The following is a 72,089-nucleotide window of genomic DNA, read 5'->3' on the forward strand; positions in this document are numbered from 1 at the left end:
TGTATTAGTAATGGCAACAATAGAGAATTTTAGGAGCGAACGGGAAGGGCATTTCTAAGTGGGAGGGGCTATGATTAGGGGGAGGAGTAATAATTCTTAAACCGCCCCCCTAAAAGTTAAGTCTAGATCCGCCACTGGCCCCGAGTTCCAGAATGTTTATTGGAAGGACGGATTCCAGACTTGACCACTTTTCCTGGAAGCTTTCCCCTTGGGTGTGACTGCTCCCCAACCTCTGAGACTTACATCTGTGGTTAGAAGGATCCAATTCTGAATCCCGAACCTGTGGCCCCTTGAGTAGGTGAGAAGTTTGCAGCCACCAGAGGAGTGAACTTCTGGCTTTTGGCAACAGGCGTATCCGCCGGTCCATGTGAAGATGTGATCCCGACCACTTGTCCAGGAGATCCAGCTGGAAGAACCTTGCATGGAATCTTCCGTACCGCAGAGCCTCGTTGGAGGCTACCATCTTTCCCAGAAGGCAAATGCACTGATGAACAGATACCCGGGCTGGCTTCAGGACATCCCGGACCATTGATTGGATCACCAACGCTTTCTCCACCGGTAGAAACACCCTCTGCACTTCTGTGTTGTGTATCATCCCCAGGAAGGGCAGTCTCCTTGTTGGCTCCAAATGTGACTTTGGAAGGTTCAGGATCCATCCATGAGCTTGGAGTAGTTGAGTGGAGAGAGCAATACTCTGTAACAGCCTCTCCCTGGAAGATGCTTTTATCAGTAGATCGTCCAGATATGGAATTATGTTCACTCCCTGCATGCGGAGGAGGAGCATCATCTCTGCCATGACCTTGGTGAACACCCTCGGTGCCGTGGAGAGGCCAAGTGGCATTGTCTAGAACTGATAGTGACAGTCCTGCAGCGCAAATCTGAGATAAGCCTGGTGAGGCGGCCAGATCGGAATGTGAACGTACGCATCCTTGATATGCAGGGAAACTAGGAATTCCCCCTCCTCCAGACCTGAGATCACCGCTCTCAGAGACTCCATCTTGAATTTGAATACCCTCAAGTAGGGGTTCAATAACTTTAGGTTCAATATTGGCTTTACCGAACCGTCCGGTTTCAGTACCAGAAACATGTTTAAGTAATAACCCTTGTTTTTTAGGTGAGGTGGAACAGGAACAATGACATTTGTTTGCACCAATTTTTGAATGGCTTCCTGCAGGATAGCACTTTCTGTCAGCGAAGCTGGTAAGCCTGATTTGAAGAATCTGTGAGGTGGGAGTTCCTGAAATTCCAGTCTGTACCCCTGGGCAACAATATCTGTTACCCAGGGGTCTAGGCATGATGACACCCAGACGTGACTGAAATTTTTTAGTCTCGCCCCCACCTGCCCGATCTCCAGGCTGGGAGGTCCACGGTCATGCTGAAGTTTTTGAGGAAGCAGAACTTGGTTTCTGTTCCTGGGAACCTGTTGGTGCAGGTTTTCTGGCTCTTCCCCGACCTCCTCTAAAGAAGTTGGGGGGGGCCTTTGGACCTTTTAACTTTTGCGGTCCGAAAGGACTGCAGTGTAGGCGTAGGATAAGATTTCCTAGCTGGTGCAGCTGCGGAGGGAAGAAAGGTCGACTTACCCACAGTTGCCGTGGATATCCACGCATCCAGTGCGTCCCCAAACAGGGCCTGACCTGTGAAGAGCAGGTTCTCCACACTTTTCTTTGATTCTGGATCCGCAGTCCATTGGCGTAGACAGAGTCCTCTGCGTGCCGAGACTGCCATGGATGTAGCCCTTGCATTAAGCAGGCCAATGTCCTTCATGGCCTCCACCATGAAACCTGCAGAATCCTGTATGTGACGTAAAAACAAGTCAATGTCACCCCTATCCACAAGTCCTCCAGTAATGTGCCTGACTACTTTACTATGGCTCTAGAAATCCACACACAAGCAATAGTGTGTCTAAGAGCCATACCTGTAGCAGTGTATAGTGATTTGAGCGTAGTCTCAATCTTGCAGTCAGCCGGCTCTTTTAAGGAGATTGAGCCAGGGACACGTAAAACCACCTTTTTTGACAACCTAGAGACAGAAGCGTCCACTATAGGTGGGTTTTCAATCATTAGATGCACCCCTTTAGCAAGGGATGCAGCCCCACCCCCCCGAATATCCTCATCACCATTCCCTGTATCAGAGTCAGTGTCAGCTTGCATTATCTGGGCAAGTGCACGTTTTTGTGGGTATGTAGGTGGGTTTTTAGACGAAGCAGTGGGAGCTGAATACATCATATCCTCCACAGATTTTTTTCAAAAACTATGTTTCCTTCTCAGTATGTGATATCCTTGTTGAAATTTGGGATATCATTCCCCTTAAAGAATCCACCCATGAGGGTACGGATCCAGAAGGCTGAGAAAGTATATTGCAGTCTTGAGTACATGGAATAGACTCCTCAGGAGAATATAAACACTCTGCAGCACAGGACAGAGTCCTTAGACATGGTAATGTGGGATATGCGCACTCACACACACACACACACACACACACACACACACACACACACACATAAAGGCAGTGTCGGACTGGGGCATGTAGGACCCACCGGGGGAATGCAGTTGTAGGGGCCCATGTTTAGGGGTGTGGCCAGTCCGCAGAGGGGGGGTGGCCTGCCACCTCATTGGTTTGACTAACCATTAGAGAATGCAACGTCTGGGCCCCTTCATAAATATATACAGTAAATTCAGCTGCTGCATGCATGATAATATACCAGATTAATAACAGATTAATAACAGCAATGCACTGTAGAAAATACACCATAGTACAGTATAAGGTAACATATGGTGATGTATAATTCAAGTGCACAGTCTGGAACCTGATCCTTATACCAGGAGGTGGGCCCACAGGCAGTGGGGCCCACCGGTGGTTTCCCCTGTACCCCTGTGGGCCAGTCCAAGCCTGCATAAAGGAAAATGTCAGACACAGTTTCCCCCAGAGTACTTTCAGAGAGTCACAGAGTATGAGGAACCAGCCACACGGCGCCCTATCAGGCTGTTATTACGACAACAGTCCGGCTCTGACTAACTATCCTGAACCGGGTAGTTAGTAATAATATTTCACTACCCCCCCTAATCTATAACCCCCTGGTACCGCAGAGGTGCTGGAGTTATGTGGAGGGACAGCGCTTCCTTGTCAGCGTCTTGTGTGGAGATCTGCAGGGAGAAAATGGCGCTGGTGAGCTGCTGGATCCGCTCTGAGAGGAAGCCCCGCCCCCTGCCATGGCGTGCGGCTTCCCGCACAATGTTATTTATACTGGCCTGAGGTATTAGTGCTAACAGTGGGATTAGCCCCTGTTAGCTGCGTGACCAGTGTAGAGTTTATTCGCGCTGGCTCAGGACGCCACTCAACAGCGCCTACAGTGTATTTTGCTGAGCCTTCCTGGAGTGCAGCCTGTCAGAGCTGCGCTCCCACCCTTGTGCCACCATACCCGCCGGCGACCCGCTAACCGGGATGCCCGCGCTGTACTCTCCAGTCTTCTATCTTCTGGCTCTGTTAGGGTGTGGCGGCCGTGCTGCGGGAGTCAGTGGCAAATGCAGGATTTTTAGAGGGGAGTTTCCAGAAATGTGAGATATATATATATATATGTATATATCTTCACTTCTGAGGACGGGGAGCGTGTAGCCCCGAAACGTCATACAATGAAACAAGCTTCTTTTGAAAACCTGCCGTGCCGTGACTATACACCCGTCACTGGGTGTTTATCACGGACTGTGCATAATTCTGACAAGGGCACGCAGGTAACAGTTACTATATGAACGTGGGATGCCGAACTGAACATCGGATATATATCTGTCACGATCCAGGTAATTCCTTATCAGTATTTACCTTCCAATTGCCTCCTGAGACTGTCCCAGTGTTCCAAGCCTGGATTCCATCTGCACTGTCTGTGTGCAGCACGCTGCATCTCTGTCTCTAATCTCTTTACTGTGATTCTGGCAGCATCAGGGTTAAGTTTCACATGCAAGTTACAAACACTCTTTCCCTCCAAAAGCTAACATGGGCGCAGCCATGTTTTCCTAATCACATGTTAACTTTCAGCCTATCAGCTGCACTCTGCTCTCAGCCTGATTACCCAGCAGCTGCACTCTGGTCTCTGGTTAATCAGCCAGCCAATCCCTGTTTCCCAGCTGGTATAAATATCTTGTTCCTGGGGTGGAAAGAGGTCAGTGCTTCAATTGTCTTCAGTGATCCCAGTGTGCAGTCCTCCCATGGACTTTCTCTGCAGTACAGCCTGACTCTGCAGTGTCTCATCATTGCATCCTGTGACTGGCAGTTACCGACACCAGCTTCCAGCAGTGCTCTGCCCTGCCAGTAACCATCGGTGTTTCGCCATCGATCCCCAGTAACCATCGGTGTTCCACCATCGATCTCAAGTCTCCATCGGTGTTCCGCCATCGACCCCAAGTCTCCATCGGTGTTCCGCCATCGATCCCCAGTAACCATCAGTGTTCCGTCATCGATCCCAAGTCTCCATCGGTGTTCCGCCATCGATCCCAAGTCTCCATCGGTGTTCCGCCATCGATCCCAAGTCACCATCGGTGTTCCGCCATCGATCCCAAGTCACCATCGGTGTTCCGCCATCGATCCCAAGTCACCATCGGTGTTCCGCCATCGATCCCAAGTCTCCATCGGTGTTCCGCCATCGATCTCCAGTAACCATCGGTGTTCCGCCATCGATTCCAAGTCACCATCGGTGTTCCATCATCGATCCCAAGTATTTCTCTGAACTGTGATTCCTGTTACCTGTACCAAGTCATCAGTATTCCTCTGAACTGTGTTTAATAAACCTTTGAACTTTCCTTCGTTGTCTTGGTCACGCCTTCGGGCATTTGTTCTAAAGGTTCCCTGCATGTCTAAGAACCCTGTACTGCCTCCCAGGTACACATATACCTCAGCCCCTACAACTGAGGCTTCCCCCTGGTCAGCACCAGCCCTCAGTTGTGACAGTCCAGCAGTGCTCTGCCCTGCCAGTAACCATCTGTGTTTCGCCATCGATCCCCAGTAACCATCGGTGTTCCACCATCGATCTCAAGTCTCCATCGGTGTTCCGCCATCGACCCCAAGTCTCCATCGGTGTTCCGCCATCGATCCCCAGTAACCATCAGTGTTCCGCCATCGATCCCAAGTCTCCATCGGTGTTCCGCCATCGATCCCAAGTCTCCATCGGTGTTCCGCCATCGATCCCAAGTCACCATCGGTGTTCCGCCATCGATCCCAAGTCACCATCGGTGTTCCGCCATCGATCCCAAGTCTCCATCGGTGTTCCGCCATCGATCTCCAGTAACCATCGGTGTTCCGCCATCGATTCCAAGTCACCATCGGTGTTCCGTCATCGATCCCAAGTATTTCTCTGAACTGTGATTCCTGTTACCTGTACCAAGTCATCAGTATTCCTCTGAACTGTGTTTAATAAACCTTTGAACTTTCCTTCGTTGTCTTGGTCACGCCTTCGGGCATTTGTTCTAAAGGTTCCCTGCATGTCTAAGAACCCTGTACTGCCTCCCAGGTACACATATACCTCAGCCCCTACAACTGAGGCTTCCCCCTGGTCAGCACCAGCCCTCAGTTGTGACAGTAAGCACTGACCTAATGGATCCGGCCGGAGACCAGGTCCAAGCGACCAGGCCGATGCAAGAACTTGCAGCCTGCCTTGAACGTCAGGAGACTGCACAGGGCCATGTGATCCGCTGTCTCCAGGACCTCTCCTCTCGGCTGGATGGAATACAAGTAACCCTCCGTGGTTCAGGGGCGTCCAGTGTGCCGACTGCAGTACCTTTGGTATCCCCACCCACCATTCCTGTTTCTGCTCCTTGTCTCCATTTACCGACACCTGCCAAGTTTGATGGTTCCCCAAAAGCCTGTCGGGGTTTCCTAAAGCAGTGTGAGATATATTTCGAGTTACAACCTGGCAGTTTCCCAACTGACCGCACCAAGGTTGCTTACATCATCTCCCTCCTCAGTGGCTCCGCCCTCGATTGGGTATCACCTCTATGGGAGAAGTCTGATGCCCTGCTCTCTTCATATGCAGACTTCATGGCAACCTTCAGGTGCATCTTTGACGAACCAGGTCATGTGACCTCTGCCTCCTCTGATATCCTCAGGCTACGTCAGGGGACACGAACAGTCGGTAAATATCTGGTACAGTACCAGATCCTAGCGTCCGAACTTTCCTGGAATGATGACGCTCTTTACTCAGCCCAAGATGGGGCGTCTGTGTCTACAGCCCAAGTTGGGGCGTCTGTGTCTACAGCCCAAGAAGGGGCGTCTGTGTCTACAGCCCAAGAAGGGGCGTCTGTGTCTACAGCCCAAGAAGGGGCGTCTGTGTCTACAGCCCAAGAAGAGGCGTCTGTGTCTACAACCCCAGGAGGGGTATCCAATGTTCAAGCTCTAGTAGGGGCATATGAGTCTTCTCAAAAAGGAGTTTCTGATCTGTCAACCCCAGGAGGGGTGCTGGAGAAAACAACCCTGAGAGAGGTGTCTGATTCGTCAACCCCAGGAGGGGTCACCAAAGTTTCAGCCCCAAGGGAAGTATCCAGAGCCAAATTCCCAGATGGAAATTTTTGTGCTACAGATGCAGTTATGAACTCCTGTTTGCCGTCTTCAGAGAGCACCACCCTGTTGGCATCCAGCATGGACCATGTCCAGGATGGTCTAACTGAACACTCAGATACCACTCATTCCGGTTCTAACCGGATTCAGACTCCTTCAGTTCCAGCTGATTCGAATGTCAATCCAAAGACTCCTCCGGCCCCAGCCGGTTCAAGCTTTTCTGGACCCAATCCGGTTCCATCCGTAGGTCCAAGGACTACTTCAGTTCCAGCTGATTCAACGGTCTCCAAACTCAATCCTGTCCTATCCGTCGGCCCAAAGTCTCCGCCGGTCTCAGCCGGTTCAAGTTTGTCTGGACTCAATCTGGTCTCATCCATAAGTGCGTTACAGCCTCCTCTGGTTCCAGCCAGTTCAAGTTCATCAGGATTCAATCTAGATCCTTTCGTTTGTTCAGATAAAGAATTTATAAGAAGTGTCCTGGGGCCACTCCTAAAGGAGGGGGTGCTGTCACGATCCAGGTAATTCCTTATCAGTATTTACCTTCCAATTGCCTCCTGAGACTGTCCCAGTGTTCCAAGCCTGGATTCCATCTGCACTGTCTGTGTGCAGCACGCTGCATCTCTGTCTCTAATCTCTTTACTGTGATTCTGGCAGCATCAGGGTTAAGAAGTTTCACATGCAAGTTACAAACACTCTTTCCCTCCAAAAGCTAACATGGGCGCAGCCATGTTTTCCTAATCACATGTTAACTTTCAGCCTATCAGCTGCACTCTGCTCTCAGCCTGATTACCCAGCAGCTGCACTCTGGTCTCTGGTTAATCAGCCAGCCAATCCCTGTTTCCCAGCTGGTATAAATATCTTGTTCCTGGGGTGGAAAGAGGTCAGTGCTTCAATTGTCTTCAGTGATCCCAGTGTGCAGTCCTCCCATGGACTTTCTCTGCAGTACAGCCTGACTCTGCAGTGTCTCATCATTGCATCCTGTGACTGGCAGTTACCGACACCAGCTTCCAGCAGTGCTCTGCCCTGCCAGTAACCATCGGTGTTTCGACATCGATCCCCAGTAACCATCGGTGTTCCACCATCGATCTCAAGTCTCCATCGGTGTTCCGCCATCGACCCCAAGTCTCCATCGGTGTTCCGCCATCGATCCCCAGTAACCATCAGTGTTCCGTCATCGATCCCAAGTCTCCATCGGTGTTCCGCCATCGATCCCAAGTCTCCATCGGTGTTCCGCCATCGATCCCAAGTCACCATCGGTGTTCCGCCATCGATCCCAAGTCACCATCGGTGTTCCGCCATCGATCCCAAGTCACCATCGGTGTTCCGCCATCGATCCCAAGTCACCATCGGTGTTCCGCCATCGATCCCAAGTCTCCATCGGTGTTCCGCCATCGATCTCCAGTAACCATCGGTGTTCCGCCATCGATTCCAAGTCACCATCGGTGTTCCGTCATCGATCCCAAGTATTTCTCTGAACTGTGATTCCTGTTACCTGTACCAAGTCATCAGTATTCCTCTGAACTGTGTTTAATAAACCTTTGAACTTTCCTTCGTTGTCTTGGTCACGCCTTCGGGCATTTGTTCTAAAGGTTCCCTGCATGTCTAAGAACCCTGTACTGCCTCCCAGGTACACATATACCTCAGCCCCTACAACTGAGGCTTCCCCCTGGTCAGCACCAGCCCTCAGTTGTGACAATATCGATATATGAATACATATATATAAACCCCCATGTGTGTGCAACTGTGCACACATACAGAGCCAGAGAAGACATTCAGAGGGATAGAGAGAGAGAGGAATGGAGAGAAGGGGGCGGGGCATGGGGGAGAGAGAGGGAGAGCATAGGGAGAGAGAGAGGGAGGCGGCTTTGGGAGAAACAGAAGGGGGACATGGGGAGATAAAGAGGGCGGTATAGAGAAGAGGGAGAGAGAGGCACAGGGAGAGAGAGGGCATTGGTAGAGTGAGGGGGGCATGGAGAGAGAGAGAGGCATGGAGAGGGAGAAGCGTAGAGAGAGGGGGCATGGAGAGAGAGGGGGCATTACCAGGCAGATAGAGGGGGGGGGCATGGGGAGAGGAAGGGGGGCATTGGGAAAGAGAGAGGCATAAGGCAGGGAGAGAGAGAGGGGGGAGGAAAAGGCATGGGGGAAGAGAGAGAGAGGCATGATGAGAGTGCCCGGGAGAGCAGTTACAGTACTTGCAGGTCCTGGCGCAGGTCTGGAAGAAGCTCCATGGTCCCACAAGCCGAGCACCCCGGGTGTGCAGTGCTCTGTAGGTCTCCCAGTCCCCACAGGTAGGCAAAACAATAGGCAGCCATAGGGGGATACCAGATACGCGAGAGGAGGAAGACAGGCAGAGACGTGGGAGGAGAGGGTCAGGCTGACACGCGGGAGGAGGGGGATAATAGGCAGAGATGCGACGCGGCTGATACAGCAGCAGCCTGGACAGTGTAAACTAGGAGAGGAGCCCGCTTGTCTCTCTGTACTTTTGTACAGCTGGTAGCCCTGACTCATTTGTTATAATGAGGCTGATGTGCTACAGGCACAGCCTGCCTGAGAGCCTCACTCATCAATCAGCAGCACCGATGGATCGGCAGGCAGGGGGAATTTCCAGGTACTCGGAACCCCCCCCCCCTCCCGCGTGCGCATATGGCTGTAGTGAGCGGTCGCCTCGTGGGCTTGTGACCAGTACCCTCAGGAGCTCAGTGTCCTGTCAGTGGAGTAGAGAACCATTAACTCTCTATTAAGTTGGTTCCTACTCTCCCCCTAAGTCCCACGAAGCAGGGAGACTGTTGCCAGCAGCCTCCCTGTAAACTAACAAACTCTAGAAAACAATAAAACTAAGAAAACTCCTAGGAGCTCCCCTAGCTGTGACCGGCTCCTCCGGGCACATTTTCTAAACTGAGTCTGGTAGGAGGGCCATAGAGTGAGGAGCCAGCCCACACTATTAAACTCTTAAAGTGCCCATGGCTCCTAGTGGACCCGTCTATACTCCATGGTACTAAATGGAACCACAGCATCCTGTAGGACGTAAGAGAAAATTTTTTGGATAATAATATAAGTAATGTATATAACCCTTTTATTTGAAATAAATAATATACAGCACAGGACACCACCACTGGACTTATGGCAGCACAAGATACAACCACTGGACTGATGCAGCACAAGACAGCACCACTGGACTGGACTTATAAGGCAGTACCCCTGGACTTATACGCCAGTACCCCTGGAGTAGTATGGCAGTGTCAGACAGGATGGCACTTTTAAAAACTAGTCCACAAACAGCACATGATGCAAAGAAGAAAAAGAGGTGCAAGATGGAATTGTCCTTGGGCCCTCCCACCCACCCTTATGTTGTATAAAAATGACATGCACACTTTAACAAACCCATCATTTCAGCGACAGGGTCTGCCACACAACTGTGGCTGAAATTAGTGGTTTGTTTGGTCCCCCACCAAAAAAGAAGCAATCAATCTCTCCTTGCACAAACTGTCTCTACAGAGGCAAGATGTCGACTTCATCCTCATCCGCCAATTCCTCACCCCTTTCATGGGTACATCCTCCTCCTCACAGAGTATTAATTCGTTTCGTCCCCACTGAAATCCACTATCACAGGTCCCTGTGTACTCTCTGGAGGCAATTGCTGGTAAAGGTATTCCCGGAGGAATTTATAATTCATTTTGATGAACATCATCTTCTCCACATTTTGTGGAAGTAACCTCCTATGCCGATCGCTAACAAGGTGACCGGCTGCACTAAACACTCTTTCGGAGTACACACTGGAGGGTGGGGCAACTTAGGTAAAATAAAGCCAGTTTGTGCAAGGGCATCCTAATTGCCTTATTTTCTTGCCAGTATACATACGGCTGTCTGACATGCATACTTGGATGCTGTCACTCATATAATCCTCCATCATTTTTTCAATGGTGAGAGAATCATATGCAGTGACAGTAGACATGTCAGTAATCGTTGGCAGGTCCTTCAGTCCAGACCAGATGTCAGCACTCGCTCCTGACTGTCCTGCATCACAGCCAGCGGGTGGGCTAGGAAATCTTACCCTTTTCCTTGCAGCCCCAGTTGTGGGAGAAAATGAAGGAGGAGCTGTTGATGGGTCACGTTTCGCTTGAGTTGACAATTTTCTCACCAGCAGGTCTTTGAACCTCTGCAGACTTGTGTCTGCCGGAAAGAGAGATACAACGTAGGCTTTAAACCTAGGATCGAGCATGGTGGCCAAAATGTAGTGCTCTGATTTCAACAGATTGACCACCCTTCAATTCTGGCAAAGCGAATGAAGGGCTCCATTCACAAGTCCCACATACTTTGCGGAATCGCTCCGTATTAGCTCCTCTTTCAATTTCTCCAGCTGCTTTTGCAAAAGCCTGATGAGGGGAATGACCCGACTCAAGCTGGCAGTGTCTGAACTGACTTCACGTGTGGCAAGTTCGAAGGGTTGTAGAACCTTGCACAAGACGGAAATCATTCTCCACTCTGCTTGAGTCAGGTGCATTACCCCTCCTTTGCCCATATCGTAGGTGAATGTATAGGCTTGAATGGCCTTTTACTGCTCCTCCATCCTCTGAAGCATATAGAGTGTTGAATTCCACCTCATTACCACCTCTTGCTTCAGGTGATGGCGGGGCAGATTCAGGAGTGTTTGCTGGCGCTCCAGTCTTCAGCACGCTGTGGCTGAATGAATAAAAGTGGGCCGAAATTTTTTGGGCCATCGAAAGCATGTCCTGCACGCCCCTGTCATTTTTCAAAAAAATACTGCACCACCCAATTAATTGTATGTGCAAAACTTGGGACATGCTGGAATTTGCCCAGATGTAATGCACGCACAATTTCTCTGACGTCCTAAGTGGATGCTGGGGACTCCGTAAGGACCATGGGGAATAGCGGCTCCGCAGGAGACAGGGCACAAAAGTAAAAGCTTTAGGATCAGGTGGTGTGCACTGGCTCCTCCCCCTATGACCCTCCTCCAAGCCTCAGTTAGGTTTTTGTGCCCGGCCGAGAAGGGTGCAATCTAGGTGGCTCTCCTAAAGAGCTGCTTAGAGTAAAAGTTTTTGTTAGGTTTTTTATTTTCAGTGAGTCCTGCTGGCAACAGGCTCACTGCAACGAGGGACTTAGGGGAGAAGAAGTGAACTCACCTGCGTGCAGGATGGATTGGCTTCTTAGGCTACTGGACACTAGCTCCAGAGGGACGATCACAGGTACAGCCTGGATGGGTCACCGGAGCCGCGCCGCCGACCCCCTTGCAGATGCTGAAGAGAGAAGAGGTCCAGAAATCGGCGGCTGAAGACTTCCCAGTCTTCTTAAGGTAGCGCACAGCACGGCAGCTGTGCGCCATTGCTCTCAGCACACTTCACACCAACGGTCACTGAGGGTGCAGGGCGCTGGGGGGGGCGCCCTGGGCAGCAATGAAAGTACCTATGCTGGCTAAAAATACATCACATATAGCCTCATGGGGCTATATGGATGTATTTAACCCCTGCCAGGTTGTCAGAAAAACGGGAGAAGAAGCCCGCCGAAAAGGGGGCGGGGCCTATTCTCCTCAGCACACAGCGCCATTTTCCTACACAGCTCCGCTGCTAGGAAGGCTCCCAGGCTCTCCCCTGCACTGCACTACAGAAACAGGGTTAAAACAGAGAGGGGGGGCATTTTGTGTGGCGATATTATAATATATTAAGATGCTATAAGGGAAAACACTTATATAAGGTTGTCCCTGTATAATTATAGCGTTTTGGTGTGTGCTGGCAAACTCTCCCTCTGTCTCCCCAAAGGGCTAGTGGGGTCCTGTCCTCTATCATTCCCTGTATGTGTGCTGTGTGTCGGTACGTGTGTGTCGACATGTATGAGGACGATGTTGGTGAGGAGGCGGAGCAATTGCCTGTAATGGTGATGTCACTCTCTAGGGAGTCGACACCGGAATGGATGGCTTATTTAGGGAATTACGTGATAATGTCAACACGCTGCAAGGTCGGTTGACGACATGAGACGGCCGGCAAACCAATTAGTACCTGTTCAGGCGTCTCAAACACCGTCAGGGGCTTTAAAACGCCCATTACCTCAGTCGGTCGACACAGACACGGACACTGACTCCAGTGTCGACGGTGAAGAAACAAACGTATTTTCCATTAGGGCCACACGTTACATGTTAAGGGCAATGAAGGAGGTGTTACATATTTCTGATACTACAAGTACCACAAAAAAGGGTATTATGTGGGGTGTGAAAAAACTACCTGTAGTTTTTCCTGAATCATAAATTAAATGAAGTGTGTGATGATGCGTGGGTTTCCCCCGATAGAAAATTATTGGCGTTATACCCTTTCCCGCCAGAAGTTAGGGCGCGTTGGGAAACACCCCCTAGGGTGGATAAGGCGCTCACACGCTTATCAAAACAAGTGGCGTTACCGTCTCCAGATACGGCCGCCCTCAAGGAGCCAGCTGATAGGAGGCTGGAAAATATCCTAAAAAGTATATACACACATACTGGTGTTATACTGCGACCAGCGATCGCCTCAGCCTGGATGTGCAGCGCTGGGGTGGCTTGGTCGGATTCCCTGACTGAAAATATTGATACCCTTGACAGGGACAGTATTTTATTGACTATAGAGCATTTAAAAGATGCATTTCTATATATGCGAGATGCACAGAGGGATATTTGCACTCTGGCATCAAGAGTAAGTGCGATGTCCATGTCTGCCAGAAGATGTTTATGGACACGACAGTGGTCAGGTGATGCAGATTCCAAACGGCACATGGAAGTATTGCCGTATAAAGGGGAGGAGTTATTTGGGGTCGGTCCATCGGACCTGGTGGCCACGGCAACAGCTGGAAAATCCACCTTTTTTACCCCAAGTTACATCTCAGCAGAAAAAGACACCGTCTTTTCAGCCTCAGTCCTTTCGTCCCCATAAGGGCAAGCGGGCAAAAGGCCAGTCATATCTGCCCAGGGGTAGAGGAAAGGGAAGAAGACTGCAGCAGGCAGCTCCTTCCCAGGAACAGAAGCCCTCCACCGCTTCTGCCAAGTCCTCAGCATGACGCTGGGGCCGTACAAGCGGACTCAGGTGCGGTGGGGGGTCGTCTCAAGAGTTTCAGCGCGCAGTGGGCTCACTCGCAAGTGGACCCCTGGATCCTACAAGTAGTATCCCAGGGGTACAGATTGGAAGTTCGAGACGTCTCCCCCTCGCAGGTTCCTGAAGTCTGCTTTACCAACGTCTCCCTCCGACAGGGAGGCAGTATTGGAAACTATTCACAAGCTGTATTCCCAGCAGGTGATAATCAAAGTACCCCTCCTACAACAAGGAAAGGGGTATTATTCCACACTATTTGTGGTACTGAAGCCAGACGGCTCGGTGAGACCTATTCTAAATCTGAAATCTTTGAACACTTACATACAAAGGTTCAAATCAAGATGGAGTCACTCAGAGCAGTGATAGCGAACCAGAAAGAAGGGGACTATATGGTGTCCCTGGACATCAAGGATGCTTACCTCCATGTCCCAATTTGCCCTTCTCACCAAGGGTACCTCAGGTTCGTGGTACAGAACTGTCACTATCAGTTTCAGACGCTGCCGTTTGGATTGTCCACGGCACCCCGGGTCTTTACCAAGGTAATGGCCGAAATGATGATTCTTCTTCAAAGAAAAGGCGTCTTAATTATCCCTTACTTGGACGATCTCCTGATAAGGGCAAGGTCCAGAGAACAGTTGGAGGTCGGAGTAGCACTATCTCAAGTAGTTCTACGACAGCACGGGTGGATTCTAAATATTCCAAAATCGCAGCTGATTCCGACGACACGTCTGCTGTTCCTAGGGATGATTCTGGACACAGTCCAGAAAAAGGTGTTTCTCCCGGAGGAGAAAGCCAGGGAGTTATCCGAGCTAGTTAGGAACCTCCTAGAACCAGGCCAAGTGTCAGTGCATCAATGCACAAGAGTCCAGGGAAAAATGGTGGCTTCTTACGAAGCGATTCCATTCGGCAGATTTCACGCAAGAATTTTTCAGTGGGATCTGCTGGACAAATGGTTCGGATCGCATCTTCAGATGCATCAGCGGATAATCCTGTCTCCAAGGACAAGGGTGTCTCTTCTGTGGTGGCTGCAGAGTGCTCATCTACTAAAGGGCAGCAGATTCGGCATTCAGGACTGGGTCCTGGTGACCACGGATGCCAGCCTGAGAGGCTGGGGAGCAGTCACACAGGGAAGAAATTTCCAAGGAGTGTGGTCAAGTCTGGAGACTTCTCTCCACATAAATATACTGGAGCTATGGGCAATTTACAATGCTCCGAGCCTAGGAAGACCTCTGCTTCAAAGTCAACCGGTGCTGATCCAGTCGGACAACATCACGGCAGTCGCCCACGTAAACAGACAGGGCGGCACAAGAAGCAGGAGGGCAATGGCAGCAAGGATTCTTCGCTGGGCGAAAAATCATGTGATAACACTGTCAGCGGTGTTCATTCCGGGAGTGGACAACTGGGAAGCAGACTTCCTCAGCAGGCACGACCTCCACCCGGGAGAGTGGGGACTTCATCTGGAAGTCTTCCACATGATTGTGAACCGTTGGGAAAGACCAAAGGTGGACATGATGGCGTCCTGTCTGAACAAAAAACTGGACAGGTATTGCGCCAGGTCAAGAGACCCTCAGGCAATAGCAGGGACGCTCTGGTAACACCGTGGGTGTACCAGTCGGTGTATGTGTTCCCTCCTCTGCCTCTCATACCCAAGGTACTGAGAATTATAAGACGGAGAGGAGTAAGAACTATACTCGTGGCTCCGGATTGGCCAAGAAGGACTTGGTACCCGGAACTTCAAGAGATACTAAGAAGGGACTTGCTTCAGCAAGGATCATGTCTGTTCCAAGTCTTACCGCGGCTGCGTTTGACGGCATGGCGGTTGAACGCCGGATCCTAAGGGAAAAAGGCATTCCGGAAGAGGTCATCCCTACCCTGGTCAGAGCCAGGAAGGAGGTGACCGCACAACATTATCACCACATTTGGCGAAAATATGTTGCATGGTGTGAGGCCAGGAAGGCCCCATGGAGGAATTTCAACTCGGTCGATTCCTGCATTTCCTGCAAACAGGAGTGTCTATGGGCCTCAAATTGGGGTCCATTAAGGTTCAAATTTCGTCCCTGTCGATTTTCTTCCAGAAAGAATTGGCTTCAGTTCCTGAAGTCCAGAAGTTTGTCAAGGGAGTACTGCATATACAACCCCCTTTTGTGCCTCCAGTGGCACTGTGGGATCTCAACGTAGTTCTGGGATTCCTCAAATCACATTGGTTTAAACCGCTCAAATCTGTGGATTTGAAATATCTCACATGGAAAGTGACCATGCTGTTGGCCCTGGCCTCGGCCAGGCGAGTGTCAGAATTGGCGGCTTTGTCTCTCAAAAGCCCATATCTGATTGTCCATTCGGACAGGGCAGAGCTGCGGACTCGTCCCCAGTTTCTCCCTAAGGTGGTGTCAGCGTTTCACCTGAACCAGCTTATTGTGGTACCTGCGGCTACTAGGGACTTGGAGGACTCCAAGTTGCTAGATGTTGTCAGGGCACTGAAAATTTTCCAGGACGGCTGGAGTCAGGAAAACTGACTTGCTGTTATCCTGTATGCACCCAACAAACTGGGTGCTCTTGCTTCTAAGCAGACGATTGCTAGTTGGATGTGTAGTACAATTCAGCTTGCACATTCTGTGGCAGGCCTGCCACAGCCAAAATATGTAAATGCCCATTCCACAAGGAAGGTGGGCTCATCTTGGGCGGCTGCCCGAGGGGTCTCGGCTTTACAACTTTGCCGAGCTGCTACTTGGTCAGGGGCAAACACGTTTGCAAAATTCTACAAATTTGATACCCTGGCTGAGGAGGACCTGGAGTTCTCTCATTCGTTGCTGCAGAGTCATCCGCACTCTCCCGCCCGTTTGGGAGCTTTGGTATAATCCCCATGGTCCTTACGGAGTCCCCAGCATCCACTTAGGACGTCAGAGAAAATAAGAATTTACTTACCGATAATTCTATTTCTCGTAGTCCGTAGTGGATGCTGGGCGCCCATCCCAAGTGCGGATTGTCTGCAATACTTAGAAGAAGCAAGTGTTGGTATTTATCTGTGTCCAGGGCGCGTAAAAAAAGAAAAAGGTAATGAAACTTAACACATCCCTTGTCAAATGGGTATATGATGTCTTCTCCAGATTATGCAGGCCTATGAGTCCTTTCATTCAGGTGAATCTTCTCGTTATAAATGGCTCCCAGTTCATGTCAAAATGGAGAGAAATAAGAGAGAAAAGAAATGTGTAGCACCGTTTACAACAGCTAGAATCGAGAATTCCACACAATAAAAGTTTTTAAGGGCGTACCCCACTCACACAGAAACAAGTAAGTGGGTTCCCGTAAAGGTATCTTTATTGCTAGTTTTTTTCTCCAAACTGAGTTCATGATTAAGGTCCATTCGAGACCGAAACGCGTCGGACGACTGTACTGTGAGTAGTTTTCTGGAAAAAGGGAATAATCACGCCGATTATTATCTCAAATTTTGCCTTTGGAATTTTTATTGTACTTTTAAATTTTTACTTTTTTTTTTTTTTTTTTTTCTGTCACCATGTGTGGTGATTTCTTTGTATGAATTTGGACTATGGCCCTCATTCCGAGTCGTTCGCTCGGTATATTTCATCGCATCGCAGTAAAATTCCGCTTAGTACGCATGCGCAATATTCGCACTGCGACTGCGCCAAGTAATTTAACAATGAAGATAGTATTTTTACTCACGGCTTTTTCTTCGCTCCGGCGATCGTAATGTGATTGACAGGAAATGGGTGTTACTGGGCGGAAACACGGCGTTTCAGGGGCGTGTGGTTAAAAACGCTACCGTTTCCGGAAAAAACGCAGGAGTGGCCGGAGAAACGGAGGAGTGTCTGGGCGAACGCTGGGTGTGTTTGTGACGTCAACCAGGAACGACAAGCACTGAACTGATCGCAGATGCCGAGTAAGTCTGAAGCTACTCTGAAACTGCTAAGTAGTTTGTAATCGCAATATTGCGAATACATCGGTCGCAATTTTAAGAAGCTAAGATTCACTCCCAGTAGGCGGCGGCTTAGCGTGTGTAACTCTGCTAAAATCGCCTTGCGAGCGATCAACTCGGAATGAGGGCCTATGTCTGGAATAAAAAACCTGTTTTAGAAAGAAGGATTTTTTTCATGACTCTGGTCTGGCATTTGGGAGAAAGAGTTCCTTTTCCTCTTGTGGATCCACCAAAGGGATACCAGTGAATCTATTTAAAGAAACCTTTATAGGAGTCATTCATCGTTTACTGAGTGAGTTGGGGTACGCACCTGAGGATTTTTGTTGATATAAAGAAACCGTTATATGAATGTTCTGGCTTTGCTCTGTGTAAGTGAGGGTACGCATTGAAATTGCCTCAGACACTACCCCTACGTGTTTACAGTACCCCATGTGGTGTGAGATTCAGGCACGCTTAATTACGTGAACCTAACCTGAGGGGATTGGAGAAAAAAACTAGCAATAAAGATACCTTTACGGGAACCCACTTACTTGTTTCTGTGTGAGTGGGGTACGCCCTTAAAAACTTTTATTGTGTGGAATTCTCGATTCTAGCTGTTGTAAACGGTGCTACACATTTCTTTTCTCTCTTATTTCTCTCCATTTTGACATGAACTGGGAGCCATTTATAACGAGAAGATTCACCTGAATGAAAGGACTCATAGGCCTGCATAATCTGGAGAAGACATCATATACCCATTTGACAAGGGATGTGTTAAGTTTCATTACCTTTTTCTTTTTTTACGCGCCCTGGACACAGATAAATACCAACACTTGCTTCTTCTATATATTGTTTTGGTAAAATCGGTGATTTTTACATAGGTATTTTGTCAGTGGACGGGCTGCTGTGCGCCAAACTTGTAGACCCTCCCTATTTTCTCTTTTTTTGTCTGCAATACTTGTACATAGTTATTGTTAACTAAAACGGGTTATTATTGTTGTGAGCCATCTTTTCAGAGGCTCCGCTGTTATCATGCTGTTAACTGGGTTCAGATCACAGGTTGTACAGTGTGATTGGTGTGGCTGGTATGAGTCTTACCCGGGATTCAAAATCCTTCCTTATTGTGTACGCTCGTCCGGGCACAGTATCCTAACTGAGGCTTGGAGGAGGGTCATAGGGGGAGGAGCCAGTGCACACCACCTGATCCTAAAGCTTTTACTTTTGTGCCCTGTCTCCTGCGGAGCCGCTATTCCCCATGGTCCTTACGGAGTCCCCAACATCCACTACGGACTACGAGAAATAGAATTATCGGTAAGTAAATTCTTATTATTGGTGGCGTTGTCCGATATCACAAATCCCCAGGAGAGTCTAACTGGGGTAAGCCATTGTGCGATGATGTCCCTCAGTTTCCATAAGAGGTTGTCAGCTGTGTGCCTCTTACGGAAAGCGGTGATACATAGCGTAGCCTGCCTAGGAACGAGTTGGCGTTTGCGAGATGCTGCTACTGGTGCCGCTGCTATTGTTGTTGCTGCGGGAGGCAATACATCTACCCAGTGGGCTGTCACAGTCATATAGGGGGTCATTCCGAGTTGATCGCTTGCTAGCAGTTTTTAGCAGCCGTGCAAACGCTATGCCGCCGCCCACTGGGAGTGTATTTTAGCTTAGCAGAAGTGCGAACAAAAGGATCGCAGATTGGCTACAAAGTTTTTTTTGTGCATTTTCTGAGTAGCTCTAAACCTACTCAGCACTTGCGATCACTTCAAACTGTTTAGTTCCTTAGTTCCTGTTTTAACGTCACAAACACGCCCTGCATTCGCCCAGCCACGCCTGCATTTTTACTGGCACGCCTGCGTTTTTCCGAACACTCCCTGAAAACGGTCAGTTGACACTCAGAAACACCCACTTCATGTCAATCACTCTGCGGCCAGTAGTGCGACTGAAATGCTTTGCTAGACCCTGTGTGAAACTACATCGTTCGTTGTAATAGTACGTTGCGCGTGCGCATTGCGGCGCATACGCATGCGCAGAAGTGCCTTTTTTTGCTTCATCGCTGCACAGCGAACGAATGCAGCTAGCAATCAACTCGGAATGACCCTCAAAGTCCTTAGTCTGCCCTGTTCCACTTGTCCACATGTCTGTGGTTAAGTGGACAGTTGGTACAACTGCATTTTTTAGGACACTTTTTCTGACGTCTCTGTACATTCTCAGTATCGCCTGCCTAGTGAAGTGGAACCTAGATGGGATTTGGTACCGGGGACACACTACCTCAAACAATTTTCTAAGTCCCACTGAACTAATGGCGGATACCGGACGCACGTCTAACACCAACATAGTTGTCAAGTCCTCAGTTATCCGCTTTGCAACAGGATGACTGCTGTCATATTTCATCCTCCTCACAAAGGACTGGTGGACAGTCAATTGCTTATTTGAAGTAGTACAAGTGGTCTTCCGACTTCCCCTCTGGGATGAAGACCGACTCCCAGCAGCAACAACAGCAGCGCCAGCAACAGCAGCAGTAGTAACACCACTCAAGGATCCCCTGGAGGAATCCCGGTTAGGAGAGGACTCCTCAGTCTTGCCAGTGTCATGTCCTGCAGGACTACTGTCAGTGTTGGGAAGGTCAGGCATCACAACCGCCGACACACTTGGACTCTCCTTGGCGATTTGTGATACCATCTTAGAATGCACAGTTCTTTGCTGTGCTTTTGCCAGCTTAACTCTTTTTATTTTTCTAGCGGGAGGATGAGGGCTTCCATCGTCATGTGAAGCTGAACCACTAGTCATGAACATAGGCCAGGGCCTTAGCCGTTCCTTGCCACTCCGTGTCGTAAATGGCATATTGGCAAGTTTACGTTTCTCCTTAGACCATTTAAATTAATTTTTTGGGGTCATTTTACTGAACTTTTGCTTTTTGGATTTGACATGCCCTGTACTGTGACATTGGGCATCGGCCTTGGCAGACGAAGTTGATGGCATTTCATCGTCTATGTCATGGCTAGTGGCAGCAGCTTCAGCACTAGGAGGAAGTGGTTCTTGATCTTTCCCTATTTTATCCTCCACATTTTTTGTTCTCCATTTTTTTTCTGGAGTTATAAAACACAGTATGCGGCACAGGAGAGCGTATCCCTACACCACACAGGGCAAACCCTGTAAAAATTATATTTGGATTAAATGTTAATAACCCTTTTATTTGGAGTAAATAATATACAGCACAGGACACTACCACTGGTCTGATGCAGGACAACACAGCAACACTGTAAGGGACTTATTATACAGCCGCACTGGACATATGGCAGCAAAGGACACCACCACTGTGATTTATCACTGGACTGACTGATGCACAGGACACTACCACTGGTCTGATGCAGGACAACACAGCAACACTGTAAGGGACTTGTTGTTATTATCATACAGTAGCACTGGACATATGGCAGCAGAGGACACCACCACTGTGACTGGTCACTGGACTGACTGATGCACAGGACACTACCACTCGTCTGATGCAGGACAACACAGCGACACTGTAAGGGACTTATTTTACAGCAGCACTGGACATATAGCAGCAGAGGATACCACCACTGTGACTGGTCACTGGACTGACTGATGCAGCATAAGACACTACACTGGATTGAGCAGCACAAGACAGCACTATAATTGCCACCCCACTTTCCCGCCTGCACAGACATTGAGGACGGAGACACGTCCTCTTACTACAATCTCCAGGGCTGGAGTGCAAATGGCAGCGACGCGCGGCTCCTTATATGGTATCCAAACCACGCGAGAATCCGACAGCGGGATGATGGCGTTTTGCCTCGTTTTGGTTTGGTTTCCGAGTCAGGCGGGAAAACCCGAGTCGGACTCGGATCCTGGCTCGGGATGTGAAGTTCGCTAGGGTTCGTTTCTCTGAGATCCGAACCCGTTCATCTCTAGTTTGTATGCTCTCCCCTTGTTTGCGTACTTTTCCTGCTACAATTCAAAAATATACCTGTAGGTGAATCAGACAAAAAATTAACCCTTGTGTATGTTAAATGTTAATACATATAAATTGCCTTGAACTCTGCATCAGCCACACAGTGTTGTATTTGTTTAATTATTCCTCTTTTTCACTTAAGTCCCGGGTCTGACCCGAGATTTGGTACACAGTTCCAAACCAGGTCAGACCTGGGACAGCCCCATTTCCACCGCAGCCCCGAACCAGGGTTTTCCCGGATTGACACCATTCACACAGCACACAGGTCTTGGAGATTACATAATCTCCTTGTGCCAGGAAAGTGGCTCTCCACATCCTGCAAACGGGTATTGGGTCGGACGACCTGGGTTACCCGTTTACAGGGGCGAATCGGCCATAGAGCTCATCAGGAAGATTCCTGGTAGGCCGGCATGTCTGTGGGGCCTGTTTTGTGTGTTGTCATATGGCCCAAACCCCACGTGACAGGCAGCCCACCGCACTCAATACACTACATTACCCTCATTCATTCTGTTATTCCGTCTCTGCAGTACTGCAACTCTGCCATCCAGTGACGCAGCCATGGCAACACGGTATGTAATACCTTTCCTGGATGCCCATGTCGGGCCACGTCTACAAAATTTACAGGGCCACTTTTAGTTCCCTTTCTGCCCCTAGTCTCAAACACAACTGCAGCAAAAGTCATAAAGAAGGCTGGAATTGCGTACAATTAGGCCCTATGAGGAGGAATCCCCCCCCCATCCCTCATCAGACTCCACCCCCCCACCCCCACCCCCTATAATCAGAATGCACTCCCATGGGCTGCTTCCATAAATATCCCGGGCTGGCTGTTTTTCCATCCCGATCTGTCCCTGGACATCACAATGCATTCCGCTGAAGGAAGCTAGACAGTATCTTGGTGACATCACAATCAATACAGCTGCAGGCAGTTATACAGTACCTCTATGATGTCACAATGCATTAAGCTGCAGGCAGTTATACAGTACCTCTATGACGTCACAATGCATTTAGCTGCAGGAAGCTAGACAGTACCTCTGTGACATCACACTGCATTTAGCTGCAGGAAGCTAGACAGTACCACTGTGACATCACACTGCATTTAGCTGCAGGAAGCTAGACAGTACCGCTGTGACATCATAAATGCATTTAGCTTCAGGAAGCTAGACAATACACTGTGACATCACACTGCATTTAGCTACAGGAAGCTAGACAGTACCTCTGTGACATCACAATGCATTCAGCTGAAGGCAGTTAGACATCACAATCAATACAGCAGCAAGTATCTCGACAGTACCTCTGTAACATCACCAGGGGCGTATTGGCCATAGAACGCACCAGGAAGATTTCTGGTGGGCCAACATGTCTGTGTGGCCTGTTTCGTGTGTTATCTGGCCCAACCCCCACGTGACAGGCAGCCCACCATACTCCGTACACTGCATTGTCCCCATTCATCATTATTCCATCTCTGCAGTACTGCAACTCTGCCATCCAGTGATGCTACCATGGCTAAACAGTATGTTATACCTTTTGTGCATGTCCATGTCAGGCCACGTCTACAAAATTTTACAGGTCCACTTTTAGTTCCCAATCCACCCCTGGTCTCAAACACAACTGCAGCAAAAGACGCAAAGAAGGCCGCATTTGCGTACAATTAGGACCTATGAGCAGGGATCCCGTCCCCCTCAACAAACCCTACCCCCTAATCAGAACACACCCCCATAAATATCCTAGGCTGTTTTCCATCCCAATCTTCCCCTGCCCGTTTACTCTGAAGCTCACCTGGGACCTTCCCGGTAAAGCCCTGCTAGGTACCCAGGAAGGATTCCCGGGTGACTGGACCCTTTTCCACTGACCTAAATACTGGTTGCTGTCCAATATCCCGGGATTTTCAGGTCAGTGGAAGATGATAATAGGTCTTTAATATGCATTGGTCCATGCTTGCAAATATGCTTTTTAAATAACTTTGCTTATGGAGATGACTTTGAAAAATATGCACAAACCACTCATTTTTATTTTTATTAAGTGAGATCTATGAGGCGCTGTATGTAAAAATGGTAAATGTAGGAAAATGATGACAAATGAGGCATATGCACAGCGAAATGAGGTCTTAATTACTTACATCCTTTGCCAACAGCAATACCCAATAAGCTAATTATAGCGCACTCTTCACTCTTACGTGCTATGTATCATCATCAGTTACAAATCACTGCGCACAGATTATTATTTTGAGTGTTGATAGACGCCCAGCATGCATTGCAGTGTATATGGTGATAGCATGGCCTTTGTTAAGCACAGCTGTAAGAGTGAACTAGCAGTGTGCTTACAAAGTGTAGACCTATCAACAAACAAAGGACGCAAATGTCTTCACAACTGAGATCCCATTGACAGCAACTGTATGCAAATATGCAAATGTTGCAGCCGTTGGAACTTGTATTGAAATGCCCACTGGTGACGTCTGAGATCTGCCACTTGTGTACGAAGAAGCAACCATTGGAAACACATTCGTCGATCATTGACCTTCTGATCAGCCCTATGGACGCGCAGTATGGCCACAGGAAGTAAGATGCCAGAGCCTTTTACCTGCATATGGGACCGCAGTTGCAAGCTGTGACATGCCTACATTTCAGTCGTCTTTCCCCATCACTGCCCACAAATGATGACTGTCAATCACTTTGCAAATAAATCCTTGGATATGACTATGACGCAACAAGCAACCAGCGTCTGATATTCACATGGTCTACATTGTTCTGTGATTGCAGTGGGCTTCTATTGGTCCAGCACTTGATAAATAGTGACTCTGCCTTCATCTCAGTTAGTTGCAAGGGCAGATTGGGCCACAGGGATTGCGGGTAAGTTCCCACTTGACCGGTCCAATTGTCCCATCTGTTGGGCCGGTCCGATCCCTAATCTGGAATGCAAACCGGAAGCTGACGTCTGCTCTGGCTCAATACACATCTATTTTAGGGGTGGAGCCAAGCATGTCAGCAAGCACTGCAGTTGCAGTGAAGCCTATTGTGTGTGGAAGTGTGTCACTCTTAAGTAGTACTCTTTCCCATAACAAAAAGCTCAAAAAGACTATTCAAGAACTTGCCCAAGGTTTCCTCTTTACGTCAGTGTTCAGCAGACTCCTCAATGCTCCAGTCTTACTTAGGATGCTGGATGAACAACACATGCGGCACTGTCGGGCATGCGCTGTAGCATATTTTGGAGGACAGAACTCCTGTGAGAGCAGCAGTGGGTCCTAGAGCCTGCCGGCTCTATCCTGAGTAGCGGAGGTAGCGCAGAGTGCTGCATTCCCAACAGGAGAAGCATGCATGGTGGAGGGCTTCCAGAGAGAGGGGGCCTGGGGGTACTCACACCCTGTGCTCCACTTTTAATCCAGTTCTGAGCTGAGAGATAATGAGTGCAGCACGGCTTTGACCCATGGAAAATAACTATGCAGTGGTGCATGCATGCAGAAGGGGAATGGAGTTGAAATGTACTTAACATGATTAAACGCAGATGGGAAATATAGTTGAAATGTACTTAATATACATAAACAAAAATTATAGCATCAGTCTCATTCTTTAATAGCCACACCTTGTAACTGCTGAGGGTAATAGCAGTATTGGAATTGACAAAGGGGCTAATTCAGTAAGGATAGCAAATTATGCTAATCCTTTGCTTTTACTAGCTTGCTGGGGGCCGCCCATCGCTGGGCAAGGCCGCCCAGCATGCTGACCGGAGCCTCCCCCCTTCAACAAGCACAAATTGTCAGCAGAAACTAAGGATGACTCCTGCCGGAGCAGCTCAGTTATGGCTGCAGGAGTCCTGGCGCCATCTTACCTGTCACGACGTCACGCAGCTGCCGCAACCACGCCCTCGACATGCCCTCGTTTGCGCCGCACTGCCCACCGTTCGGGTCACTCCGCCCCCGCAGCGCTCCGTCTCCTCCCTGGAAATGGAGCGTTGCCCGCCCTGCGACCGCCTCTGCCTGATTGACAATCAGAGGCGATCGCATTTTCTGCGAACCCCTGCAGAAAATGCGGGCGCAGGGCGGGCACTACGCATGTGCCCGCATCTTTTCAGCAGTAATTCCAGTCAGATCGCACACTATGATACAACTGCAATCCAACCTGAATTAGCCCCTAAGTGAATACTTGTTTTTAAAAATAAAGCATTATTCCTCATTTGTTGTTACACTTGAGCTTAGATGTACATTTTGTCCAACTGTAAGGGCGGGATGCCTAACACGTCGCATTTTCAATCCCGTCACTCATCCCAAACATAACAGCGTTTATTTACATTGTTTACTTGAAGAAAATCACTAATATCTGATCTTTGCAATAGAAGGCCTTCTGCGTCTAAGACCCAGGAGTCCCTCTGTGCATGTGTTTAGTGGGGTGTAGTATGGCTGACCGCCGGTCAGCTTACCGACGCCGGGATCCCGGCAGCATACCGACGCCAGGATCCCGGCGGGGAGGGGCGAGTGCAGCAAGCCCCTTGCGGGCTCGGTGGCGACCTGCGGTCGCCACGGGTTCTATTCTCACTCTATGGGTGTCGTGGACACCCACAAGTGGAAATAGTCCCTGTTGGTCGGCATGCCGACCATCGGGAAACTGAGCCAGCGGGATGGTGGAGGAGGTCATGTGACTGTCGGTCAGCAGACCGGCGGTCACATGAATACCACCCATTTAGTGATGTGCACGCCTCTCAGGGGGGGAATGTGAAAGAAGCCCACAGTTTTATATTAGGCAATTCCATCTAATGATGGCGTTGGATGTCGTTGCCCACCGCATCCAAACACCGGAGCTTGGTGTATATGCGGTAATCGCCCAAACCTCCGAAAACTGCATTTCAAGAGGTTTGACCACAAAATAGAGTTTGATGCATTCCACCCAAAATTTTTATAAAAATGTTGTTTAAGTAAAATGTTGACATCAAAGCAAGAGGGGTCCATGTTCTTCTGACCGACCATAGCTAGGTCTGACTGCAGAGTAGTCCTATTACACACAGCAGTGTGTATTTTTTAATGTTTTTTAAAATTTTTAAAAATAGTTCAAGCAGAGGCAGTTTTAGATAGGAGAGGGCCCGTGTGCAGGCTCTGTGAGGGCCTCTCCTCTCTGGCAGCGCAAGTAAACAGGTACAGGGCAAGAGAAAATTGGGTTGTAAGGGGCACAGGGAAAAGTGAGTGGTAAAGGAAAATGCTAGGTGAGCGTGGTGGATAGATACAATAGGAGGGCTAAAATAAAGATTCAAAGTGGGAAGAACAGAACAGGGAGACACTGGGGGTCATTCCGAGTTGATCGCACGCTGCAACTTTTTGCAGCCCGTGCGATCAGATAGTCTCCGCCTATGGGGGAGTGTATTTTAGCTGTGCAAGTGTGCGAACGCTTGTGCAGGGGAGCGGTACAAAAACATTTTGTGCAGTTTCTGAGTAGCTCTGAACTTACTCAGCCACTGCGATCACTTCAGCCAGTCAGGTCCCGGAATTAACGTCATACACCCGCCATGCAAACGCCTGGACACGCCTGCATTTTCCTCTCCACTCCCAGAAAATGGATAGTTGATACCCGATCGCTGCAATCGAAATCTTCGTTAGAACAATCGTGGCCTGGCGTTCCCCGTCGCCGGCTAGCGACGCGCCTGCGCATTGCGGCCGCAGCGCATGTGCATTCCGGACCCGATCGCACGGCAGCAAAAAATTGCAGCATGCAATCGGGTCGGAATGACCCCCTGGGGGGGGGGGGGGGGGGTTGGTTGTGATAGAGATTTACACTGAGGGAGGAGACTGGAATAATGACGGTTTAGGTTGCCTTAACAATTTTTTTTTGTCTTATGTTAATTATATTTAATTCATTTAAGTCTTTTTCTTTATCTAAAGAGCTTAAAAGTGCATTTATAATTAAGAATGACAATTTATTTAGAGAGTAATTACACCAATATCTTGCATTGCATTATAATCTTGCATTGTTCAGTGCCTTTATAATTAGTGTTAGCAGCATAATTTTTCACGTTTAGATTACATCCATGTTGTTCATAATTGGTTTCTTATAGAGTCGGCCACATTTGCATCAAAAATACACACTTACAATGTGTGCCACAAAAATGGCGCATTTATTTTGAGTACATACCTTAAGAGTACGCAATAGATACATTTTAAGCCTGTCATGATGTGGCAATTTTCTCTGGGGTATGGGTCGTTGGGTCGACACAACTTAGGTCGACAGTCATTAGGTCGACCACTATTGGTCGACATGCATTAGGTTGACATGGTCAAAAGGTCGACATGAGTTTATTAACGTTTTTGGTGTCGTTTTCTTCGTAAAGTGACGGGGAACACCAATTAGTGCATCGTGTTCACTCGCCATGCTCGGCACAGGTTACCGTTCCCAATTGTAGTCCACGTGGATCGTAAAGTATGAAAAAAGTCAAAAAATGGAAAAAAAATTGTGAAAAACTCATGTCGACCTTTTGACCTGCTACATGTCGACCTAATGACCGTGTCGACCTAGTGACCCTGTCGACCTAATGCATGACGACCTATAGTGGACCTATAGTGGTCGACCTAAGTGGTGTCGACCTAATGACCGTATCCCACTCTCTGGGGGAGAGGAATTTAATTGTTATTTTTAGCGGCGAAAATTAATGGGCACCCGATGGAACAATTCAATTGTTTGCAGGTGCCCAGGCCCGGCGCTACCCACTCAGCTAAGGGATGCAGTGCAGGGAGGCGCTGGGACGGAGAGGCGCTCTCCCTGCTCTGCATCCCTTTCCTGCTGCGCCGTCCTGTCCCCCCTGCTACTGCTGCCAGCTGCTGTGCCTGTCACTGTATGACAGGTAGCAGCGCTGGCAGCATGAAAAGCCTCCCCCCCAATCACCTGTGACAGCGGCTGTGTAGGATCAGAGGAGGGGGCAGAGCTACACGGGACGGAAGGAGCGGAGCTAAATGGGACGGAAGGGGGTGGAGCTAAACAGACCAGGTTGCTGTAGAGAGAGGGACAGACAAACTTAGGTAAGTGGAGGGTGAGAGAGAAATGGACGCTACTACAGGGGGGCCATTACATGTAAGGACGCTACTACTACTGGGGGGGGGGCATTACATGTAAGGATGCTACTACTACAGGGGGGGCAATACGTATAACGACGCTACTACTGGGGGGGGGCATTACATGTAAGTACGCTACTACTACTGGGGGGGCATTACGTATAAGGACGCTACTACTACTGGAGGGGGGCATTACGTATAAGGACGCTACTACTACTGGGGGGGCCATTACATGTAAGTACGCTACTACTACTGGGGGGGCATTACGTATAAGGACGCTACTACTAGAGGGGGGCATTACGTATAAGGACACTACTACTGGGGGGCCCATTACATGTAAGGACACTACTACTACTGGGGGGGCCATTACATGTAAGTACGCTACTACTGCTGGGGGGGCCATTACATGTAAGTACGCTACTACTGCTGGGGGGGCATTACGTATAAGGACACTACTACTGCTGGGGGGGGGCATTCCGTATAATGATGCTACTACTACTGGGAGGGGGCATTATGTATAAAGAAGCTACTACTACTGGGGGGCATTACGTATAAGGACGCTACTATTACTGGGGGGGGGCATTACATATAAGGAAGCTACTACTACTTGGGGGCATTACGTATAAGGACGCTACTATACTGGGGGGAATTACTTATAAGGACGCTTCTGCTACTGGGGGTGCACTACGTATAAGGACGCTACTACTGGTGGGCATTACGTGTAAGGACGATACTACTACTACTGGGGGGCATTACGTATAAGGACGCTACTATTACTGGGGGGCATTACGTATAAGGAAGCTACTACTACTTGGAGGCATTACGTATAAGGACGCTACTACTACTGGGGGGGGCATTACGTATAAGAACACTACTACTACTAAGGGAATTACTTATAAGGATGCTTCTGCTACTGTGGGTGCACTACGTATTAGGACGCTGCTGCTACTACTACTGGGGGGGCATTACGTATAAGGACGCTTCTACTACTTGGGGTGCACTACGTATAATGATGCTACTACTACTGTGGGTGCATTATGTATAAGGACGCTACTACTACTGGGGTGCATTACATATAAGGACACTACTACTACGGGTGGGACATTACATATAAGGTGAATAAGATAGTGCTACTGTGTGGCGTAATTTTAAATGGGGGTACTATTGTGTGGCCATGCCCCTTACTTGTGAGACCACATCCTTTTTCCCGGCGTGCACCAAAGGTGCGCGCTGACCCTTTGTTGAATATGGGAGGGCGCAAATTTATAGTTTGCAGGGGGACGCCGAACACCCTAGCACCGGCCCTGCAGGTGCCCATTAATTATCACGCATGTCATGCACAAATAGACCGGGTTTAGCCACATATAGCAGCTAAATCCGTGCAAAGTGTTGGTTTGGGCACCCAATCAATGATCTTCTCACACATTTCTGCTTGCCACCTCAGGAGGCTGCAAATAGAAATGTGATCCCCCACGGCACTCATGCCCATATGGAACAACACTTGAATTGCTTCATTGGGCTTGCCACTGGGGGCTGCTGTCCGGCCCAAATCTGGTGCATACAAGAAGTCAGTCGTAGATTAGAGACTGTGGGAAGCTTTTACTCAGAGAAAGTTTGAGAGATACCTTAATAGTAGTTCTCAGCCGTAGTACACTGCTATAGTCAGAGCCGGCCCTAGGCATAGGCAAACTAGGCAAATGCATAGGGCATTTCACATGATGCTGATTAAAATTATTTGCAGCATGCCTATATTCTGTGTGCGACTGCGACTGTATCTGCATACAAAATGCTACGTTACAGTGTATTCCTGGAAATCACTGTAACATAGCATTTTGTATGCAGATACAGCCAGTGTCACACACAGTATATAGGCATGCCACATATCATTTTAATCAGCAGAAGCTGCTTGTGCATCCTAGTCACATAGCAACGCTAATAAGATGCATGGCGTATTGAGGCAAGATGTATGAGAACACATATGTATTCAAGCAGAGACAGAGGTCACAGTGTTCGTGGCTGTGTGCGGGTGGGTTGAATAGTGTTCCGCATATGTGTAAGGGGCATTTTGTGTGTCATGTGTATAAATGCATTAATAATGTGCAGAATATGTGTAAGGGGCACTATGTGTGTCATTATGTGTATAAGGGTATTAATAATGTGTGGCATATGTGTAAGGGACAGTGTGTGTATAAGGGCATTAATAAAGGTTGGCAAATGTGTAATGTGCATTATGTTTATAAGGATATTAATAATGTGTGTCATGTGTAAGGGGCATTACTGTGTGGTATTAGGTGTATAAAGGCATTACTAATGTATGGCATTATGTGTATTAGGTGCTCTACTGTGTGGCGTAACATATAGAAAGGGCACTACTGTGTGGTCTAATGTGAATAAAGAGCAATATGGTGTGGTGTAATGTGAATAAGGGGCAATTCAGTGTGATGTAATGTGAATAAGGGGCACTACTGTGAGGAGTAATGCACATAAGGTAAAGTGGCACTACTGTGTGATGTAACGTGAATAAGGAACACTATCGCATGATATAATGTTAATAAAGTTGCACTACTGTGTGGTGTCATTTGAATTGCGTGGCCATGCCCCTTCCCAGCAAGAACACTTCCCTTTTTTGCGCACTGTTCCTATTTAAAATATAGGAGGTAGGATCACCAAAATGGGGACTGCTATGGGTAAGTGGTGATGGTGCAGGGAAAGGGGTGCAGGGTCAGAGGTGGAAATTGCAGCGGTGCTAGGCGGCACCAGCCAAAATCTTACCTAGGGCATCATATTGGTTAGGGCCGGCTCTGGCTATAGTACTTGCTATTTCTTCACTGTCCCCGTTTTCCCTGCAGTCTCTCCGACTGTCTCCTTTTCCCTTGCAGGCTCTCCTACTTTCCCCCTTTCCCCTGCGGTCTCTCTGTCCCTCTTTCCCTTGCAGTCTCTCCCACTGTCTCCTTATCCCATGAAATCTCTCCCACTGTCTCCATTTCCCCTGCAGTCTCTCCCACTGTGCACTTTTCCCCTGCAGTCTCCTTCACTGTCTCATATCCCCTGCAGTCTCTCCCACTGTCTCCTTTTTCCCTGCAGCCTATGGGGTAATTCAGACCTGATCGTAGCAGCAAATTTGTTAGCAGTTGGGCAAAACCAGGGGGGTCATTCCGAGTTGATCGTAGCTGTGCTAAATTTATCACCGCTACGATCAGGTACTCAGACATGCGGGGGGACGCCCAGCACAGGGCTAGTCCGCCCCGCATGTCAGTGCCGCCCCCCCCCCCCCCCCCCGCCCCCCCCGCAGGAGAGCAAAAGCATTGCACAGTGGCGATGCTTTTGTATTTCAGGAGTACCTCCCGGCCAGCGCAGCTCCTGCGGCTGGCCGGGATAACCTCTTCACTGCCCGGGTCGCAGCGGCTGCATGTGACTTCACAACGGTCTGGCTTAACGCCGCTGTCCAGCCCCCTCCCACCCAGAGACCACCTCTGCCTGTCAATCAGGCAGAGGCGATCGCTAGGCAACGGCGGCCTTAGGCAATGCAGCGCCGGCGCATGCGCAGTTCTGACCCGATCGCACCGCTGCGAACAACTGCAGCGTGCGATCGGGTCGGAATGACCCCCCATGTGCAGAGAGAGTTAGATTTGGGTGGGGCGTTTTCAAACTGAAATCTAAATTGCAGTGTAAAAATAATGCAGCCAGTATTTACGCTGCACAGAAACAAAATAACCCACCCAAATCTAACTCTCTCTGCACATGTTATATCTGCCACACCTGCTAACAAATTTGCTGCTACGATCAGGTCTGAATTACCCCCTATCTCACTGGGGTGGATGTAAGAAGAGGTGGTGTCACATGCACTATAACCAGCGCTATATGACACTTCAGCATGTAGGAAAGCAGATAACAGAGAAGAATCACTTTTTTCTGTGGTATCTCCAAACATCTATTGTGCTGTCTCCATACTATTTTATGGTGACAGAAAATCATTCAGATGTATTAAAAATAGAGATGAGCGGGTTCGGTTCGTCAAGATCCGAACCCCGCCGAACTTCACATGTTTTACACGGGTCCGAGGCAGCCTCGGATCTTCCCGCCTTGCTCGGTTAACCCAAACGAGGCTGAACGTCATCATCCTGCTGTCGGATTCTCGCAAGATTCGTATTCCATATAAAGAACCGCGCGTCGCCGCCATTTTCACTCGTGCATTGTAGATTGAGTTGAGAGGACGTGGCTACGTTCTCTGCCTGAAAAGCTCAATATCTGTGCTCAGTGTGCTGCATTGTGGTGACCACCAGTATATTATAGTAGTACAGTACAGTAGGCCATTGCTGTATCTTGCAGCTCCATATCAGACTCAGTTCTAGTATCCTGATTAGTGTTCAATATCTGCTGCATTCTTGTGACCAGTATATAGTAGTACAGTGCTGCATTGTGGTGACCACCAGTATATATTAGTACAGTACAGTAGGCCATTGCTGTTTCTTGCTGCTCTGTGTCACTTCTAGTATCCTGATCAGTTCTGCATTGTTGTGACCAGTATATAGTAGTACAGTGCAGCATTATGGTAACCACCGGTATATAGTAGTACAGTACAGTTGGCCATTGCTGTTTCTTGCTGCTCTGTGTCACTTCTAGTATCCATATCTGTGCTGCATTGTTGTGACCAGTATATAGTAGTACAGTGCAGCATTGTGGTGACCACCAGTATATAGTAGTACAGTACAGTAGGCCATTGCTGTTTCTTGCTGCTCTGTGTCACTTCTGGTATCCTGATCAGTGCTGCATTGTTGTGACCAGTATATCATAGTACAGTGCAGCATTGTGGTAACCACCAGTATATAGTAGTACAGTACAGTAGGCCATTGCTGTATCTTGCAGCTCTGTGTCACTTCTAGTATCCACATCTGTGCTGCATTGTTGTGACCAGTATATAGTAGTATAGTGCAGCATTGTGGTGACCACCAGTATATAGTAGTACAGTACAGTTGGCTATTGCTGTTTCTTGCTGCTCTATGTCACTTTTAGTATCCTGATCAGTGCTGCATTGTTGTGACCAGTATATAGTAGTACAGTGCAGCATTGTGGTGACCACCAGTATATAGTAGTACAGTACGCCATTGCTGTTTCTTGCTGCTCTGTGTCACTTCTAGTATCCTGATCAGTGCTGCATTGTTGTGACCAGTATATAGTAGTACAGTGCAGCATTGTGGTGACCACCAGTATATAGTAGTACAGTACAGTTGTCCATTGCTGTATCTTGCAGCTCTGTGTTAGACTCAGTTCTATTCTCCGGATCAGTGCTCAATATCTTTGCTGCATTGTGGGGACCAGTATACTACAGTACAATAGTCCAGTGCTGTTCTCGCTGCTCAGTGTCAGTTCTCCGTAGTGTCATCAGTGATCAGTATAATCAGTTCTCAGTATAATCAGTGCGCTGTTAGACGTGCGCCCGTTTTCCGCCATTAGTGCATTGGGATTTAGACAATTGATGAAGTTATTGTGTCACCGGTACAAAATCCCATCTAGATTCCACTTCACTAGGCAGGCGATAGCGAGATTTTACCAATTAATATCAGTAATTTATAATTATTAATTACAGTGATCTTGCCAAATAATTCCAGTAATTTTGTCATTTTCTTCCAGTGATTTGGACCAATAATATTATTGATCAGAACTAATAATTCCTGTGATTTTGTCATTTTCTTCCAGTGATTTGGACCAATAATACCAATGATTCGAACGAATAATTCCTGTGATTTTGTCATTTTCTTCCAGTGATTTGGACCAATAATACCATTGATTAGAACGAATAATTCTTGTGATATTGAGGTGTTTGTGTTGCTTAGCTTAGCCATCCAGCGACCACAGTGCACCTCTTTTTCTCTTTTCTTTGCATCATGTGCTGTTTGGGGACTATTTTTTTAAGTGCTATCCTGTCTGACACTTCCATATTTGTCCAGTGGTACTGCCATTTATATAATTCCCAACATTACTGCCATTTAATTCCAGTGATTTTGTCATTTTCTTCCAGTGATTTGGACCAATAATACCATTGATTAGAACGAATAATTCCTGTGATTTTATAATTTTCTTCCAGTGATTTGGACCAATAATACCATTGATTAGAACGAATAATTCCTGTGATTTTGTCATTTTCTTCCAGTGATTTGGACCAATAATACCATTGATTAGAACGAATAATACCTGTGATATTGAGGTGTTTGTGTCGCTTAGCTTAGCCATCCAGCGACCACAGTGCACCTCTTTTTCTCTTTTCTTTGCATTATGTGCTGTTTGGGGCCAATTTTTTTAAGTGCCATCCTGTCTGACACTGCAGTGCCACTCCTAGATGGGCCAGGTGTTTGTGTCGGCCACTTGGGTCGCTTAGCTTAGTCATCCAGCGACCTCGGTGCAAATTTTAGGACTAAAAATAATATTGTGAGGTGTTCAGAATAGACTGTAAATGAGTGGAAATTATGGTTATTGAGGTTAATAATACTATAGGATCAAAATGACCCCCAAATTCTATTATTTAAGCAGTTTTTGAGGGTTTTTTGAAAAAAAAAAACACCCGAATCCAAAACACACCCGAATCCGACAAAAATTTTTAAGGGAGATTTTTCCAAAACGCGTCCGAATCCAAAACACGGCCGCGGAACCGAATCCAAAACCAAAACACAAAACCTGAAAAATTTCCGGTGCACATCTCTAATTAAAAAATGATAAGCGCACTTTGGCTGTTTATCATTTCTCATGGCAAGTTCAGTGTGTTAGTAGAGAAGCCAAGGCCACTTGCTTGTGTTTGCCCCCCAGGCTGAAAGTTGCCAGCCAGCCCCCTGGATGTATCAAGCCGTCGAGAGAGATTAAGTTTAGCAGTTGCCCAGAGCACCCAATCAGCTTCTAATTCTTATTTCAGAACTGTACTAGATGAGTGGCTGAAGTTGGTTTGGTCTCTGGGGAACTTCGTCACTATATCTCTCTCCAAATATTTATACATTTCCTCTATAATCTGATTACCTGCTAACAGAGCCAGCCCTAATCAATATGATGCCCTAGGCAAGATTATAGCTGGTGTCCCCTAGCACCGCTGCTAGTTCCGGCTTTGACCCTGCTCTCCTTTCCCATCACCATAACCCCTCACCCATAGCAGTCCTCATTTTGGTGCTCCTACCCCCTATATTTTAAATAGGAACAGTGCGCACATTCTGTGCGCAGCCCAAAAAGGGGCGTGTTCGTGCTGGAAAGGGGCATGGCCACACAATAGTACCCCCAATTTAAATTACGCCACACAGTAGTGCAGCTTTATTAACATTATATCATGCAATAGTGTCCCTTCTTCACGATACATCACACAGTAGTACCACTTTAAGTTGTATACATTACTAATCACAGTAGTTCTCCTTCTTCACATTACATCACACTGAATGGATCCCTATTCACATTACAGCACACCATATTATATTGCTCTTGATTCACATTAGACCACACAGTAGTGCTTATTCTATACATTACGCCACACAGTAGAGCACCTTATACACAGAATGCCACACATTCGTAATGCCTTTATACACATAATATCACACAGTAATGGCCATTGCACATATGACACACATTATTAATGTCCTTATAAACATAATGCACCTTACATATTATGCAACCTTTATTAATGCCCTTATAGACATAATGACACACACAATGCCCCTTACACGCATGTGGTACATTATTAATGCATTTATACACATGACACACATAATGCCCCTTACACATATGCCGAACACTATTGCACAGCAAACCTACTCACATGGCCGCAAACACTGTGACCTCTGCCTCTGCTTGGATACAGATGTTTCTTCATACATCTTGCATCAATATGCCGTGCAGCTCCCGTCCAGCTCTGCTAATGTTGGGCGCCTTTTTGCAGAAAATGTGTCTTATTTCCACTACTATGTGACTAGGACGCACAAGCAGCTTCTCTTGATTAACATGATAATTAGCATGCCTGTATTCTGTATACAACTGTGACTGTATCTGCATACAACATGCTACATTACAGTGATTTCCAGGAATACACTGTAACATAGCATTTGGTATGCAGATACAGCCGCAGTCACACACAGAGTATAGGCATGCCGTATATCATTTTAATCAGCATAATCTGCTTGTGCCCATAGGCACTCCACATGCCCTAGTGTTATGCACACCAGTGCCTGCAGGAAAGTACTGGTGTTTGAACTGTTATGCAAAACAAATGGACTCACAGACAAACTGGGGAATATGACATAACGTACACAGAAGGTAATAGGGTAACAAAATACACACAAAGTGAACAGAGAAGCCCAGAGGCTAAGGAACTGGGTATCTCCCTTGTATTAGAACTGCACAGATGGAAAAAGCAAGATGTTGTGTTTTAATACGTAGAGAACCCGAAATGCTGTTGCTAAGGGCAACAGCAAAACCCTAAAGGGTTACCAACGGGTGTGGCAGTAAACTCCTTGGTCAGAGATGGAATGATAGACACAAGGAGAGTCTCCACAATCCTATTTCTCACTTGCAGTGCACAGGTTTTAGCTTACTGCCACTAAACTGACCCCTGACACCTAGCACAGTGAGACAGGATTAGACAGGCAAGTCTTAGAATACAGCCGCAAACTTGCTAAGTTCACAGAGTAGTAACAGAACCCCAGCAAGCTAAACGACTGACTCCAGTCTTACTGCTAGGTCTGGATTGGCAGAGTGTAATACCAAATCCCCAGGCCTATTTGCAGTAAGCAACAAACAAATACAAAGCTACACAGTACTGGCTAACTTTCATGAACTGACTAACCAACAAAGATTCAGCAGCATCTGCTTACCCTGAAAAGAGGCCTTATAAAGCAGGTGCTGTCCACGCCCCACTCAGACCTCACAGACTGTGAGCACAAAAACCAGCACCGGATCCCCTGCCGTGCACAGAGCCTATAACCACTGCACAGCAAAAGACCCGAACCGGAGTATCAGCTGCGCTCAGGTTACTCCACTAGCACTTGTCTCCCGGTTGCCATGACGACGTGGCAGCACAGGGCAGGAGACCCTAACAGTACCCCCCCTCTGACGAGGGGTCAAAGAACCCCTACCACCGGGTTTATCGGGGAACTGCGAGAAGAAAGAGCGTATCAGTCTGGGGGCATGAAGATCACAACTGCGCACCCACGACCGCTCCTCCGGGCCATACCCCTTCCAGTGCACCAAAAATGACAGCCGACCCCGAACCACCTTGGACTCAAGAATCCTTTCAACAACAAACTCCCTCTGGCCACGTATCAGAAGAGGGGAAGGTCTTCCACTGGAAGAAGGATTACTAATCGCCCGTTTTAAAAGGGAACAATGAAATGTTTTATTGATACCCAAAGAACGGGGCAGATCTAACTGAAATGCCACCGGATTGATAACCCTGGTGATCTTATAAGGGCCGATGAACCGGGGCCCTAACTTATGAGATGGCTGTCTCAACTTCAAATTCTTGGTAGACAACCAGACGAAGTCTCCTAATTTGAAGCTGCAGGGTCTTTTCCGCTTATCAAAAACCCTTTTGGTCACTAATGACACAGACACAAGGGCTTTCTTCACTTTCCGCCAAATACCTCTAAGGATCGAAACCACAGTGTCACGATCCGGGTATCTGGACGCCATTACTTACCCTTCAGATGCCTCCTAAGGCGGGCTCAGCGTTCCAGGACCGGATTCCGCTGTTCCTGAGTTTCCACATGCAGAGTGGTCTTTTCATCAGCCGCGGCCTCCGCTGTGCCCGCGTGGTTAAATGTGCATCTATCAGCCTGGCGTCTCCTGTCTCCGGTGGCCGGCGCCGCCATTACTGTTTCCCAGACCACATGGATTACAAACCAAACTTCCCTCCAAGTGTCTGCATGGGCGCAGCCATCTTGGATTCTGTCATCTGATCATTTCCACCAATCTGCTGTCTGTGTTGTTGATTTGCATAATTGCCTAGCCAACCCCTTCCTTGCTGCAGGTATAAGTAAGCTGTACCTGAGCAAGGAAGACGTCAGTGCTTTGGTTGTCAAACCTAGTTCCTGTTTGTCTCTCTTCTATGATTGTCTTCCAGGTTCCAGCTCCTGTCTCAAGACTTCCACCATAGAGACCCGCACCAGCATTCCACCTGCGGTGTAGCCTGACTCTCCAATCCATTGTGGATTCATCTGTTTCCAGCTACAACACTACCTGCTTCCAGCCTCAAGCTTCCAGCAGAGTACAGCTTCCCTTAAAGGGCCGGTGTCCTTTCTACACTTTACCACTCTCCACCGGAATTATTATTTCTCCGCTCTCAAGTTCTACATTTCAGTTCACATTTCATCGCTCCCAAAGTTCATTTATTATTTAACTGGTTCCAGCCAGTATCCACTCCGTGCTAACAACAGTCTGGTTCCAGCCAGTATCCACAGCAGCTGTTTTACCTTCAGCAACCCAGCTCTTCCTGGAACACCAGCTGGTACAATCCTGGGTTATCTCCATTGCTACAGCCGGGCCTGGTAAGGACTTTCCATCTAGAAGATCATAAGAACTATCTCACACTACCAGTGCCCTGTGGCTCCTGCCATGCTGTAGTACTCAGGAACTGTATTTATTCTTTGCTGACTTTTACGTTTTCTTTTATTGCTGCTGTGATGCGGAGTTGTCATAATAAACATCATTGACTTTTATCTAAGTTGTCGTGGTCACGCCTTCGGGCAGTTATTATTCATGTTACTTACATGTCCAGGGGTCTGATACAACCTCCCAGGTTCCGGTACATCTCAGCCCCTACAACTGAGGCTGCCTCCCGTCAGCTCAGGCCCTCAGTTGTGACACACAGAGGAACCACCAGGCGTGGAGTCCAGGGGGTCAAAAGAATTGGCCTTAGGATGATGCCCATACACACAAAGGAAGGGAGAGATCCCTGTAGCAGAGTGAGCCGCGTTGTTATAGGCAAACTCCGCCATGGACAGATGAGCAACCCAGTCAGTCTGACACTTGGAGACATAACACCTGAGGAACTGCTCCAAGGACTGGTTCACCCTTTCAGTCTGCCCATTAGACTGCGGATGGTAGCCTGACGACAAGCTGACAGAAATCTGGAGATCGGAACAAAATGCCCTCCAGAATTTGGCCACAAACTGGGATCCGCGGTCAGAGACCACATCAAGTGGCAACCCGTGGAGACGCACAACATGCAGCATAAATAATTCAGACAGGCGTCTGGCTGATGGCAGCCCAACCAGTGGAACGAAGTGCGCCATCTTCGAAAACCTGTCAACGACAACCCAGATGGCTGTCATCCCCGAGGATTTGGGCAAGTCCACCACAAAATCCATTGAAATGTGGGTCCATGGCTTAGATGGGATAGAGAGTGGATGTAATGGGCCAACAGGAACCCCTCTAGGAGTCTTATTTCGGGCACAGATGTCACATGCCCGAACCCACTGATCCACATCCTTAGCCACCGAGGGCCACCACACCGCCCTAGATAGCAACTCCCGAGTTCTGGCAATACCCGGGTGACCTGCCGACTTCTTGGCATGGAATTCCAGGAACACTCGCTGTCTTAACCTAGGAGGCACAAACAAAAGACCTACCGGAAGGTCTGGAGGAGCCTGCTCCTGTGCTCTAAGGACTAATGATAAGAGGTCCTGGGTAATGCCCACTTTAATACATGATGGGGAAACAATGGGCAACGGCTCCTCGGTGGTCTCCTGGATTGGAGCAAAACTCCGCGAGAGCGCATCAGCCTTGATGTTTTTTGACCCAGGGCGATATGTTATCAAAAAATTAAAGCGAGCAAAAAACAAAGCCCATCGTGCCTGCCTGGCATTGAGACGCTTCGCTGACTCTAAATATGCCAGATTCTTATGGTCAGTGAGAATTGAGACCACAAACTTAGCCCCCTCAAGCCAGTGTCTCCACTCCTCGAGTGCATCCTTAATAGCCAACAATTCCCGGTTACCCACGTCATAATTCATCTCGGCAGGCGAAAATTTACGGGAAAAGTAAGCACAGGGATGAAGGCGATTATCAGACACTCCCATCTGAGAAAGCACTGCCCCAATACCCATCTCAGAGGCATCCACCTCCACCACAAAAGGACGCTCTGGATCTGGGTGTCGCAGCACCTTGGCCGAAACAAATGCCCTTTTGAGACGGGCAAAAGCCGCTTTAGCCTCACAAGACCAGTGAGCAACATCCGCCCCTTTCTTAGTGAGTGCCACCAAGGGCGCCACTATAGACGAAAATCCAGCGATAAATCGTCTATAAAAATTCGCAAAGCCCAGGAAACGCTGAAGCGCCTTCAAACTAGTGGGCTGCACCCAATCCAGGACTGCCTGTACCTTGGAACCCTCCATTTGGAAACCTTCTGGGGAGATAATATATCCTAGAAATGCGATTTGCTGAACTTCAAATTCGCACTTCTCCAGCTTCGCCCCAAGCCGGTGGTCTCTGAGTTTCTGGAGGACTAAGCGTACATGCTTCCGATGTTCCTCCAGGGAATGGGAGAAGATTAGGATGTCATCTAAGTATACAACTAAGAATCTATCCAAATATTCCCTGAGCACATCATTCATGAAATCCTGGAAGACTGCCGGGGCATTACAGAGCCCAAAAGGCATCACCAAATATTCATAATGCCCTGAGTGGGTATTAAAGGCAGTCTTCCATTCATCCCCCTCTCTTATTCGGATTAGATTGTACGCACCGCGTAGGTCAATCTTAGAAAAAATGGTGGCAGTACGAAGCTGGTCAAACAAGACCGAAATGAGAGGCAGTGGGTATGAGTTTTTAATCGTGATACGGTTCAATTCCCTGAAGTCGATGCAGGGTCGCAACGAACCGTCCTTTTTACCCACGAAGAAGAACCCCGACCCAACTGGAGACTGTGAAGGTCTGATAAATCCCTTAGCCAAGTTCTCCTGAATGTACTCTGCCATAGCCTGAGTCTCAGGACGTGACAGGGAGTACAACCTGCTCTTGGGAAGCTTAGCATTTGGCAACAAATCAATGGCACAGTCATAGGGGCGATGGGGAGGTAGTACCTCTGCAACTTTTTTGGAGAACACGTCCGCAAAATCTGCATAACACCCTGGCAATCCTGGCAAACTTAGCTGCGAGAGCCTGACTGGAAGGCTCAAGCAACTCCTGAAACAATCAGTACCCCAACTAAGAATCTCCCCAGAGACCCAGTCAAATTGAGGATTGTGGGCCCTTAACCAGGGTAACCCCAACACCAATGGGGCAAAAGTACAGACAGTCACATAAAAGGACAATTTTTCAGAGTGTGTGGCTCCAATAAACAAAGAAATCTGGCTAGTGCAAGAGGTAATTTTACCTTGGGATAATGGTTCCCCGTTTAACCCACAAATCTCAATTTCCGATGCCAAGGGTACTAAGGGAACAGAGTGTTTCAGGGCGAATTGGCGGTCCATAAAAACCCCGTCGGCCCCACTGTCCACAAAGGCCTCAGTCTTGACAGTTTGACCGAGGATCTTCAAGGTCACCGGAATGATAAAAGTCTTCTTGGGAAATTCTGACTTCTGGCCTGACAGGATATTTCCCATCACCCTCAGGCCCTGAAGTTTTCCGGCTTTTCTGGGCATGATACTACCACATGACCTTTATTCCCACAGTACAAACACAACCCCTGCTGTCTCCTCCGCGTCTTCTCACGCGAGGAGAGGCGGGTAGCCCCAATCTGCATAGGCTCCTCAGAAAATTCCTCAGAGTCTGAGGTTCCCTTGGGAAGGAAGGAAATCTCAGTCTCCCTTTCAAGCCTACGCTCTCTCAGCCGTCTATTCACCCGGATGGATAACTGCATGAGCTGATCCAAGCTATCAGGCAAGGGATATTGTACCAGTTGGTCCTTTATCTGGTTAGAAAGACCTCTTCGGTACTGGTGTCTCAGGGCTGGGTCATTCCACTGGGTATCATGGGCCAACCTCCGAAACTCCGTACAGTAAACCTAAACTGGCCTTCGCCCTTGCTTAAGGATCGAAATCTGAGCCTCGGCTGAGGCCGTCTTGTCAGGGTCATCATACAACATGCCCAGTGCCGTAAAAAAAGCATCAACACTTTTAAGCGACGGACAGTCAGGCTGCAACCCATATGCCCAGACCTGTGGGTCTCCTTGTAGCAAGGAAATCACTATGCCCACCCGCTGAATCTCCGACCCAGAAGACTGAGGCCTAAGCCGGAAGTATAGCTTGCAGCTCTCCTTGAAACAAAAGAACTGCGAGCGATCTCCAGAAAAACGATCCGGGAGATTTACTTTCGGCTCCTTAACCCCTGCAGGTGCTGCTGCTGCGGGAGCTCCGCCAGCAGCCTGGGAGGTGTGCATTTTAATGGACAAATCATTAAATTGTCGAGTCAGGACCTGCACCTGATCGACCACCTGTTGCAACGTATTTTGAGGGGTATGCTCCATATTCCCAAAAAATTTCAACAGGAGTATTAGGCTGCTGAATATGTTATGCACACCAGTGCCTGCAGGAAAGTACTGGTGTTTGAACTGTTATGCAAAACAAATGGACTCACAGACAAACTGGGGAATATGACATAACGTACACAGAAGGTAATAGGGTAACAAAATACACACAAAGTGAACAGAGAAGCCCAGAGGCTAAGGAACTGGGTATCTCCCTTGTATTAGAACTGCACAGATGGAAAAAGCAAGATGTTGTGTTTTAATACGTAGAGAACCTGAAATGCTGTTGCTAAGGGCAACAGCAAAACCCTAAAGGGTTACCAACGGGTGTGGCAGTAAACTCCTTGGTCAGAGATGGAATGATAGACACAAGGAGAGTCTCCACAATCCTATTTCTCACTTGCAGTGCACAGGTTTTAGCTTACTGCCACTAAACTGACCCCTGACACCTAGCACAGTGAGACAGGATTAGACAGGCAAGTCTTAGAATACAGCCGCAAACTTGCTAAGTTCACAGAGTAGTAACAGAACCCCAGCAAGCTAAACGACTGACTCCAGTCTTACTACTAGGTCTGGATTGGCAGAGTGTAATACCAAATCCCCAGGCCTATTTGCAGTAAGCAACAAACAAATACAAAGCTACACAGTACTGGCTAACTTTCATGAACTGACTAACCAACAAAGATTCAGCAGCATCTGCTTACCCTGAAAAGAGGCCTTATAAAGCAGGTGCTGTCCACGCCCCACTCAGACCTCACAGACTGTGAGCACAAAAACCAGCACCGGATCCCCTGCCGTGCACAGAGCCTATAACCACTGCACAGCAAAAGACCCGAACCGGAGTATCAGCTGCGCTCAGGTTACTCCACTAGCACTTGTCTCCCGGTTGCCATGACGACGTGGCAGCACAGGGCAGGAGACCCTAACACCTAGGCATTTGCCTAGTCTGCCTATGACTAGGGCCAGCTCTGCCTGCTAATATCACTTCCCCCACCCTGTCCTTGTGCCAATGTGTGTGTTTTTCTGTGGGGGCCATTGTGTTCTAATTTCTTTTTATTGAGGCCAATGCATTTCATTTTTTTCTTATTGAGGCCAGTGTGTTTTGTTTTTTTTGTGGGGGCCAATGTGTTTTATTTTTTCTTACGCTATGTTTCTCATGTGTGCCTATGCCTGAGTTGAATGACACATGCGTTCCTAATGGTGTTGTACAGAGATGCAGTACAGATTCAGATGCACACACCAATAAGTGTATTAGAAATGTATTGGGCGGGCATAGGTGGTTGACTAATTGGACTCAGATGTAATATAGTATGTGCATGTTGCTGTATAGAGACGCTGAATTGCTCACACTGGTGGCCATACTCAGACAGATGATCTGTACCTAGCATAGGGCTGGTGAACGTTTCAATTATGTGACTGTTGGTTTTGTTTAAAAATGCACAAAGTATGACCTGTAGACACTAAAAGTGGGTGGATGTACACCAGGGCCTGTAGTGGCATTAGCATAAAGTCGTAGATGCAACTGCAGCCAGAAATGCAAGCAAGGCCACAACTGCATCCTACGCAGAATCGGGTCCTATGAGGAAGGATCCCACCCTCCTCGACAGACCCTGCCCTCTGAACAGAGTCCGCCTTATTAGGGCTTCTTCCATAAATGTCCCAGGCTGATTCTCTATTCCAACCCACCCCTGTCCCTGCTACTATTTGCCAGCTGTAATACTGTGTCCCTGCTACTATCTCCATAGTCCTGTGTCCCTGCTACTACAGTAATCCTGTGTCCCTGCTACTAAAGTAATCCTGTGTCCCTGCTACTGCCTCGCAGCTGCAATCCTGTGTCCTTGCTACTATATCCCAGCTGTAATTCTGTGTCCCTGCTACTATATACCAGCTGTAATACTGTGTCCCTGCTACTGCCTCCCAGCTGTAATCCTGTGCCCCTGCTACTGCCTCCCAGCTGTAATCGTGTGCCCCTGCTACTGCCTCCCAGCAGTAATCCTGTGTCCCTGCCACTGCCTCCCAGGTGTAATCCTGTGTCCCTGCTACTGTCTCCCAGCTGTAATACTGTGTCGTTGCTACTGCCTCCCATCTGTAATCCTGTGTCCCTGCTACTGCCTCCCAGCTATAATCCTGTGTCCCTGCTACTGCCTCCCAGCTATAATCCTGTGTCCCTGCTACTGCCTCCCAGCTATTATCCTGTGTCCCTGCTACTGCCTCCCAGCTGCAATCCTGTGTCCGTGCTACTGCCTCCCAGCAGTAATCCTGTGTCCCTGCTACTGCCTCCCAGCAGTAATTCTGTGTCCCTGCTACTGCCTCCTAGCTGTGACCCTGTGTCCCTACCACTGCCTCCCAGCTGCAATCCTGTGTCCTTGCTACTGCCTCCCAGCTATAATCCTGTGTCCCTGCTACTGCCTCCCAGCTATAATCCTGTGTCCCTGCTACTGCCTCCCAACTGCAATCCTGTATCCGTGCTACTGCCTCCCAGCTGTAATCCTGTGTCCCTGCTACTGCCTCCCAGCAGTAATCCTGTGTCCCTGCTACTGCCTCCTAGCTGTGACCCTGTGTCCCTACCACTGCCTCCCAGCTGCAATCCTGTGTCCTTGCTACTGCCTCCCAGCTATAATCCTGTGTCCCTGCTACTGCCTCCCAGCTATAATCCTGTGTCCCTGCTACTGCCTCCCAACTGCAATCCTGTATCCGTGCTACTGCCTCCCAGCTGTAATCCTGTGCCCCTGCTACTGCCTCCCAGCAGTAATCCTGTGTCCCTGCTACTGCCTCCCAGCTGTAATCCTGTGTCCCTGCCATTGCCTCCCAGGTGTAATCCTGTGTCCCTGCTACCGCCTCACAGCTGTAATCCTGTGTCCCTGCCACTGCCTCCCAGGTGTATGTCAGCGTCCGGAGTCTTACCGGTACGTTGGGGCCGCTGGGCTGGCTTCCTTGGCGTTGTGCGGGCAGCGGCGGAGGTGGGCTGCTGCGCCGGATCCGTGGGCAGCAGTAGCGGAGGTGAGGGGATCCGCTCGTGACGGCGGGACGCCGCTACAGCGGGTCGCTCTTGCTGAACCGTTGCTTGGAGACCAGGGGCAGTGAGCAATGTGGCTTTGCAAAAAGGTCTGCATTACTGGGCGCCGCCATGTTGGAGACCAAGTTTTAAGCATAGTTCCTGTTTCCTGTTTCTTCCAGCCAATCCAGGGGAAGCTCTCCCTATAAAAGGGGGCTGGTTTAGGACAGGGATGCCAGTGCTTCAAGTTACAACCCTGTTGTAGGTGCTTTAGCCTGTGCTCCCAGGATTCCTGCTGTATCTAGGTTCCTCCTGATCCTGCTTGGTCAGTTCTCTGTTGCTGCTGCAGCCCTGCCGTTTCTTGCCTGCTACTGCCTGTGGAAGCGCTCCTGGAAAACCCGGTCCAGTAAGACTCTTTGGACACAGTCGGCCCCGGGTCTTCTGCCTCGTCTTTCAAGCCACACTCCACAGATCTCCTTCACCAGCCACGCCTTTGTACCACTGACCACAGCCTGCAGATTATTATCTTCAAGCCTCGTTTTCCAAACCACAGTCCACAGTCCTTGTCTCCAGCCACGTTTTCAACTACCATCCACAGTTCCACAGTTCATCATCTACAGTCTCGTCTTTCAAATCACAGTCCACAGTTCTTCACATCCAGCCACGTCTTTAACCATTGTGCTTCAGCCTCAGTTCCCTACCTCAGCCCTGTACATAATAAATACTTTCCATTGACTCTCAAACCCCGCCTACGTTCTTCATTGCTCCGTGTCCCATGCGAAGGAACTATATCCAGCCCCTTCATCTGGTTCATTCACAGCCTGCTACCTCCTCGGGCAAATCTCAGCTGCCGGATCCTCAAACCCTGCCAGACGTGACAGTAAGCACTGGCCCAATGGATTCGATGGGTGATCAGGCCTCAGGAGGGGATTCAACTGCAGATATCTGGTCTCGCTTAAGTATCGTGCAGTTCATGCAGAGTATGTCCGAACGTCTCGATTCTCTCTGTGTTGCCATGACGGCACCTCAAGTATCTACAGCTGCTCCCACATTGGCACCTCCTGCTTCCTCCTGTACCAGTACCACTTCCACGTTTGCATTTGCCACCTCCCAGTAAATTTGATGGGAATCCAAAACAATGCCGCGGGTTTCTTAACCAGTGCGAAATCCAGTTCGAACTACAGTCGGCCAACTTCCCATCAGCACGAACCAAAGTAGCCTATATAATTTCTTTACTAACCGGGCAAGCGTTGGAATGGGCTTCACCTTTGTGGGAGAGGATGGATCCCATCTTATCTAACTATCCAGAATTCATGGCCACCTTTCGAAGAATCTTCGACGAACCGGGCAGGACTTCTGCCGCCTCATTGGAGATCCTGCGCCTGCGTCAGGGCACGCGTACGGTCAGTCCGTACATGATCCAGTTTCGCACCCTTTCCTCAGAACTGAACTGGAACGAGGAGGCTCTCATTGCAGCTTTCTGGAGCGGTCTCTCAGAAAAGATCAAAGATGACCTCGCAACTCAGGATGTACCTGATAAGTTGGATAAACTAATTTCTTTATGCAATAAGTTAGATCTGAGGTACAGAGAACGCTGTATGGAGAGGTTGTGGTCAGATCGCCCTAAGCCTAGAGTTGTTCTTCCACCAACACCATCATCACCAACTGTGGAAGAACCCATGCAGATTAATCGCTCCCACCTCTCCAATGAAGAACGTCAGAGACGGCGACAAGGGAACCTCTGCCTGTATTGTGGTGCATCTGATCACTTTGTTAAAACTTGCAGTCTACGTCCGGGAAACGCCCGCTCCTAGTTTATGCTGGAGAGGTCAAGCTAGGAGAATTCTCAGAATTACATACCAAGAAAGAGTCTGTCTTGTTAACCCAATTGGAGCTCCCTCCTTCTTCTCTTCTCATCCCTGCACTACTCGACTCCGGAGCCGCCGAAAGCTTCATTACGTCAGCTCTGGTCAAACGATCTGGAATACAAATGGTTCCTTTGGATCATACCATTTCTGTTACCGCAGTGGATGGAAGTTATATCCCAGAGGGTATTATATCCTTTCGTACTATTCCTCTCAAGCTGAAGGTCCCGAAAGCTTCATTACGTCAGCTCTGGTCAAACGATCTGGAATACAAATGGTTCCTTTGGATCGTACCATTTCTGTTACCGCAGTGGATGGAAGTTATATCCCAGAGGGTATTATATCCTTTCGTACTATTCCTCTCAAGCTGAAGGTCGGAGTTCTCCATTCAGAAAAAATCTCTTTCCTTGTAATTCCTAAAGCCTCTCATGAACTAATCCTAGGGTTTCCATGTTTAATCAGACACAATCCCCACATAGATTGGCAAACTATGGATGTTCTCTCTTGGGGACAAGACTGCTTTCAGAACTGTTTACCTTCAGTTAGACCTCTCTGTTCTTCCAACCCTTCCAGCCTTCCTGTGGAGTACCAATCTTTTCAAGATGTTTTTCAGTAAGCATGGGGCGGACACCTTGCCCCCGCATCGTACTTGGGATTGTCCCATTGAGCTAGTACCCGGTAAGACTCCTCCCCAAGGTCGAATTTACCCTCTCTCACTTCCCGAGACACAGGCCATGTCGGAGTATATACGGGAGAACTTGGAGAAAGGGTTCATCAGGTCTTCTACATCTCCGGCCGGAGCAGGGTTTTTCTTCGTCAAAAAGAAGGATGGGGGGTTGCAGCCCTGTATTGACTATAGAGGTCTCAATGACATAACAATTAAGAACAGATATCCGTTACCTCTGATTCCAGAACTGTTCGACCGTGTTAAAGGAGCTACTGTATTTACTTAGTTGGACTTACGGGGGGCCTACAATCTTATACGTATTCGCCCAGGGGACGAATGGAAGACGGCATTTAATACCCGCGACGGCCATTACGAATACCTGGTAATGCCTTTTGGCCTATGCAACGCCCCAGCCGTCTTTCAAGAGTTCGTTAACGAAATCTTCAGAGATCTCCTCTATGACTGCTTGGTAGTGTATCTGGATGACATCCTCATTTTTTCTAGGGATCTGAAGACCCACCGGGAACAAGTCAAAGAAGTGTCAACTCATTTACGAAGGAATCAGTTATTCTGTAAGTTAGAGAAGTGCACCTTTGAAGTACCCACGATTCCATTCCTCGGTTACATTCTTTCAGGGCAGAGGTTACAGATGGACCCCGCTAAAGTCCAGGCGATTCAGGATTGGGCACTTCCAGCTACCCTTAAAGGAATTCAACATTTCCTGGGGTTTGCTAACTTCTACCGAAGATTAATTCAAAATTATTTTTCTGTCATAGCTCCTATAACCGCATTAACTAGGAAGGGAGTTGATCCTGCCAAGTGGTCTCCGGAGGCTTTGGAAGCTTTTTCATATTTAAAGGAGGCCTTCACGACTGCTCCTGTTCTTCGACAACCCGATCTCAGCCGTCCGTTCTTGGTGGAGGTTGATGCCTCTACTGTAGGAGTAGGAGCAGTATTATCCCAGCTTTTCGAGGACAAGAAGGTCCATCCTTGTGCATTCTTCTCGTGAAGATTCTCCCCCCGCTGAACAGAATTACGCTATTGGGGAACAGGAATTACTGGCAATTAAGTTGGCCTTTGTGGAGTGGAGGTATTTGTTGGAGGGAGCTTAGCATCCAATTTCAGTGACCACGGATCACAAGAACCTCCTGTATCTACAGTCAGCCCGATGTCTGAACCCACGCCAAGCAAGATGGGCACTCTTCTTTACCCGTTTTAATTTTAAACTCAGTTACAGACCAGGTTCCCTCAACAAAAAGACAGATGCATTATCTCGCTCCCTAAGTTCAGAAAAACCCTCTGACCGTTCAAAAGAGCAATTTATCCTGGAATCCACCTCTTTTTCTGCAACTAATACCTCTCCACTTCCTCCTCCAGGGAAGATCTTCGTTGCACCAAATCTTCGCAAAAAACTTCTTACATGGGCTCACTCCTCCTCCTTCATGGGCCATGCGGGCGGTCATAAGACACTTAAATTCATTCAACGCTCCTACTGGTGGCCTCATCTCAGGACTGACGTTCAGGAATTCGTAGCTGCCTGTCCAAAATGTGCCCAGCATAAAAGTCCCAAAGGTCCACCAGCCGGGTAACTCCATCCTTTGCCGGTACCACTAAGACCATGGACGCATATTTCTATGGACTTTATTACAGATTTACCTATGTCTGGTGGGCGGAACACCGTATGGGTCATAGTTGACCGATTCTCTAAAATGGCACACTTTGTTCCTCTGGCTAATCTTCCATCTGCATCCCAGTTGGCAAAATTGTTTATAGCAGAGATCTTTCGACTCCATGGTCTACCCCAGGAGATCGTGTCTGATAGAGGTCCTCAATTTGTGGCCAGGTTTTGGAGATCCCTATGTTCTGCTCTTGGCGTGAAATTAAACTTCTCCTCAGGATATCATCCTCAAACGGATGGTCAAACAGAGAGAGTGAACCAGGATCTGGAGACTTTTCTGCGTTTATTCATGTCCTCCTCACAGGACAACTGGCTGGACTTCCTCCCGTTCGCAGAATTTGCCCATAACAATCTTTATCACTCTGCCACAAAATCTTCTCCATTCTTCATTAATTATGGTTACCATCCAAGAGTTCCTGACTTCCAACTTCTGCCTACGCTCGAGTTTCCGGCCGCAGAGTCAACACTTCGTCAATTTACTGAAGCCTGGAAACAAGTTCACAAGACTTTGCTCAAGACATCCAAGAGATATAAGACCTATGCAGATCTGAAACGAAAAGCTGTACCAAGCCTTAAGGTTGGAGATCGGGTTTGGGTTTCCACACGTAACCTAAGATTAAAGGTTCCTACAAAAAAGTTTGCTCCCAGATTTATTGGGCCTTACCCAATTGAAAGTGTTTTGAATCCTGTGGTTTATAAAGTGAAATTACCTCCGCAGTTAAGAATTTCTAATGCATTTCATATTTCTCTCTTAAAACCACTGGTACTTAATCGGTTCAGAGCCGCTCTGCCTAAATCACCCAAGATCCAATCAGCACATGGAGATGAATTTGAGATTCACAAGATCCTCGATTCTCGCAGACGTTATGGTCGCATCCAGTACCTTGTTGATTGGAAAGGGTATGGGCCGGAGGAGAGATCTTGGGTAGATGCAGAGGATGTCCATGCTCCAAGACTTCTTCGGACATTTCATGCCAAGTTTCCAACTAAACCACATAGGTGTCCGGAGTCCACCCGCAAAAGGGGGGGTACTGTCAGCGTCCGGAGTCTTACCGGTATGCTGGGGCCGTGGGGCTGGCTTCCTTGGCGTTGTGCGGGCAGCGGCAGAGGTGGGCTGCTGCGCCGGATCCGTGGGCAGCAGTAGCGGAGGTGAGGGGGTCCGCTCGTGGCGGCGGGACGCCGCTACAGCGGGTCGCTCTTGCTGATCCGTTGCTTGGAGACCAGGGGCAGTGAGCAATGTGGCTTTGCAAAAAGGTCTGCATTACTGGGCGCCGCCATGTTGGAGACCAAGTTTTAAGCATAGTTCCTGTTTCTTGTTTCTTCCAGCCAATCCAGGGGAAGCTCTCCCTGTAAAAGGGGGCTGGTTTAGGACAGGGATGCCAGTGCTTCAAGTTACAACCCTGTTGTAGGTGCTTTAGCCTGTGCTCCCAGGATTCCTGCTGTATCTTGGTTCCTCCTGATCCTGCTTGGTCGGTTCTCTGTTGCTGCTGCAGCCCTGCCGTTTCTTGCCTGCTACTGCCTGTGGAAGCGCTCCTGGAAAACCCGGTCCAGTAAGACTCTTTGGGCACAGTCGGCCCCGGGTCTTCTGCCTCGTCTTTCAAGCCAAACTCCACAGATCTCCTTCACCAGCCACGCCTTTGTACCACTGACCACAGCCTGCAGATTATTATCTTCAAGCCTCGTTTTCCAAACCACAGTCCACAGTCCTTGTCTCCAGCCACGTTTTCAACTACCATCCACAGTTCCACAGTTCATCATCTACAGTCTCGTCTTTCAAATCACAGTCCACAGTTCTTCACCTCCAGCCACGTCTTTAACCATTGTGCTTCAGCCTCAGTTCCCTACCTCAGCCCTGTACATAATAAATACTTTCCATTGACTCTCAAACCCCGCCTACGTTCTTCATTGCTCCGTGTCCCATGCGAAGGAACTATATCCAGCCCCCTCATCTGGTTCAATCACAGCCTGCTACCTCCTCGGGCAAATCTCAGCTGCTGGATCCTCAAACCCTGCCAGACGTGACAGTGTAATCCTGTGTCCCTGCTACTGCCTCGCAGCTGTAATCCTGTGTCGTTGCTACTGCTTCCCATCTGTAATCCTATGTCCCTGCTACTGCCTCCCAGCTATAATCCTGTGTCCCTGCTACTGCCTCCCAGCTGCAATCCTGTATCCGTGCTACTGCCTCCCAGCTGTAATCCTGTGCCCCTGCTACTGCCTCCCAGCAGTAATCCTGTGTCCCTGCTACTGTCTCCCAGCTGTAATCCTGTGTCCCTGCCACTGCCTCCCAGCTGTAATCGTGTGCCCCTGCTACTGCCTCCCAGCAGTAATCCTGTGTCCCTGCCACTGCCTCCCAGGTGTAATCCTGTGTCCCTGCTACTGCCTCCCAGCTGTAATCCTGTGTCGTTGCTACTGCCTCACAGCTGTAATCCTGTGTCCCTGCTACTGCCTCCCAGCTATAATCCTGTGTCTCTGCTACTGCCTCCCAGCTATAATCCTGTGTCCCAGCTACTGCCTCCCAGCTTTAATTCTGTGTCCCTGCCACTGCCTCCCAGCTGTAACTCTGTGTCCTTGCTACTGCCTCCTAGCTGTAATCCTGTGTCCCTTCTACTGCCTCCCAGCTGTAACCCTGTGTCCCTGCTACTGCCTCCCAGCTATAATCCTGTGTCCCTGCTACTGCCTCCCAGCTATAATCCTGTGTCCCTGCTACTGCCTCCCAGCTGCAATCCTGTGTCCGTGCTACTGCCTTCCAGCAGTAATCCTGTGTCCCTGCTACTGCCTCCCAGCAGTAATCATGTGTCCCTGCTACTGCCTTTTAGCTGTGACACTGTGTCCCTGCCACTGCCTCCCAGCTGCAATCCTGTGTCCTTGCTACTGCCTCCCAGCTATAATCCTGTGTCCCTGCTACTGCCTCCCAGCTATAATCCTCTGTCCCTGCTACTACCTCCCAGCTGCAATCCTGTATCCGTGCTACTGCCTCCCAGCTGTAATCCTGTGCCCCTGCTACTGCCTCCCAGCAGTAATCCTGTGTCCCTGCTACTGTCTCCCAGCTGTAATCCTGTGTCCCTGCCACTGCCTCCCAGGTGTAATCCTGTATCCCTGCTACTGCCTCACAGCTGTAATCCTGTGTCCCTGCTACTGCCTCCCAGCTATAATCCTCTGTCCCTGCTACTACCTCCCAGCTGCAATCCTGTATCCGTGCTACTGCCTCCCAGCTGTAATCCTGTGCCCCTGCTACTGCCTCCCAGCAGTAATCATGTATCCCTGCTACTGTCTCCCAGCTGTAATCCTGTGTCCCTGCCACTGCCTCCCAGGTGTAATCCTGTATCCCTGCTACTGCCTCACAGCTGTAATCCTGTGTCCCTGCTACTGCCTCCCAGGTGTAATCCTGTGTCCCTGCTACTGCCTCGCAGCTGTAATCCTGTGTCGTTGCTACTGCTTCCCATCTGTAATCCTGTGTCCCTGCTACTGCCTCCCAGGTGTAATCCTGTGTCCCTGCTACTGCCTCCCAGCTGTAACTCTGTGTCCTTGCAACTGCCTCCTAGCTGTAATCCTGTTTCCCTTCTACTGCCTCCCAGCTATAATCCTGTGTCCCTGCTACTGCCTCCCAGCTGCAATCCTGTGTCCCTGCTACTGCCTCCCAGCTGCAATCCTGTGTCCGTGCTACTGCCTCCCAGCAGTAATCCTGTGTCCCTACTACTGCCTCCCAGCAGTAATCCGGTGTCCCTGCTACTGCCTCCTAGCTGTAATCCTGTGTCCCTGCTACTGCCTCCCAGCTATAATCCTCTGTCCCTGCTACTACCTCCCAGCTGCAATCCTGTATCCGTGCTACTGCCTCCCAGCTGTAATCCTGTGCCCCTGCTACTGCCTCCCAGCAGTAATCCTGTGTCCCTGCTACTGTCTCCCAGCTGTAATCCTGTGTCCCTGCCACTGCCTCCCAGGTGTAATCCTGTATCCCTGCTACTGCCTCACAGCTGTAATCCTGTGTCCCTGCCACTGCCTCCCAGGTGTAATCCTGTGTCCCTGCTACTGCCTCGCAGCTGTAATCCTGTGTCGTTGCTACTGCTTCCCATCTGTAATCCTGTGTCCCTGCTACTGCCTCCCAGGTGTAATCCTGTGTCCCTGCTACTGCCTCCCAGCTGTAATTCTGTGTCCTTGCTACTGCCTCCTAGCTGTAATCCTGTTTCCCTTCTACTGCCTCCCAGCTGTAACCCTGTGTCCCTGCTACTGCCTCCCAGCTGCAATCCTGTGTCCCTGCTACTGCCTCCCAGCTGCAATCCTGTGTCCGTGCTACTGCCTCCCAGCAGTAATCCTGTGTCCCTGCTACTGCCTCCCAGCAGTAATCCGGTGTCCCTGCTACTGCTTCCTAGCTGTAATCCTGTGTCCCTGCTACTGCCTCCCAGCTGCAATCCTGTGTCCCTGCTACTGCCTCCCAGCTGCAATCCTGTGTCCCTGCTACTGCCTCCCAGCTGCAGTCCTGTGTCCGTGCTACTGTCTCCCAGCTGTAATCCTGTGCCCCTGCTACTGCCTCCCAGCTGTAATCCTGTGTCCCTGTTACTGCCTCCCAGCTATAATCCTGTGTCCCTGCTACTGCCTCCCAGCTGCAATCCAGTATCCGTGCTACTGCCTCCCACCTGTAATCCTCTGCCCCTGCTACTGCCTCCCAGCTGTAATCCTCTGCCCCTGCTACTGCCTCCCAGCTGTAATCCTGTGCCCCTGCTACTGCCTCCCAGCAGTAATCTTGTGTCCCTGCTACTGCCTCCCAGCAGTAATCTTGTGTCCCTGCTACTGCCTCCCAGTTGTAACCCTGTGTCCCTGCTACTGCCTCCCAGCTGTAATCCTGTGTCCCTGCTACTGCCTCCCAGCTGTAATCCTGTGTCCCCGCTACTGCCTCCCAGCTGTAACCCTGTGTCCCTGCTACTGCCTCCCAGCTGTAATCCCGTGTCCCTGCTACTGCCTCCCAGCTGTAAACCTGTGTCCCTGCTACTGCCTCCCAGCTGTAATCCTGTATCCCTGCCAGAGGCAGAGTGGCCCACCAGGACAGTGAGTAAATCCTGGAAGGGGTAGTCGAAATGATGTAAATTATGTACTTGCTGTATATTTTGCTACTCTGATTCCTGTTGCAGGAGGACCTTGTTTTTGACCGTGCTTGATCTCCCATTGTCCTGACCTTGGTCTGACTACTCTTTCTTCCTATCGCCTTCTCCAAACTTGGCCCATGAGCCGTTTAACCTGTCTGCCGCCTGCCCTGAGTTCATGCCACGATCTAGGCTATGTCTAAGTCTCAGCCCCAACCGCTTGGATAGCATCTTTAGCACACCTGTCTGTGCGTCCTGTGCCCAATATTTGGTATACCTGTCAGGCTACAACCTGTGGCAGCAAAATCCAAACTTCCTTGTGGGGGTGCCGGGTGAACACCTGACCCTTATTAGATTACGTGCCTTTGGGTTACGTATCATCTCTTTCTTCACTGCACCAAGATAAGAGCCAGTACTTCTTTGTTAAATATTTCATGAACTTTATTTTATTAGATATTTTGATGGTTAGAATGTTGGGAGCCTTCCTAATGACATCCTTGTGGTCTGGCACAGCACGAAGTTGGGCATGTTTCCGTTTACTAAATGACACTAAAAGGAGTTTAATGTCAAAGCTAATTGTTAATTTTTCAACAATCTATGGTGATGCATTTAGGTATGATTGCTCACTGTTATGGGAACTAGGATTCAGCACAGGCAGTCTGCTCAGCCTTCCTCACAATTACTTGTTGAGGTCATAATTACAAAAATACATTTGACTGTGTCAACTTCTTAGGCTGTCATGCAGAATTTACATTCAACTCAATAAGCTAGGAGGAATTGCAGAGAGTTGGTTTTATAGAATCTAAAGGTCCAATTGCTTCCATAATATTAACTGGCTGCATCTAATGGAATCAATCACACAAACCTTTTGTTTAACATTAACATATCAGTATCATTTACATATGATATGTTTTATGTGTAACGTCAAACAATTTAAAAAATGGCATAGTACTAGTTATCTATGTTGTGTGGATAAAATGTTGTACTCAAGTCTCTATGCTTACAATTATACAATAATAATCTTTTACATGCTATTGAATTATTAATATTGTTATTATTATTTTCTTTAGTGCTAGTGCATGCGTGGGGGAGCCCTAAGCGGGGCACCCACACACACACACACACACTATTGCAACACACCCCTCCAGTGCTGTAACCTACTTGTCTACTTTGGCAAGATCCTCTACAGAAATTGCCAGGAGAGTTCAGTGCATGTGGGTGGGATGGGTCAGGAACTGCAAATTGTATCATCGCACACCTACCAGCAGTAGAATTTTGACAGGCTTTGCATCATTGGAGACGAGGGTGCAATAATACGATTTGTAGAGAAACGTAGCAAATAACGTCATCACTGCTCCATGTCCAACCCACTCCATAGGGTGACAGGAACATTAGTGGAGGGTGTGGGAAAGTGTTCCACCTTTCCTGGAGCTGTGCAGTAGTCTATCTTTCTGGGGAGACTCCCTCCCCCCCACACACACACACAACAAAGAAGTGGTGGGCAAGTGCTGCCACCTTCCAAGTAACAAGTCCCAGACGATGGCACGTCCCCCTTTAACAGCACCCTGCAGCCTAGAAAGCCACCTGGAATGTCCTGAGAATGCTCTGTATTCTCAGCTCTCTTCTGCCCAGCTGGCCCTGCCCCTCAATAGGCAGGGCCGTCTTTTTGTACGGGCTCAATGGGCAGTTGCCCAAGGGCCCCAGGCTGATAGCTGAGTATCCACTTTTTCCAGGGGTACCAGATTTTTGAAGATCGGCCCTGGGGAACCAGAGATATACAACTTCAAAGCAGTGGTCCCCTTTAAAGCCTGTTAATTGTTCTTCCCAGCCAGATATCTCAGATTCTGTCTAACTTAGAATTTTATTAGGGTTTTCTCCAAAATCTGGGACTCTCCCCTTTCAGTGGACACTGGCTGCTTGTCTTTACTATGCCCAGAACAAGAGATATCATCCTTCCAGCAGCTGGTCCATGCTCCGGCTCTATAGGCCTTGCATGCAGTTTTATATTTTCATCGGTGGATTGCTCTGGCTCCTGAACTCTGATCCCTAAGTCCCCAGTACCTCCTCCACTAAAGGTGGGACTCTCTATTTTTTTTTATCCCATTGAAAGGTAATAAATCTTTTTCCAGGAACTGGAGATATCTGCAGTCGAGCAAGCTGCCTTAAATGATGAATATTAAACCCACTCCACAATCCATTCCTACCCTACATATTAAATACCCACTACCACCCTGGAAGTCATGTTTCGGGTCCCATTCATTCAGCCCAATGCCCCCTTCTACAGTTTAGTGTTCTCCCTCCCGCCCCATCTCCCACCATCTGTGTGGTAAAAGAATCATTAGCAGAAATTACTGCTCCAGATCCTACATGCTGAGTGGAAGAAAGAACACCCCCTACCGCCCACGGGACATCAAAGCTGCCGCTGATAGCACCCCCCACCCCTACTGATGGAGGATGGGTAGGGACCCAAGTGCCTTGCTTGTCCTGGGGCCTACACTGCTGTTAAGACGGCTCTTACTGTAGGGACATTGCCGAGACTCATGTTCGCAACCTTCAGTTTCTGAAGGTAGAAAAATCACTGGATTAGTGATGAATCGTCATACAGGGTTTTAGGGACCCCTTATCCAAGGGTATCGGTCCTAATTAGATTTTATATGTAGTACATCACAGTGCTCTGCAGCTCCAGACAAGGGGCAAAAGAAGCCATACATAAAACGGGGACACACAAGCTGGATCAAACACATGTAGACATGAAAACAAGGCATAGAAAGCCAGAATAATTGGTTGGGCACAACGTTTAGTGCAGGACTGGTGTTCGGCCATTGGAGCCTACAGTGTTCACTCTTCAGACTAGACTGTCTCACCGCACTCTCTTCTCGCATTATGCATTATGCATTATGCATGCGCAGAACTATGTTGGGGTACCAAAGGAGAGGTGAAGTGATCGCATTAGTGATCACATCACTGCAACCACACCACAGGGGCAGACTCTGATCCCTGCCTGTGTTTTTTAATAGATTGGGGTAAAGCTTAATTTCTTATTGCCACAATAAACAGCGATAAGCAATTATAATTATCAGTACTAGAACACTTATTTAGTTTTATGGGGGTCTTCATACCCCATGGCTCTTGGAGCTACGAGGTAAAATCAGCACAAAACACAAAATCGGGTTCAAGCGCAGGAAAAAAACTCATTGATTATGCAGTGTACGTGGAATCAGATTGTTTCCACGCCTGAATCCCAATTCTTTGGCACGAGAATAACGCAATTTAAAAACCCTCTATATGTTCAATGACCTTTAAGCTTAGACTTTCTATATCTGTATTATGATATTTCTAGAAATGTTTAGTAATGCTAAGATTACCAATCTTGTGTATTTGTTTTTAAATATGATAGAAATTGTCTTTTCATTTTTCAAATATATTTCAAAGCACAGCCATACATTCCTTTTACACCTGATTGCTGTTCATGAATTTCATTATTTTCCTTTTGTTTTTACTTGCTGAATAAAAGAAACACTTTTGCTTTTTTGTGACTTGTACATACCTTACAAGGGGATGTAGTTATGTGACCGGCGGTCAGGGGATGGATGGTCACAATACCGACACCTGCACCCCGATCCATCAAAATCCCAACAATCGGCATACAGACTAACAGGGACTATTCCCACTCGTGGGTGTCCACGACAAGGGGCTTCATTGCACTAGCCCCACTGTCTGCATTCTAAACCCCGGGATCCCGGCAAAGTTATGGTAACCGGCGGGATCCCAAAGCCGGTCATCCATACCCAACCCTTTACAAGGACAACAACCTGTAACATTACCCAGACAGTTCCTCTTGGATTGTTTGGATTCCTATTTTAATAATTAAGTGAAAAGTTTTATTTTAAAGCCCAAACCATTTTTAAAACTGAATTGGGCCTGCATGGAATATGTTGAAAGATAGGATGTCGTTTCAGCATGGGATACTCTTCACCCAAAACTTTTTAATATTTTATTGGTACTCTCATTTACACATTTTTTCTTTATATGTCGTTACAGAGAGACTATGGGGTACATTTACATTTACTTCTTACAGTCCAAATACATTTCTGCACCCACTTTATCTACGCTTTTGACTCATTTCATACTAAATCTCCACCCATTGAGCCTACACTGCTTTTCTCACCTGCATTTCTGCAATTCTTCTGCTCTGATTCCCTTACAGTCTCCTCTCCTACTTCCACTTTCCCTCCGCCTATTTACCTACTTAACACTATGTCAAGGCTTTCTTATACTCCCCACATCACTCAGTGTCTACCTAATAATGTATCTTTATCCTTCCCCCTAGTCTCCTACACCTCCTCCTCTCTCCCCTCCTTTATCTCCCCTCCATCCCTCTGTTTCCTTCCCACCCCGTTCCTGTTACCCCACTTTCATTTACCTCTGCCCTATGGTCCTGCTACCCCACAACTCAGCCCTGCTCCCTCCCTTCCCTGTCACCTCCCCAACCCCCATCCACATCACACTGACCTCCCTCCCTGCCCACCTCCTGCAGTTTCCCCTCCTAGCTCAGGCACCCGTACCATCACTACTCTCTCATCATCCCTGCCCTCAAAGTTAATCTCACCTCATCGCTACAGCTACCCTGATAATCTCATTCACATCTCTCACACAAACTCATACCCCCTATCCTGTGCCCTCTGGAATACCAGATCTGTTTGTAACAAACTGGTCCCCACTCATGACCTTTTCATTTCCAACTCCCTACACCTACTAGCCATTACTGAAACTTGGATTACGCCCTCTGACACTACTTCTCCTGCTGCTCTCTCTGCTGGGGGCCTCACATTCACACACACACACCCCGACCTGGGGGTCGCCATGGGGGTGGTGTTGGGGTCCTTTTACCTTCTAGTTACTCCTACCAACTCATACCACCAGAACCATCCCTTACATTCTCCACATTTGAGGTCCATGCTATACGCCTCTTCCAACCAGTCCATCTTAGAGTAGCTGTCATTTACCGCCCCCCCCTGGCATTGCTTCCAAATTCATCGACAACTTTGCATCCTGGCTTCCTCACTTCCTCTCTACTGACATTCCCTCCATTATCCTAGGTGATTTCAACATCCCTATTGACATCCCCACACAATCCCCTGCCTCTAAACTCCACTTGGTCTCTCCCAGTGGACCTCCTCACCCTCCCATGTGAATGGGAGCTCACTGGATCTGGTCTTCACTCACCGCTGTGAAATTTCTGATTTTTTCAACTCCCCATTTCCCCTCTCTGACCACCACCTGCTCTCCTTTAACCTATCTCTCTCGACTTCCCCATCTCTACCTCCTAAGGCTACCATCACTAAGCGTAACATTGAAGCTATTGACACCACATTCCTTTCCTCCCTGTTTGATTCACTTCTCTCTCCTATTCTCTCTCTCTCATGCCCTGAACAAGCCACTTCCACATACAATGCATCCCTTACTTCTGCTCTTGACTCTGTTGCTCCACCAACCACTATTCACCCTCGCAAATTAACACCTCAACCCTGGCACACCAAATGCACCAGATATCTGCAAAAATGCTCACGTACTGCTGAGCGAAACTGGAGGAAATCATGCTCTAAGGCAGACTTCCTCCATTTCAAACTTATGCTCTCATCCTTCAGTGCTGCCCTTTCTCTTGCTAAACAGTCATACTTCAAGAACCTCATCTCCTCCCAGTCTTCCAACCCCCGGCGCCTCTTTGCCACTCTCAACTCACTCCTCTGCACACCTCCACCTCGTCTCCCCTCCTCACTCTCTGCTCTTGACTTTGCCACTTACTTCACATCCAAAATTGACTCCATACATCAGGACATCACATCACACCAGACCATCAGCAACCAGCCTTCTCCCATCCCTTACCAACCCTCCCCATCCCTCGCACCAACTCTGACATCTTTCTCCCATGCATCTGGAGAGGACGTCATGGCCTTCATTCGTTCCTGTCCCCTCACCACCTCCCCACTTGACCCTATCCCCTCCCACCTCCTCCGCTACCTCTCTCCTTCTGCTTGTTCCCATCTTTCCCACCTTCTCAATCTCTCCCTCTCATCAGGCACTGTCCCCTCTGCCTTCAAGCATGCACTCATCTCTTCTATTCTTAAAAAACCTACCCTTGATCCAAACACTCTCTCCAAGTACTGACCCATCTCTCTCCTCCCTTTTGCCTCCAAACTCCTTGAGCGTATTGTCTACAACCGCCTTACTTCCTTTCTTTCCTCACACTCACTGCTTGACCCATTCTAGTCTGGCTTCCGTCCTCTCCACTCCACTGAAACTGCCCTTACAAAAGTATGCAATGACCTTCATGCTGCTAAATCTAAGGGACACTACTCTCTACGTATTCTACTTGATCTCTCTGCTGCTTTTGACACTGTGGACCATCCTCTCCTACTGCAGATCCTTCACTCCATTGGTCTGTGTGACACTGCCCTCTCTTGTCTGTCTTCCTACCTTTCTGACCGTTCATTCTCTGTCTCCTCTCATGACACCACCTCCCCCTCACTTCCACTAACTGTAGGGGTACCCCAAGGTTCTGTCCTTGGTCCTCTTCTCTTCTCTCTCTATACAGCCTCACTAGGTAAGCTCATTAGTTCTTTTGGTTTCCAATATCATCTCTATGCTGATGACACCCAAATCTATCTTTCCTCTCCAGACCTCTTCCCTGCTCTCCTCACTCGTATCTCCAACTGTCACTCTGCTACCTCTTCCTGGATGTCCCAGCACTTTCTTAAACTTAACATATCTAAGACCGAGCTGATCATCTTCCCTCCCTCCCGCATAACCTCACCTCCTACAATCTCATTACCTATTGATGGCACTACTATCTCCTCTAGCCCCCAAGCGCGCTGTCTTGGAGTAATCCTTGACTCCTCCCTCTCCTTCAAACCACACATTCAACACCTCTCACAAACCTGCCATTTTCATCTAAAAAATATTTCCAGGATCAGACCCTTTCTGACCCAGGATGCTACTAAGACTCTTATCCACTCACTGGTCATCTCCCGACTGGACTACTGTAATCTCCTTCTGACTGGCATTCCTGACAAATACCTCTCTCCACTCCAATCTATCCTCAATGCTGCTGCCTGGCTCATTTTCCTCACCAAACGCACTATGTCCACCTCTCCTCTCTTACTAGACCTTCACTGGCTCCCCTTCCCTTTCAGAATCCATTTTAAGCTTCTCACACTCGCTTACAAAGCCCTCACCCACTCCTCTCCCATCTACATCTCTGACCTTATCTCCCTTTACACTCCCATCCGTCCTCTTCGCTCTGCTAATGCACGCCGACTCTCCTGCCTACGGATTACTTCCTCCCACTCCTACCTCCAAGATTTTTCACGTGCTGCACCACATCTCTGGAATTCCCTACCTCTCCCCCTCAGACTTTCCACCTCTCTACAAAACTTCAAACGGGCTCTCAAGACCCACTTCTTCACCAAACCCAGCCACATCTCATCCTAACCCTCTGTTCCACGCTCTCTATGTACCCCATATGTGTCACCCCTGTCTGTCTACCCCTCCCCTTTAGAATGTAAGCTCTCACGAGCAGGGCCCTCTTCCTCATGTGCTTATCCTTTTTCTTACTTTAATAATCTTCAACTGCACCAAATCCAGCAGTCTTCTGCCACCTGATACTTATTCCAGTGTCATCTGCTGATGTAACTATGTTTATTCACCCTGTACTTGTCCTATACTGTCATCAACTGTAAGTTGCTGTTTTCCTGTTTTGATTATTTGTTTATGTACTCTGTAATTGGGCGCTGCGGAACCCTTTGTTCCGCCATATAAATAAAGGATAATAATAATAATAATAATAATAATTTACTAAGCAGTGATAAGAGCGGACTAGTGAGCCAGTGGAGACGTTGCCCATGGCAACCAATCAACACTGAAGTAACATCTATAATTTGCATACTATACAATTATACAGAGCTGCTGATTGGTTGATGGGGCATCTTCTCCACTGGCTCACTTCTCCGCTCTTATCACTACTTAGTAAATGTCCCCCTTTATACTGTAGATAATTTGTTCTCACTACCAATGGGTCCTGATTAACAGGTGGATGCAATTCCGATATTTTCACAAATGGCCAATGTTTTATCTACTGCGCATACATCTAAGCTGCACTGCACATGTGCCACGATGGTCTTGTGATGTCCTTTGCAATGTGCATTTAGATGCAGTCTGATTGACAGATAGCGACCATTTGGGGTAGGTAACAAGGAGTGGGGAATAAAAAGTAGGAGTGTTGCGTTATGGGGGCATGTACCAGTTTTACCAGCCCAGCAGCTAAGTTGCGATAGACATTCTGAGCACAGGGTTGCTCAGAGGTCTGATGGATGGTGCAAACCAATTTGCCTCCACCTCTTAATTGGCCCAATGGCTAATTGTGTTAGCCTCTGAGTTGCCGGAGATCCGAGACTTTGAGATTTTGCCTGTTTTTTAAAGCAGCAAAACTAAGCTAGTTTTTCCTTGTAAATTATTATTGCTTTTAAAAAAATGGGTAGAATTGCAAAGTCTACCATCGGCAACTTGGAGGCTATTACATTTAGCCCAAAATGTTTTTTTTAACTATTTCCAAAAATAGAGTTGAAAATTATATACTTGGCATAAATATTTGCTAGTGTTCCTTAATTCGACTCTATATACTAAGTATATAATCTGTATATCTTTTATAAAGTATAATCCAATGATTTATGGATATTTCCTTACGAAATCGATGACCTCTCCTAGTTAGCCATGTACAATTTGGCATTGTCTGGTGCAAAAATACTGCCCATGGCTACACCATATACAGTACTGGTGAGTAGAAAGGGATGAGGGAGATAAAATAATCACCACAAACCATGTAGTTTTTGAAGAGGATGTCCTCCTGCCATAAATCAGTGTAGGGAGGCTCTCTATTAATGAGGACTATACACCTGATCTGGTAAAAAATAGAATCGGTAAAAAATAGCATGTTAAAAATCCATGACTCACCAATCCCATTCAATCGGCAAATTGAGCCTCTTCAGGGCCGTAACTAGGGGGGGGGTTAAGGGGTCACGTGCCCCGGGCGCGGGACTTGAGGGGGGCGCAGACAACAGAGAACACTTCCCAGGTCCCTTTACCCAGTTGCTCCTCCCCACCTGCCCGCCGCGATCATCTCCTGCAGCAGCAGCAGCAGCCGCGTATGTCACGTTATGGTCCAGCCGCTGCTGCAAAGTCTCCGTCTGCCTCCCTCTGCATGTGCGGCCGCCGGCCACCCTCTGCCCTCCCGCTTCGGAGAGCCTCCGCACTCTCTCCTGACCGGTGGTCTAACTGCTTGCCAAGACCTCCGGAGGGATGCTGAGAGAGTACAGAGCACTGAGGCAAGTGGACATTGTGAGGGAGGGGGGCTGGGAAAGAGGCTTTACAATAGAGTACAGAGCACTGAGACAAGTGGGCATTGTGAGGGAGGGGGGCTGGGAAAGAGGCTTTACAATATATATAGTATATGTGTGTGTGTGTGTGTGTGTGTGTGTGTGTGTGTGTGTGTGTATATATATATATATATATATATACACACATGTGTGTGTATATATATATATATATATATATATATATATACACACACACACACACACACACACAGCACCAGTCAAAAGTTTGGACACACTTTTTCATTCAAATGAATGAGAAAGTGTGTCCAAACTTTTGACTGGCACCAGATATACTGTGTGTGTGTGAGCATATATATACAATGTACACGTATATATATATATATATATATATATATATATACACCAATACAACCCGGCACTCAAAGGGACAGCGGCACCTATGAGTAACTTGCTGGGGTGCCCTCCATGAGAAAATGAATCCCAATATAGCCAGAAAGAAGAGGCGGCACTCCCAGCGTTTTAAAGTGCAAAAAATCTTTAGTCAAGAACGACGTTTCGGGGGGTCTCACCCCGTCATCAGGATAACATGTGCATCTTACATGAACAAACATTTATACTTACATGCCGCCCGTACCTCACCCGACGCCGGCCGCAGTCCACGGACACCCGCATCTCCTTCCGGGTTCAGAGCCCTGACGTCACCGGAACCAGCGCGGTCACGTGAATCTACGCCGGAAGGTCTGGGGGAAACGAGCAGCAAACATTTACATATCACCATGGCAACAAAATAAAAACAAGTGAACACACAAATAAGATGTGAGGTAACAAGCCCCACAATAAAACAGTGTAAAACCACATTACAGTAACAAGAAAAATTGCATAATAGTGACAGTAAAAATTACAAAGCACAAAACGTGGACTAAAAAAAACCTGTATAAAGATGAATAATCTTATATTCATCTTTATACAGGTTTTTTTTTAGTCCACGTTTTGTGCTTTGTAATTTTTACTGTCACTATTATGCAATTTTTCTTGTTACTGTAATGTGGTTTTACACTGTTTTATTGTGGGGCTTGTTACCTCACATCTTATTTGTGTGTTCACTTGTTTTTATTTTGTTGCCATGGTGATATGTAAATGTTTGCTACTCGTTTCCCCCAGACCTTCCGGCGTAGATTCACGTGACCGCGCTGGTTCCGGTGACGTCAGGGCTCTGAACCCGAAAGGAGATGCGGGTGTCCGTGGACTGCGGCCGGCGTCGGGTGAGGTACGGGCGGCATGTAAGTATAAATGTTTGTTCATGTAAGATGCACATGTTATCCTGATGACGGGGTGAGACCCCCCGAAACGTCGTTCTTGACTAAAGATTTTTTGCACTTTAAAACGCTGGGAGTGCCGCCTCTTCTTTCTGGCTATATTGGGATTCATTTTCTCATGGAGGGCACCCCAGCAAGTTACTCATAGGTGCCGCTGTCCCTTTGAGTGCCGGGTTGTATTGGTATTTATGGCTACAGGTGGCCCATGCCCGGAACCTGATTAGCTACCAAGGCACCGCAAATCAGCAGCATTTATACTTGTCAGGACCTGCAGCACTGTGTTTTGCACTTAGCACTTTAAACCAGCACTGGTCTCGTTATACAGCACTTGCACTTTTTTTCTGCACGGCACATTGAAGCACTTTGTGGACAGCATGACTGGGTCTGATAGTACAGCAACGGAACTTATTAACCAGATGCTCGTGTGTGACACCACAGATACGTTTAGCTTCTCAGATGCTGAAGCTAACGACATTTTGCGGACAGAACCCCAGTTTGATCTACAGGCTAGTGGCTCAAATGAAGATTTGTATAGAGAGTGGTTCAAGTTGAAAAAACGGGAAATGGACTTTAAATACCATGGTTTGACCCTCTCGGAATACTACAGGAATAAACAGATCCCAAGGGGTTTTAGACTTCATAACATCCCGACGATTGGACGTTACAGTATTCCATTTTGTTCCAAGTGGATTGCGATCCTCAACAAGTGTTCTATGGATCTCATACTTCTCGTTATTGAGGAATCCACTAAGGAACTAAACACTGTAAAGGAGAAAATCACAGGATTTGAGCAAGAGCATCTGACTTCTCTGCGGCAAGATGACAAGACGAACTGGATCAATCAGTTACAACAACAGCTGGACACATACCAGAAGGATCTCCTCAAATTCAAAAAAGAAAAACTCATCAAAGTTCAACAGGACTATGCAGAACACAGAGTCTATAACTGGTTGAACACCACCAATAGACCACCAAGAGGCACGATGCACTTTACTAAAACTAGAGGTCAGAGAGCTACCACCTACTCCAGCACTTCAGCCAGCGACAGTGAACCAGCACAAGCACCGAAAAATGTCCCTTTAGGTGTGGATACCCGAGCCTACAAGGCCGGGTCCAGAATAAACGCACGAGAAGGGGGAGGCAGGCGGAAAGGCAGAGGCGGAAGCAAGCCACCGAGGGGTCGAAGGACCTAATCTTCAATTTATCCAGCCACCCTCTGACTGAAGCTGAGACACAGGTGTTGGCAAAGGGTCTCAGTTTTGTTCCCACACATTTTCACCAAGATTTCCAATGGAAGGTGGACAATTTTAGGTTTCACAGAAAACTTAAAATTAGAGAGTTTTTTGATAAAAGTAAAAACAAAAATAAAGGGCTCAATGGAACAACTGATGTGAGTGATGATGTTGGCACAGATGACATGCAGGTTGTCAAGAAATTTAAACCAGTGTCAACTTTTGACCCACAGTCATTCAATCCTTCAGTCCGGACATTCCACAGATTGTTGGATACCTGCAGCCAGGAACCTCCCGCGAATGCCCCATACATTCATCATAACCTTTCAAGGGATGAGAGGTCCGCCTTGAATGATTTAAGTAAACGTCAAGACATTATTATAAGGGGAGCCGATAAGGGGGGAGCGGTGGTGGTCATGGACCTCAGCTTTTACAAACAGGAATGTCTTAGGCTGTTGGACGATGCTAAGACGTACTGTAAACTGACTGCAGACCCGACTGAGAGATTTAAGAAAGAGTTGTTGGGTATTGTACAGAATGGATTTCAGGACGGTGTGATAGACTCTGACACCAAGGCATTTTTATGTAAAGCATTTCCTGTTGTTCCGATTTTTTATATTATCCCCAAGCTACATAAGGATCCACAGCGCCCTCCTGGTAGACCGATTATATCAGCCAGGGGGTCGCTGTGTGAACCTGTAGCTAGTTTTTTGGATTTTTTTCTGCAACCAGTTATTCAGGGCACTAGAACGCACCTTAAAGACACATCGTCACTTTTAAGAGAGTTTGAGGAAATTGGCCCACTACCACCAGATATGATAATGGCAAGCATTGATGTCACAAGTTTATATACTTGTATTCCTCACGATCTGGGTTTGGCGGCTGTGTATGAATTGATTTGTGATAATCCATTATATGAGGGACCAGAGGTAGGCTTCTTTATGAAGCTATTAGAGTTTACATTAAGGCATAATTTTTTCATATATGATGGCAGCTTTTCTCTGCAACAAGCAGGGTGTGCGATGGGGAGCCGGGTGGCCCCGTCGTATGCTAATTCATTCATGCATGTTGTGGAAGGTAAATTGTTTTTTTCAGCGCCTTCCGTTCAAAGCTATGTATTTAAATATTTTAGATATATAGATGATATTTTGTTGTTCTGGACAGGTAGCATTGAGTCGTTACAGGAGATTATATCAACACACAATGCGTCTTTCTGTCCAGCTAAGTTGACAGCGAACATTAGCACTGAGAGGGTACAGTTTCTTGACGTGGACATTAGCATTAGTGAGGGACGTCTACGAACCAGTCTGTTTGTAAAGCCCACAGACCGGAACACTCTTTTACAACACAATAGCTTTCACCCTGCTGCGACCATTGATAGTTTGCCTTTTTCCCAATTCATTAGAGCCTGTCGGATTTCCAGTGATGCTAAGGATAGAGAGGTTCAAATTGACAAAATGACCTCTAAATTCCTTGAACGAGGATATCCACAGAAATTGCTCACGCAGGCTAAAATGAGGGCTCTGTCATTGGATCGACTCACATTATTGAAGCAAAAAGAACCAAGAACAGCAGCAACACAGTTAGTCCCTTGGGTTAATCGCTATACTAGCAAAAGTAAGCACACATGCAAAAGGGCCAAACAGCTTTGGCCCATTATCAACTCAGAGCCTGAATTACCATCCCTGCATAATTCACGTCTCCTGCCTAGTTTCACCAGGGGCCCCAATATCAAAGATCGAGTAGTTCGTACAGACATCACGGGGATGGGGCCACCTAAACAGCAGCATTTTTTGTCTAGAAAAGGAGGGTGTTTTAGATGCACGGGGTGCACGACTTGTAGTGCGTTGATTACAGGCAATAAGTTTAATCATCCATTCTCTGGGAAGGTATTTTTCATTAAGCCAGCCTTATCCTGTACCTCGAAATTCGTGGTTTATCTTCTGTCTTGTCCTTGTGGTTTACACTACGTGGGCAAGACAGAAAGGCAATTCAAAGAAAGGATTGCCCAACACAGGACTGCCATTAGGGCAGCGTTGTTGACGGGCACCAACGATCAAGCTGTGGCCAGGCATTTTGCGCAGGCTAGACATAGCCTAGCGGCACTGAGATATAGAATGATTGCACAGGTGCCTAATTCACTGCGAGGAGGTGACCGGGGAAAGAAGCTGCTACAATTAGAGGCTTGGTGGATCTTTACCCTGGACACCGTGAACCCCAAGGGGCTGAATGAATCTTTAAGTTTGTCTGCGTTCATTTAAATAACTCTAATTCCTTATATTTTTAACTATGTGCAGATTCTACACTGTAGGTGTTTGTTATCCAGTGCACTTTATTAGGAACACCATATTCCAGTTTGTCAGACATTTGATCTACCGATTCTATTGCCGGTATGGCAGTTGAGTCAGTATATATAACGTAGTGTAATTAGTTTACCATGAGATATTACACCTAAGTTTAGTAAGAGTACAGGTTAATAACGCAGACAGGTTAATAACAGGTTAATAACGCAGACAGGTTTGTTATGTTCCGGATCTGTGATGATTTAGCATTAAGATTATTCATCTTTATACAGGTTTTTTTTTAGTCCACGTTTTGTGCTTTGTAATTTTTACTGTCACTATTATGCAATTTTTCTTGTTACTGTAATGTGGTTTTACACTGTTTTATTGTGGGGCTTGTTACCTCACATCTTATTTGTGTGTTCACTTGTTTTTATTTTGTTGCCATGGTGATATGTAAATGTTTGCTGCTCGTTTCCCCCAGACCTTCCGGCGTAGATTCACGTGACCGCGCTGGTTCCGGTGACGTCAGGGCTCTGAACCCGGAAGGAGATGCGGGTGTCCGTGGACTGCGGCCGGCGTCGGGTGAGGTACGGGCGGCATGTAAGTATAAATGTTTGTTCATGTAAGATGCACATGTTATCCTGATGACGGGGTGAGACCCCCCGAAACGTCGTTCTTGACTAAAGATTTTTTGCACTTTAAAACGCTGGGAGTGCCGCCTCTTCTTTCTGGCTATATATATATATATATATATATATATATTTTTTTTTTTTTTTAATTATTTTTATTTATTTATTTATATATATATAATGTTTTTTTTGTTGTTGTTGTTTTTTTTGGGGGGGGGCGCGCTAAATTACCGCCTCGCCCCGGATGCCGAGAAACCTAGTTTCGGCCCTGGCCTCTTCAATATGTTGGGTTTCCCCGAATCATCAGAGACATAACTGTGGGATGCAACAAAGTCGGCTGCCTCCAGGATCCTGCTCTGTAGGGGGGCACCTCTCCTCCCGTTCTTTGTGTTCAGTGATGCCATTCAATTAAGTTAATTGATAGCCAGGCACCTCTCCTTCCGTTCTGTATGCTGCTACTGTATCTCTTCCTCCCTGCACCTTACAAGTCACACCCTCTTTATTATACATACACTTTTTACAAGAATATATAAAACTTTTTTGTGCACACACAAGCGCTCGGGAGGGCACTGGTGCTTTTAAATCTCTGCTCGCTCCGGAGTGCTACATCTACTTGCTTTACAGAACATATCCAGCCTTGGCTTGGGTGAACAATAGCCGTACGGCATAGCCTTGGCTCGGGTGAACAATAGCCGTACGGCATATCATCACAGCCGTTCACTGCTCTCAAAATATCCTGTCCACTCTGGCCGCAGCGAGATGAGACCATTTATCCAGTCTTGGTCCCGGTTAAGAAACATCCCACGGTATATCGCTACAGCCACTGGTCGCTCCTTTCTGCAAGAAGCATCACTATCCTGTCTGTGGTGAGGTGAGGCAAAACATCACACTGACCTAGTTGGTCACTGCTCCCTGTTATAGACCGCACATTATGTTGGTGGTAGAGAAGTGAAGTAGAGCGGCTGGCTGGCAAAGCCGGCTCCTGGTGAGTGTATACATCAGGTTATTTTCTGGATCCAGAGACTGCATTTTTGCACATACTAATTACTTGGACCCAGAATAACAATATACAGCTCTAGCAACTGATATACATCCACATAGATGGTAAAATTCCAAGATATACAATAAACAGCTGGACATCAGCATTATTGGCCATGAGAGTGGAACACAAAGCTAAGGGCATTGAGCCCAATTCAGGCTCATGAGCGGCAGCTAATAAAGAGACATATAATCATATGGACATGGACTGTTCTGCTATATATGAATCTTGAAAGCACTCTGGAACAATACAGTGTATTATTAGAAATTGCAGTGTTTTTATAGCCCATAAAGTGCTAAATATGAATCTGAATGAATAACTTATGCTTATAAATGTATTTTATTTTATAAAGTTTTTAATATGCAATAAATTGGATTGGAATTTATGCGCTCTATTAATATATATTTTACAAGAGTCATACCCAGGGTTAGAACCCATGACCTATTACACTGGAAGCAGACACCTTACTGATGGAGCTCTTTGCTCCTGTGTAGAAAGGAAGAGAATTCTAACTATATGAAGTTACTTCAATTACATATAACTTCATACCGTTAGGACCAAATATCTCTATCAGTAAGGTGCCTGCTTTCAGTGTAATAGGTTGTGGGTTCTAATCCTGGGTATGACACTTGCAATCCTGGGTATGACACTTGGAGTGTACATACATACATATATATATATATATATATATATATATATATATATATATATATACGAACACAGATTGGCGGCACTCACTGACTTTTTAAAAGCTAAAGGACCACACGAGTCTTCTAGCGCTTAACGTTTCGGTTTATTTCAACCGTCATCAGAAGCAATAAACATCTTACAAGTGAACATACTTTTATACACAAACAGATCACCACACGTGCAGGTTCCCCGGAGCCCTGGGGACGGATATCTGGTTACGTCATCTCACACTGACAAACCTGCCCAGCCGATGACGCTACCCGGTTACTGTGTACACCATCACC

The sequence above is a fragment of the Pseudophryne corroboree genome, chromosome 8 (assembly GCF_028390025.1).
Source record: "Pseudophryne corroboree isolate aPseCor3 chromosome 8, aPseCor3.hap2, whole genome shotgun sequence".
Classification (NCBI taxonomy): Eukaryota; Metazoa; Chordata; class Amphibia; order Anura; family Myobatrachidae; genus Pseudophryne; species Pseudophryne corroboree.